The following is a 70,155-nucleotide window of genomic DNA, read 5'->3' on the forward strand; positions in this document are numbered from 1 at the left end:
GAAAGGAACAAAAGCGAGGTGGAAGGGCTGGTCCAACCTGGGCCAGTGGAAGCCCATTCCCTAGTATGCATCTTGGCACGGCAGCTTATTAGCTGGGTACCACCCAGCAAGCCCCTTAACCTCTTTTGTGCCTCAGTTTTCTCATCTGCAAAACGGGAGTGATGATACTTCATAACTTTAGTGGAAAAACTCAATCAGCTAACATTGAATTTAAAAGGATTTAGATAAATCGGACCCCTCCCCCCATGGCCACCTCCCCCAAAATCGGTAATCGATTTTACCATTTTTTACAAGCATGGATTGAGCTCCTACTGTGTCAAGCCACCTTTACTCGCCTTTTGATTGCAAATTTACTTTTAAAAAGAAAAACTCACTCGCTGTGGGAACACCTAGTTACCATCCGGGCCTTTGTTCAGTGTGGGCGATCTGTACCTCCCACAGATTGGTGAATTCTCTCGGAAGGATTTGTGTGGAGAAAGCCCTGACACCTGGACTGGTTGGCAGTGGCAGCAATAAAGGCGCTGCCCAGAACACACACACTCAGGTGAGCCTCTGTGTTGCCCCCCTCTGTCCCCGCAGGCGGAGATGGGTGGTGGGCAGCCCCCTCTCTGCCCCCCAGACCACCAGAGATTCTTTTTCCTTCCACCACACCCTCTGTGGGTGTCCTACCAGGAAAAAAGGGAAAGGGATCTTATTTTATGTTTAAAGCTTAACTGGATCGAAGACATAAAGGACTTTCATTTTATTAAATGTAAAAAACAGGTTTCTTCCCCTTGCAAGAATGTGTGTGTCTTAACAAATAAACAGTTCTTTGCTCTTCAAACACAGGAAACTGACTGGGGATTTGAACCATCTCCTCCTCTCCCACCCCCTCCCCCCACTCCTGGACTGGGATCTCCCTTCTCACAGGTTGTTGCTCTATCATTGGAAGTTTTCTTGGTCATCTTCCCTGTTTCCTTATTGTAGGTGGCAGGGAACCCCTGGCCTCCCACTGTGGTTGCCCCCAAGCCCAACAATTTTACTCTTGAGTTCAAAGATGGCAAAAAGTCAGCAGTTGTTGGGGGAGAGAGAGAGAGGGAGGAGTACTCCAGTACTGTTTTCTAAGCTGCCCCACCAAGAAAGACACTGCCCTTCCTGCAGACTAAGGTTTGAGGGGAGGGGTTCTAAGCACTCCTTATAGTAGCTCAGGAAGGGGGACACACCTGACCACCCATTTGGAACGTTGGTTCCTCCTTATGGACTTCTAGAAGGCTCTGCAGCTTCTGAAGGGCAGGTAAGCTTCCTGGTGCATGCCCCAACCCCCAGCTCCTCCAGGCCTCCAAGCCCTGGAGTCCCACAGGCAAGGTGCCCAGGCTTACTTACCTTTGAGGTTGGATGTCCCAACGGTGGAGACGGCTGGGGAGGAGGACTGAGCGAAGCAGCTGAAGGCTGCCTGTTCGCTGGAGGACTCATCAGAGGTGCCATTGTCCTTTTTGTGTCTGTCGTCAAACACCCTCATGGACTGTAGGGTGAGCTGTTTTCTGCAGCAGAAGCCCACCCCTAAGGTTAGAGAATAGAACCTACACCCTCCCCTGCCCCCCCCCCCCGTGTGTCTCCCACGGTTCAAGGAGCGCACACACCCCTCTCCTGCCTGCGCCCACAGACAACAGTTCTGAAACCTGCTTGCCCCCAGGGACAGCCACACAGGCCCATGCGTTTTTCTTGACATTGCAACGGGACTGAAGATTGTGGCGCAATGGTGTTGGGAAGAAGAAAGCTTAGGTTGCATTTATTCAAGATCAGGGCTTTATTCGGGCAAGGGCAGGGGCTTGGGCTGTGAAGTTTGGTTGAAAAGCAAAAAGCAAGAGGGGAGGCTGGAGCTGGCCAGAGACGGGGACAGCCGGCCTGACAGAGGGAGGGGCACCGGGGACCCAACGCGTGGCACACAGCCCCCTGGTTGCTGAGATGGGGAGGAAGCGGTTACTTCTTGGTGCACTTTTCTGTGATCGGTTCACCAGCACACTCACTGGAGGGGGAAAATTCTATTTAGATGTTAGCAATTATTTTTTCATGCCTGCCCCTCCCTCTGGGGACAGATGAAAAATCTGGGTTGATGTGCTGGATTTCAGAAATTCTTTGAAAGTGGTGGGGGAGGGGAGACTTTCCTTCCTCTACTACCCAGCTGTCTGCTTGGTGCAAAATGACCCATGTGCCCGTGAAGGAGGGGCCACAGAGTTCTCCAGGGGCCTCAGCTCCGTCTGGTGGTATTTGCAAGACGAGATTGCAAAAATTCCAAAGCATTTTGTGAATGGCTTAGTTCCTTCCTGGGACCTGCCTAGGAGTCACTTCAATTAATTAGGAATTAATAAGCATCTGTATATAATGGATTATCCCTGATGCTTTTCTTCCAGAGAGAACCATGGTGTGGCCTAGTGAATTTCCTTTAAGGGGACATGGAGGCGGGAAATAAATAGTGCGCTGAACTCAGCAAGCACATGGCGGAGGAGAGTCAATGAGCCCCCCTCCCCTCCCCTCCTCAATGTAAGTGCCTGCATCCCACCGGGGAGGCCTGGGGCCCCTAGCAAAGTGATTTTTTCTAAATTATCTGAGAAACAAATAATCCTCTCAAGCTCACCTTTTTTCTCTCCTGCCATTTCCAGTGTCCCGGAATCCTTTCGCAAAAGGGTTGTTGTCTATTTTTAACTGAGTTATCTAGAAGGAGGGCACACAAGCAAGCAAGACACATTGGCATCCTTTTCTAAAATGTTCTGGGAGTGTTTCCCCCAACTTAGCAGTTGACTAGCAATCTGACTTAGCAGACGTCACTGGGATGTGCCAGGGTAAAGAGAAAGGGAGAGGAGGTGATAGCAGAAGTTTGGAGGGGCCTGAGATAAAAATCACAGGAAACTGGACCACGGCTTTCATCTCCCACAGAAGCCAAAGCAGGGTTCCAGGCTGAAATGACCCTGCCTGGGAAATGCCTCATTCTCTTCTCCGGGCAGCCGACAGCTTGGGCTTAGAGATGGAAAAAAGTTGTCACAACTGTCAAAAGGGACAACCTGTGGGCCTTAAAAATATGCTTGCATTTTGCCTTTTTTTTTTCTTTAATATTGTGCAATTAATCATAAAATACATTGTGGCACTTTTTTTTTTTGACCCCAAACACAACACACACACACACACTTGAACCTTTTTCTGTGAATCTGATAAAATAATTTATGGGGTTTTGATATCCTTGTGCTAGAGTAGGTTTGATTTTTCTTTTTTTTTTTTTTTTTTTTTTTTTTGCTGGGTGGGGTGGGTGCTTGAGGATTGTAATCTTGACAATTACAGATTTAAAAGGACCGAATGGCCACTGGAAACATTTGTTTGCATTTATGTGCTTCTGCCACCACCATTAGGTAAAGAAGGCCCGTGGCCTCTTGGTCTAATCAAAAATCCTACAATTTATAATTTCAGTAACAATTTAAAGATACACGGGATTCTGGGGCTAGAGGGAGCATGCATTCTACCGACTATGTTGTTGTACTATGTAATCTCTCAAATCCCTTCCCTTGGGGGGGGATGGGAAATAATATTACAGAGGTCCCTAGAGGAAGAAAAGGGCCCCCTGGCTGGATTCTCGTTCTTGGACTAAATCCCGGCGCGCTAGACTTGCAGAGACAGTGGGTCACGACACCTTGTCTCCAGACTAAGGAAACATACCTGAAACCCCCTCATCCTCCAGCCACAGAGGACCCACCTACAGGGACAGTGAATTCAACATGAAGAGTGTTGTCCTGTGAGTGGCATTCACTAAGGTCTGGGGTTCAGAAGTTAAAGAACAGGGGTCCTCCGTTGCCATCCCCCACCCCCATAACTGCCTGCTAGTAGCCAAGCTGTGACTGGTGAATCAGCAGCAAGTGTCACTTTGTGTCTCTGTGCTTCTTCGTGCCCATGACCTTCAGGCCACCATAACTTTACATACCAGGTGCTGCCTGCTGTTCCATTTGGGGACACTCCTAATCCCCGGCCTCAGGCCCAAGGGAGAAAAAAAAAAGAAAAACTTCAAATGAAGTGGTGACTTTGGTCACCTCCTCTCAGAAGCCTCAGACAACTCAATTAGCATGACCCTGTGATCAGAGTAGGTTTTTCCAACCACACACACACACACCATAAAAAACACAACGGCATAAAAGGTAATAAAAACCAGACCAGCTAGCTACTCGCAATTTCTGGCTAAGGGAGAAATGCTGATCTCCACTGGGATTCTCCTCCCAGGATCCCCCACGGCTTTTGCCTTAAATTGTTAGCTGGTTCCTTTGGAACCTGATTTCTGGATCCTTCTTCCTGAAGGGGAAGAGAGTAAACCTGGAAACCAACGGGAGAAAGCCCGGAGGTCAGGGGTGGGGGTGGGGCGGGCGGCCTCAGAGATAGTGGTTATTATAGGAGATTCTCACTGGCAAAGTTAGTTTGGTATTTTTTCACTCAGCATTGAAATCCCAGCTGGTCAAGTTCTTTTTCTTTTTTTTTTTCTTCTGCCTCTACAATGTGCCAGCGCCCCTTCTCCCCAAAGCTCGGCTGACTGTCAAATCACAGAAGAAAACTCAAGACCCCTCCATCTCCCCATTCTCTTGTGACTTTCTCACCCTCATGCAAAGCAGCTTAAAGGACAAGAGACGTTAAGGAGGGGGAGGGAAATGCGTCTTTGATCACCTTATCATTCTGGTAGGCTGTCACAGCGATGAATTCGGTTTCGGGGAACAAGTACGTCCGAAATGTACTATATGGAAGTTTCAGGATGTCGTTGGCTCTCACGATATGAAATCGGGGCTGGTATTTGTGCATGGAGTTCAGTATAGTCTGCAGGGGCAGGGGGAGGAGAGACACACAGCAAAAAGGGATTTAGCGGGACAAACAGGATCTTATGAGCCCTGCCGGGCTGACAGCTACCCCACGGGAGGGTACCACGCCTGTACCGAGCCCACCTCCAGAGAGCACCTCTTTGGGTACTTTGTCATTCCACCAACGTTATCGTCCGCAGAATCCAAATTGCTCGGCCATTTCCAAAGGGTGCCCCCCACCCTCACCAGCTCAGGTTCTTTGGAACCTTGAACCCTAGCCTACCTGAGTACCAAAACTATAATTCCCCTGCCACGTTGCGTGATCACTTGGGAAGGCCAAAGTCTTAAAAGATAGAAAAAAACATGCATTTTAATTTACAAAATGATTCAGTCCTTTAAGCGTCCACTAATTGACGAGCCCAATCCACTTAAAGCCTTGAAAGGCTGAACTCTAGAGAGGAATATTTATGCCTTAATCACATCAAGGACTTCAAATGCAATTCCTGCCCGCTGAAGAAATTTCCGCGCCCTTCGCCTCTTCCTGGGCCTAATCTTTCTGCTTATTCCTCGCTTATCACTGTTTATTTTATTGAAATGTTGGGGAGGGTAGGGGTTGGGGGCAAAAGGTGCTGTGCTGACTTTTTACAAGCAACCTAAGTCTTCTGAAAGTTTCAAAGTATGCTCCCTCTGAATATATGTATATATGCATTCCCCAAACACACGATTTTTACACCGCAAATCTGTCTTGTTTCTAGTACAGCTGACTTTCTCCTAAGCCCGATTCTTTTTTGCATAAAAGAAAACGTGTTTCCCAAAACGGAATCACACCCTTTAACCAATGTAGTGGAGGCTTCGACCCCTAACACTCCGCCGAGAAATACTGTGGGTGATTTCAAAAGACAAGACTACCTGAAAACCTTGATGAACACATCATTTTAAAATTGAGTTTAGAGCTTAACGACTGGTGTTGAACTTCACTGTCAAGTCGGGCATTTCCCAGGACCTAGAATCGCCCCAGAAGAGGAGCCGGTAGGTACCTTTCTTTTAGAAAGGCCAGGCCTCCCTTTCTCCGAAGAGAAACACCCCCGACTCTGACTCCTGCAGCTCTGTGGCAGATCAAACTACTAAGTTGGCCACCCAAAAAGAAGAGAGAAGTTTGAGCAGAAACTCACGAATTTTACAAGGTATGGGGAGCATGGGCCCTAGCTAGAGTGAAGAAAGGTAACATTTTACTGAAAGGAGCTGTGAAACTTACAAATCCATGCTTGTCCGAAATGTTGTTGGTGAGTTTCAGTTTGTGGAAAGTGACAACTTTGGACATCCACTGTTCCCCGGTAGCCGGGCTGTCAGGGTGAATATACATTCTCTTTGGCATTTCAGGGTCAGCCTTACCCGCCACCATCCACCGAGAATTGTGAAATTTATATCGACAGTCATCGGCAGCTATAATGTCCATCAACAAAATATATTTGGCTTTTTTATCCAGCCCAGAACATCTTACTTTAAATGGGGGAAACATTCGCCTGCAATGAGAGAGAAGGGAAAAAGAAAAATAAATAAATAAGTCGCCTAGAATCTTGGGTTTGATACTCTGTTTGGCCTAAAATACTTAAATCAAATGTAAAATGTACGGATGAACGTATAGGGTTCAGAGTACAGCAGCTGGGCGTAAAATTGTTTTCTACCACAGCAGAAGGATTAAATAGGCTGAATTTCTCTTCCAATGTCCCAAGATTCCAAACAAGGGAATTATAACACTGCATTTCTCTACAGGACCTGCAAATGTCTGTTTATATTTTTCTGTCTCGTGTGCCTTTATAGATTGCCCTCTTTCGAGAGAAACTCTTGTCATGCCTCTTCCTGTGGGCGTGTAGTTCTCAACCGCTTGGGGTAGGATTTTTAAAGTGCGGTCAGTTAAAGCTAGAAATTTCCACCACCCGTCGATGAGAAAATGTTTAACTCATCAAGGAAATGAACGTCCAGTTTATTCTGAAGCAATCCCGCTGCTGGCGAAAAATGAAACTGGACTTCGGTGCGTTCTTAAAACCCATTTTGTAGCGTGAAGTGGACTCCCAGGCCTGATAACCAGCCTGCCGGGGAGCGGCTCACCACGTTCCCCAGTCCCTAACTGCAAGACCGGGTCACCGAGTCCGTTCGTTCCCACCAGTGCTGGCTCTGCTCCCGACTTCAAGGAAGCACTGTGCTGTGCAAACGGCTAAATGTCTCCTGGGTCTGAGGAATTTTATGCCCAACTTTGGCCTCATGCTGCTTGAAAAGACACGGAAAGCTGAAGACACCAAGAGCAGCATTTTATTTTTATTCTTTCGACTTTATGCCTTGATAGACTCCAGTGCCATTTAAAAAAATAAAGAACCCGTGATTTTTTAAGTGACAGGCAAATTTTGGTCAGGCATGGACCTCTCTGGTTCAGAGTATTCACACATAAAACAGAAGCAAGTCTCTAGGTCTCCCCACAGGTCTCTTGGGTCTGCAAATATAATCTTAATTATCCCCAAATCGCACCCTGAACTCTCCCTTGGATTACGGACACTGGAAGGGGTCTGGACACACAAACCCAGCTGCCCTTCAATTCCTCCCTGACCCTGGCAGCAGCGGGCTCAGGCCCCCTCCACAACCACAGGCCAGCCTGGAGGCCGGAAAGGGCCAGAGGAGCTGGTGCCAGGCCTCTTGCTACCACACAAAAGAAAGGGGCTTTAAGTTTTCCCCCCTGAGCACAAAATGAAAGACAAAAACACAACAGCAGCAAAAGCATAAGTGTGTGTGTCTCCCACAGGTCTGAGCCGTGAAACTCCCTGCAGGCGGACGGTGTTCTTTCTCGCTGCAGAGACGTCTGAACTCTGCTGAAAAAATTCCATCTATCCAGGCTGCAGACTTGGCCAGGAAAACCCCCGTCTGCAGACACCCAGGTAAGCTGAAATTTCCTCCCAGGGGGGCAGGCCCGGGAGTCTCTGCACAGTTCCAGGGGAACGAAAGTTTCTCGGAAGCCAAATTTACTGACAGACCGACTGTCTGGGAGGAGAGAGAGAGAGAAAGGGAGGGAAAGCCCTTGGAGAGTTTGGGGAACGGGGCCCTCTGCTTGCTTACCTTCCGGACTTGGTAATGACCATCTCGGTTCCCCGCTTGTGGAACTGATCCCAAAGTTCTTTGGCCTCGAGGTGCACCTTGGGGTCATCCTCCACCTCTTCTTCGGGCTCCATAGTCTTCAGAGGCCTCAGATGCGCCTGGGGCCCCAGAGATGAGAAAGGGATGCCGGTTTCGGCGGCTCCCACCAATTGATCCATGATCGGCTTGGCCAGGGCGCCCGGCAGCGAGAGCGCCGCCGCGCCGTTGGGAGGCAGAGTCAGCGCGGGGAAGAAAGGCGGCTGGTGACCCAGAACCGCGCTCATGGCGAAGTCCGGCGCCCGGTGAGGTAGGAACGGATGGTAGGCCATGCTTGTCCCAGGAATGACCGGATCTCTCATGGAGAGGCTCATCCACTCCAGGCGGGGCGCTGGGCTCCAGCCGGGGACAAGTCCGCAGCTGCTGTTTTGCTTTGTTTTTGTTTTTTTAACAGCAGCGCATAGTTTAAAAAGAAAAAAGAAAAAAAAAGAGAAAAATCACAACTACAGCACCTCAAAGGGAGAGGGAGTAAGTGTCTTTTGGGGAGAATGCCGCTTTTAAAGAGGGCAAGGCGAGCAATCGGGAGACATAGTCGCTGGGGTGACTGTTCTTGTGCCTTGCGTTTTTAAAAAGCCGCTCCTGCAAGTCGGTTTCAGAGGCGAGGGGAGCGAGGAGGCTCTCGACTCGCGCCCGAGCCCCGCCGCTCTGCTCGAAATGGACACTCCGGCCCTGGGTCCCAGGAACCGCGCCCCAGCCCCTAGTTCTTTGTTGCAACTGCGAACGGTTCTCTTAGGAGACTTTTTACCTTTTCTTCTCCTTCTTCTTCCCCCGCCCCCCTATCTCTCTTCCTCTCCCTCTTTCTCGCAGGAGGCGCCTGCAATTGCGCTGGTACCGGCTGGAACCGCCGGCGAGAGAGCGGAAAAAGTCTCTCTCCTTTAAAAAAAAAAAAAATCTCTGATTTAAGCCCTCTTCTAACAGCGCTATCACAACTTGAACTGCACACTGGCTTCCGTTCGCCTCCGCCTCCTGCCTCCGCTCCGAGCCTCCGGAGGGTGTCTGGGTTCCAGTCCGAGTCCGCTGTGCTCTTCGCTCGCGCCTGTCGTCTTCCGTGTCCAAAAACGTGAGCAATTTCGCTTCCTAAATCTGCGATCAGACGCGCAGGGCAGAGAGGATGGAGGGGAGAAATGGAAAAGGAGGGCGAGAGAGAGAGAAAGAGAGAGACGGAGTGGGAGAGGGAGCGCGAGGAGAGGGAGGGAGCGAGCCAGCCAGCCGGAGCTGCTCGCCACCCTCCTCCGCCTCTAGAATTCCCCGGGCGTCTGCTCGGCGGCTCTAGAAGGTCGGGCTCTGCTCTGGGCTGCGGGGAGCCGGGGGCCTCTTGATTGGCTCTTTGACGCTTTCGGACCAATTGTGTTGCTGCATAGGCGTGGTTTTCACAGGTCGAGTGCTGGGGGGATAGAGCCGAGTTATAAAAAGAAGGTGTCGGAAACTGTAACGTCGCAGCGCCGCATCGGTACTACTGCCTGTCCTGTGAATATGTCAACATGATCAGAGGGAGGGCGGGCGCCACCGAGGAGCGCGCGCACTGAGTCGCCTCTAGGTGGCTTATCGAGAGATCGCCACAGCCCTAGAGCTTGCTGGCTTGCTCTCGCTCAGCCCAAGTCTGAAATGCCTCAGTCATCCAACCCGAGATCGAGGGAGGAGGCAGGGCCAGGCAGGAAGGGGAGGGAGGAGGGAGCGAGCGAGCTGGGCCAGGAAGGCGGAGAGAGCGCCGGGCGCCGGGAAGGGGCGCTCGCCTCTCGCGCGCTCGGCTCGCCAAGCCTCTCCGCCGCCGCGGCCTTTTCTCTCTCGTTCACTCTCTTAATAACCAGCCCCCGGCGAGCCAGGCGGACGGGTGAGCCTCCTGCGAGCAGCCGTTCGGCCGCTGAGCGCAACAAAAGCCTGGCAGTCGCGGGGAGGCGAGCGTCCAGACTCTGGGCTTGCGCGCTTTCCAGCCCCACGTGGAGCCAAGCTCCGCCCGGCCGCCGCTCCAGGGCTCCCGAGCTCGGGTGTCTCTGGTTGCCCGTCTCCCCTGCGTGTGGGCTCGCGGACTCACGAGCACATGGGTGCGGCCAGATCTCACACACACGTGCGGGGCTCCTTCTTCACCGTGGCCCACCGGAACCCGGGTGCGGAGACCCAAACACCCCCAGCACCTCAGTACGCAAACACTCGCCAGCACACTGAGACCACGCCACCCGCGGGAAAAGCACGTACACGCAAACACGTACACAGCCTGCGCCGCCGGTCCTGTCTGCGCTCACTCGGGGAGGCGGACTGGGGATTTCGTGAAATGCATTAAGCAGCCCTTTTAGATCTGGTCTTCGGTCTGGATTCGGGCTCCTCGCGTTCCACCTGAACGCGTTTATGAGTGTAGAGGGGAGACTGGAGATCCGGACAAAGTGAACGCGGCGCCGCACTAGGTTCTGGGCCCGTCCCCGCCAAGCCGCTGCCCTCCTCTCCGAGGCTAGCTCGGAGAGGAGCTGCGGGTCAGGAGCCGGGAGGGGGAGGTGCGCCAGCCTCCTATCTTCTCCAGGCATCGCACTTATCTCGGTGCCTCAGTTCTTTCTCCACCCGGGACTTATCTCGCCAGTAGTCAGGGGTGAATTTGTAAAACAAACCGTGGAACACCCCCACCCTAGAGGGGCAGAGACTGGTTCCAGTTCAGGTACGGTGGGGACGTGAAGGGGGGAGGAAGGCAACCCGATCTTACAGATCAAACCTGTCGCAGAATTGGTAACTGTGACCGAAGGTCCCTGCCCCGGGTCAGAGGATTCCCTAAACCACATTTCTCGCTCTGGGGGGTGGGAGGGGGGCATGAGTCGGGCCATTCCTGCTTGGAGAGCATTCTTGGGGACACTGTTCTTTTAGAGAAAGGGCTGATTTCAGGGCCTAGGGAGTAAGACCTGTGCGTGTCTCTGAGTGGACCCCTCCCACGTCTTCTTTTCCATTTTGCCTTGTGTACCCTCCTTCGCCCCCAGCTCCGGACTCCGAAGTAGGAGCAAGTGGAGGGGTGGATGCAGTTCCTTTGTGGGCCAACCGCACCGAGACAGGGGCGGAACTTTTGAGGCGACCAGCTTTTCCAGCCTGGCACTTTTGACGCACAAGGTTAAGAGCGCTTGGCGCCAGCGCTGAGAATCCCCTTAAGTCACAAAGAGAATGGAGTGGTTCTGCGAACTCAGTCTGGCTCGCCATTTCGCCCCCTTTATTTTCCTTTAGGTCTGTCCTTCTCTGGCGTCCTCCAGGTCTCTCTCTGCCGGCTGTTACGAAGATCGAGAGGAAAGAGGCGGCAGGGCCCAGGGTGTTAGCTCCAAACTCCCCCTCCCGCGTCCCTTGCGGCCAGGCCGTCCCCCTCCTAGCAGTGACCACTGAGGTCACTGCAGGGTTTCAGGAGTCTCAGGAGGCAAAAACCCACCCCCTCCGTATTGCTCGCCGCCAGAGCCTGGGGCAGCTTCGCCGCGCTCTCTGGAGCGGCCTCAAATCCCCGCGATCGGTTTTTGCCTGCACTCGCGGGCCAGTCTCTGCCCTGCCACTCCGAGGGGGGAAAAAATAATTCTGCCACCACGATGTAACTGTCCTCACGCACTCGGTGCCTCCAGAGTCCAGATGCACAGGAGGGAGACCTCTCACTTGGTCCTCCGAGGCTTTCGGGCCTCCTTTCTGTTTTGGACGTGGAAGGGGACCTTGCAGATTTCATTTGTAAATATCTCGACTCGCCTTTGGCCCCAGGGTGGACCCAGTCTTTTCTGCCTCTCATAATGCCCCTCCCTCAATGGCCTGTTTTTGCCCATAGCTCTAACTTAACCCTGGGGTCGCCCCAGTTGCCACTCCTGACCCCCCATTCCCAATTTAGAGAGCAAGGAAGGGGAGGAGGAGAAGAAAGTTTGCGGGGTTCTGAATCGAAAATGTCGACATCTCGCTAATGGTCTGCAAACTTCCGCCAATTATGATTGACCTCCCAGACTCGGCCCCAGGGGGCTCGTATTATGCAGGGAGGCCTCGGTGACCGGGGATCAAAAGCGGGAAGGTGCGAACTCCTCTTTGTCTCTGAGGGGCCGCCGCGCCCCCCTCCCGGTGGGTGATAAACCCACTCTGGCGCCGGCCGTGCGCTGGGTGATTAATTTGCAAACAAACAAAAGCGGCCTGGTGTCCGCCGGATTCGAGTTAAACTTTGGCTAACGTGTTCCAAGGACCTGTGCCAGGCCTGGCCGCCAGGGGAACCCACAAGGCTGGCGCCCCCCAGCCCGGGTTTTAGGTTCCAGATGCGGGCCCTGCACGGTCCTTATTTTTTTTCTCTTTGCAGACCCCCTCGATTCTCATGCTCCCCCCCCTCCTCCTCGACTCCTTGTCAACAAAAGTGACACAGAAACAGAATGAACCAGTGCTTCTGCGGAGCCCGAGAAGCGGAGCTTTAAGGACAGGAGAAGAGGGACAAAGTTTGGATCCAAAAGGACCACGTTACTTCTGGCGTCCTCAAACATTCCTCCACCTTTCGCAAAAAGAATGTTCACTTCCTTGTAGGCCTGATTCTTAGTAATAAAATAGCCTTCCCGTATCTGTGAGTGGCCGCAGCCTGTGACGCACAGGAGCAGTGCTGAGGGCAGATGTTAGAACGGGGGAAGAGGCAGAGAAGTCTCGGGATCCATTTCGTCTGTACACACACGAAATCAAATCAACCGCCCCCAGCCCAGGCCTTGAATGCGGGGGAGATACTAGTTTTGCCCAGGAAACGCAGGGGAAGCCTGGGCCGGATCTCACTTTTCCCTACAACACCGCCTACTTCAAACTATATAGGGGACAGGCCGACCCTTTTGTGACCGAAGAGTGTTTATCTGAAGTTTACCAAAAAGGGGGGAGGAGAGGGAAAGGATGGTGGGTAGGCGGGGTCGTTTACTTTGGCAAGTTTGCAGTAAATATTCTCTTCAGCATGTGTGAGGTCTGGCCAGGGACTATTACACGCTTATTCCCTCTTAAACTTTCACCCCTGTGTGCGGTGCGGAGCTCTTTTCAGTCCGAGGTGTTGCTAAATTGGGAACTCTGTTGACATAAGAACATCCGAGTTTCTCCAGGGCTCTGAGGCCTAATTAAGAAGTTTCCTACGGGGGTCGGTCAATACATCAACTTTTACTGAGGAGGGGCTTTCTGGTTGCCCAGCCAGTGTCTCTGCCCAACGCGCCTTGGACTCCGCACTTTCGATAGTGACAAAATTTGAAACTGACTGGGACTCCCATTCGCCTTCGTCCTCAGTTATCCCAACGGGGGACCGGGGACGGGGGACATGATTTTCTGGGGGACAAGGATCCCAGGGAAGCAGCTCCCCGGGGAGCGCCTAGCTTGCTGGGCAAGGTCCCTCCGCATATCACAGCTAGCAGCCCCTTCCCACACCAGGAAGGAGCCCTGTGCTGCCCTAACTTGTCCCCCTGCACAGTTGTGAACCCAAAGGAGGACTTCTGTGCAGACCTGGAAAGCTTGATTTTCCTCTGGGCGTTCAGCATTCACACCCCCTCCCTGCCAGCTCCTTTGAAGAACTTAGTTTCTTTCAGAAAAGTCATGAGGTTTAGGGATCACTTTCTTTCCAGGAAGGTCTGTTTCCCCATCTTTCCTCCACCCAGAAGCTGGCAACAAGTCTCTTGGGTGGACGCGACAGGGTGCCCACCTCTCCCACCCCGTTCCCTGTCTCTCTGTGAATCTTCCTGCAAGATTCTATGGCTGTAGACCTGCGATCTTTCTTCCTCTGTTCCCTTAAACTTCCTCTTCTCCACGCCCCCCCCCCCGCCCCCATCTATCTTGTTCTTGGTTTCTATTTCCCCTTCTTGTCTGTCTCGTTCCTTGGCCTTTAACTTCCCTTGTTCTTTCTGTTTTTCATTTGTTCTCTTTTCTAGTTTTTCTCCCCCTCTCCCTCTCTGTTTCCTCTGGCTTCCCTGGTCCTCTGTGAATCTCTCCTGCCCCTCTGTATTTCTCGGTGGACCCTGTGTTTCCCCCTCCTGCCCTCCCTCATCTTTCTCAGTAACTATGACGGGCTGGAGACACCTCCTAACCTGCGTTTGAGCAGACACCTTCCCCTGACGCCCTTGGCTAGTGCTGATAAGGTGCCTGACAGCTAGAAAAGGGCTGGGCCCTTTTGTCTAGGTTGGAAGTGTCACCTTCTCCTTTTGGTAGCCCCAAAGTCACTCTTTCCCCCAGAGCTGGTTCTCACCCCTGTTCCAATGCTCTGATCTCTCTCCGTCTTTCCCTCTCCCCCCTTTCCAAGGCAAGAGCCCAGAGCAAGGGGAGTCATGTTGGGGCTTTGCTCCTACCCTCTGTCTTGCCCCAGAAGCACTGGGCTTTCCTGTAAGACACATTTCCCTGTCCTCTGTCAGCCCTCTAAATTATTGATCAGGCAGTTCGGTGCAAGAGCCTGGAATGTGTGAGAGAGAGCAGATTGTCAAAGTTGCCTAGCTCGGGGAAGCAGTATTTTTAGTGCAGAGGCTCACTTTGGCGCCAGCTGCTTTATGCTCCTTCTAGAGCATCCTTCCTTATACACTTAATCCATGCTTATCATACCTCCTTTTAATGTAAATAGGTTTTTGGCAGAGGCACAACGAAAAGATTTCACCCTCTGCATTATTCTTATTAGCACCTACCTTTCATCAAAGCTGATCGCCCTGCAAAATGGCAAATTTGTACCGGGCTAGTGATTTAGATAAGTTGGAAGGGAAACAAGGGTGGATGGAGGGTGTGTGTGTGTGTGTGTGTGTGTGTGTGTGTGGAGAGGGTGCCTTCTACACATCTGCGAAGGTTTTTTTCCCTTTTTCTCTCTCATGCAGGAAAAGGAACTAATTGTGGTTTTCTAATTTCAAACCAGTCTACATTTTCAGTGCTCTCTGTGTGTTTACCCAGTTACTAAAAAAAAAGAAAGAAGGAAAAAAGAAAAGAAAGACAGAAAGAGAAAGATAACGCAATGGACGCTGTTTGTTAGTCCAGCAGAAATGAATTCATGAGGAAGAGGCCGGGAATTTTCCCTCTCATCTCATCTGACCCAGAATCAGCGAGACGCAGGCCTGAGCTGACCTGGGCCTGAGGCACTCCTGACCACCCAATACCTTTCTTTATTCAACATCCTCTTTCCAGATTTTCATTGGAGACAGGTAAGGGTATAAATGGCCCCTTTGCGACTTGTGCCGGGAATCTGGCTCGTGGGATGGGGGTCTAGGGGGCTGAACCCTTTAAAAAAGGATGGAGGAAAAATATAACTATGTACACTGTCCAATGCCCGAGGGCAGACTGAGGGGGTCATTCAGCAGCACATATTACTCCTGAGGTTTTCTGCTTTTGCTTTTTCCATTACCGCTGGTGTTGTTGTTAGGTGCCAGGGGGCAGTGGGGTCTCACCCTGCGAGAGCAGCCGGGACCCTCAGAGGGAGCAGGGGACTCTGTAACGGAGAGGGCATGACAAATTAAATGGCCGCTACCGTCAGGAAGGTTGACAGGGCAAAGACACATCGGCTCCTCCAAATCTGCTGAACTAACTGTCCCCTCGTAGCCACAGACACGTTTCCTCGATTTGAGCACAATATCCATTACTATTTCCCGTACTGGGTTTCACTTAGAGCCGGGGAGAGCAGCGAGGGCAGGCGGGAGATGGACAAGGAGCAGTGGGCACAGAAGTGCTCTTGTTTTCCCCCTTTCTTCTCTCCATTTCCTTTCTGTAGCCTCCCTCTGCTTTCGCCAGCCATCCAGTCTGCCTGCATTCCCAAAGGTAGTGTTTGCATGTGTCCCAAATCCAGCAGGGTGAGGGGAGAGGAAAGGAGGTAACACACTTCAGGATTCCTTCCTGTCCCATGAAGCCTCCCAGAGAGATGTAGTTGTTGTGTGTTGGGGGGGGGGGCAGTTTCTTGGGAGCATGGGGTTTCTGGGATTGGAGGTGTATAAACATTTAAAGTTCCAGGTTATACAGTTATTTTGAAAACTGATACAATCCCTTCTTCCTTGTGTGGAAAAGATAACCTTTTTGTGGCTTAGGACGCAGGGTGGTGGGGGGCGACTTCACCTGCTTCTCTGGCGTGCCTGGCAGGTAGGGGGCTGGGAAACCTGCTAAGGCCAGGATTTGGGGGTCCTGATTCCAGGATCCTGACTCCAACCCTGGCCTGTCACTGAGCAGCTGTCTGATGCCCAGGCAAACTCTCTGGCCAAACTCACGGCTCGCAATTTGGAACCAAGAACCAGCTCTCTCTCCCCTCTGTCTTCTGTGATCACTGACCCCGTCCCAGGGCCACTCAGATACCTGGAGGTGGGAGGAAGGGGTCACTGCACTTCCGTCAGTCTTAATTACTGGACAGTCCCCGGTAGCCTCCTCCTCCGTGTCACCGAAAGACTTGAGGCCTCGACAATGTGACTGTAAGTCTTGTTCCCAACCCAGTCATCCCTGCCTGCAAATACCACCACCACAAACCCCTCGAGAGTCCCGTAGAATATCCAGGGAGGTGGGGGTGGAGGGACTGTTCTGTCTGCAGACCTGAGCTAGAGGTTGGGGTGCAAGTTGTGGCCTGAGAGATTCCAGAAGTCTTTACAAGTCGCCGGCCTGGGGGTTGAATACACGAAGGCTGTAAAAGTTTCCTTAAGTTTACAATTTTTATTTATCTTTTAGAGGAAGAAAAGAGAGGGAGGCAGAGGCGCACACATACACAGAAAGCGAGAATGTTTGGAATGGAGAGCGCTTTTCCCAAGAGTTGCTTTTGCTGGCGCCCAGGCCTCAGTTCATTTCATTTCCAAGCCAAATAGTAGCAATCCTCGGGCGGGCCGGCAGAGAGGAGCGGCCTTTCTGATGTAGCAACCTGCCCTTGCCTTTCCTCGCAGCGCCCTTTTCTGCTTTCTCTGGAAAAGGAAAACCTTGGGCCCTAGGAAGGAGTGGGAGACAGCGACAGCCCAGGGCGCCCCAAGAGGTGCCCTGGCGTTGGTTTCGGCCCCCGGTGGGGGGCTTCGCCTACCGCCGTCCCCCTTACCCCGGTTCCAAAAACGGGAGCTGGACGCGCCTCTTAGCCGCTCCAGGCCTCGCCCAGCGCGGAACCCGAGAAGACGCTCTCTACCTCGGATTACTCTCGCAGTCCGGGGGGTCGGACCGGGGCTGGGGCTCCGACATTGCACCCCACGCCGCACCGGCCCGCGGAGGAGCAAAGGGGTCTCGGACAGGCTGGCCTGCCCCGGCGCTCAGTCGCGGCAAGGTCCCTCCAGGCCCGGTAACCCGGGGCGGCGGGCACTAGCTCCCCGCGCGGGTTACCTGCCTCCCTTCGGCAGCTACCGGGGCGGGGCGAGGCCGGGCTCCCGGATGGGAATGAAGAAAGCGCGGCCGGCCGGCTCCCTTAAAGAACGAAAACTAAGATTACAGGGGGTTAGGAGCTCCTTACCTACCCTCTCCCCGCCCCACGTCCGATCGTCTTCTGCAGCAGTAATTGCTACCTCCCCCCCCCCACTCCGGTTGCAAAGGGCAACTCCGGGATGGATAGTAAAGATCTTAATTAAGTAGGGGTGGGTGGGGGTTACGAAAAAATAAGAGAGAAATGTAGCACTCTCCGCCTCTTAAAGTCACTGAAAAACAATTGGAAGGAAAGAGCCTCCTGGGAGGAAAACAAGACTCCGAGGGAGCCGAGCTGAGCCGGGAGAGAATTTTTCTCGTGCAGAAGAGAGGGTGGGGTGGAGGGCGCGTTCATCCTCTCCCACCGCTGGGGTGTGTTTTTACATGTTTTCTTAGCAGCAAGTTCTATAAACAGGTCAGCCCTACGCTGCCAGCCGAGGAAATTTGAGGCTGCCTCTAGCTCCGAGTGTAGACGCCTCTCTTTCTCACTCGCCCCCGGACAAGCCCAATGCGCAAAGGGGCGAGGAGTGGGGTGGGGGCGCTCCCTCCCACTTCTGGCTTGGAGGGTGCCTTTGCTTTTGAAATATCTCCCCTTGTCTTCAGATGGTAAAATATGAGTTCTCCACATGTCTGAGTCTGGTCTTCTGGTACCTCAAGCAAGGTTGGGGTAGTGGGGGGTGGGGGAGAAGGGGCTGCTCTAATTACCTCTGCAATGGGTGGGGGTGGGGCAGGGATTCTCTCTTTTCAGCCCGGCCTTGCTGGGGTGCTGGGCGCATTATTAAACCCAGACGCTCGGTCCCGGAGTTGGGGCCATGCGGAAAAGATTTACAATTAAGCCAATTGGGGCCGAATCCAGCCATCCAAAGTTTGCAGGTGTAAATAATGCCTGGCTTTTTTTTTTTTTTCCCTTTCCAAGAGACTTCATTTCAACCTCCCTTCCTCTCCTCACCACTTTTGAGAGGAGGAGGGTGGGAAGGAAGGTGGGGCAGAGTTAGGATTTTTTCCTATTAGATAAGTTAAAATATGATGTTGCATTCACTTATATGTCTGCGTATTAATGCCGTGAATAACCAGGGCAGTTTCTCTGTCTAGAATTTGAGAATTGTTGGACTCAATGACAGGCCTTTTGAGTGTGGGTTATGAATTGGGGGGGGCATCGAACAGATTCCTGTGTAACAGGGATATTGGATCCGGGTTATGAAAAGACTTTTTACTTGTAGAGATTGGGTGAGGGGCAAAGGAAATGTTTAGTTGGGATATCAGAAGACTAACCCAAGGTGAATCTGAAGGGGGGGTGGTTAGAGGAGTAAGTCTGGCTTTCTGAGAGCAGAGCTGCCACTCCTTCTAGAGCTTCCATTTAGATCTCCCTAATGTTTGGGAGCTTGCTGAGCCAAGCACAGGTCCAACTTCAAGGCTACATCCCATTGCAGTATTGAAATGTACGAGACTTGGCATGGGCGTCTCTGAAATGTTCTGTGTGTACATATGGGCATTCCAAGTAGCCCGAAATATGAAATTAAATCTCATTTAAAAACTGCGTTGCCGTCACACCTCCGGGCAGACTCCCATTTGATCAGTACAGACAGAGTTAAATTGGTTTTGCAGTACACGGTTATTCCTTTTCTCTCTGAGCAATCAAGTCTGTTACAAATTACCAGGGAATTGGAGAATATGGCGTCCCCCCTAGAAAAACCTGATTTTCGGTGTTTTTCGTCTTGCACTAACCCGCTCAATAATATATGTAATATGTGTGCACACAGTCGTTCTTCAAAAAAAAAAAAAATCAGCGATAACACTCTAGGTGTATAAAGAGCAGTGTTCGTCTTCCTCTGCGTTTAGGATCCAGTGAGCGCCACGTGGCCACTCTGGAGACCCAAGGGGGTCGACACCCACGGGGACCTCAGGGGGGAGGGGATGTCTCGTCTGGGTTGCAAGCAGGGGCAGGGAGTCAAGGCGCCTGACTGCAGCCGGGATAAGGTCATAGGTATAGAATTAGGAATAAGGCAGGACTTAACACGCCCGCATGGAAGGGAGAGCAAGCGTCACCCAGCCCCGGATGAAACCCGGCGCCGCCGCAGGAAAGTTTCCAGGCACTGGTGGCGCAAACACACGCTTTTTTTTTTTTCCTCCCTATTTTTTTCTTCTTTTAAAAATCTCCTACTCAGCGCTTGTACTGGGCATGAATAGAAGGGGGTGGACTGAGAACCCTGGGTGAACCCGAATCAGCCTCAAGCAGTGCGGGGAATTCGTGGACAGCCTAGGAGGCAGAAGTGCCCTCCTTTCGGGGAGTGGGTGGAGGAAGGGACCGTTTCCCATTTAGAAACCTCCTCACCTCGCTTCCAGAGAGGCTGGCCAGGAACCTCTGCGGAGGGTGCCCTTGGCGCCTTGCCGCTGGATGGCGCTCAGGGGAGACGAGGAGGGCGGACAGTCTGCCTCTGTGTGCCGCGCAGGGCCTGAGCGAATCTCTGCGGGCACACGCGGTAAGGGACCTCACTTTTGAACTTCCTCAGTGGCACCCGGAGGCCGAAGCTGTTCCGGGAAGCTGGGGCGGTAGTAGGTCTCCCAGAGTCCGACAAATCTGGAAGTTGGACCAGAGAGGTGGGGCAAGAACAGGGATGTGGGGAAAAGGTTTCTAGGGTGCACTGGCGCCTAATTTCTTAGGTGCCACCTACACTAGCTCCTTGCTAGCTGGGAAGGTGTGTGTACTGTGGGGGAGTGGTTTGGAAAGAGGGCAGCCAGATAGGTGTGGAGATGCGAAAAGGGTACATACCCAGCTTGTACAATAGAAGCTCAGGGTCCCATGCCCCTTTTTGCAAAGGCCAGTTTGGTGCTGACCAGGCCCATGTGTGCTCGGTCCAATAGGAGTGTTTGGCCTTACCAGGCTGAACTGTACCTGGAATTGGGAATCTCAGGGTCGGGGTGCACTCTGATCTCACCGGCATAGGACACCTTGGGGACTGGACCCTGCACATTCCCTGAGCCTTAATTTGGAAGGGTTTCTGTGAATGTTCTTAAGATCTCAGACTGGCTGTTCCCCAGCCAAAGGGGAGCTGTGGAGGACAGTATGGAGAAAAACAAATGTATCCAACACTTAGTATGTACCAGGCATTGTGTTAAACTTTGTAATCTTGTCAAAAGTTACTTAAAACGCTAGAAAGGGTGTGTGTGTCGGGGGAAATCAACCATAACTAAAGAAGTTAATGGGCTACGTGGTCTGGGTAGGAGTGTTTAATGTGATGTCTCTATTTGGTAAGTGCCTGGAGAGATGGCACCTGTATCTCCAACTCGGATGCAGTGCTTGGTCATTGGTGGGTGCTCGATAAAGAATCTTTCAATACAGGAACGAAGGTGCAGGAAGAAGGGGATTGGATTTTCCGCACCTTTGAAAACAAATGACCACTTCCAAAGTGCATTTAAAAACAAACAAGCAAACAAAAGAAACAACCCAGCATCAAACTTACTAGCTGCACCCGCAGATTTTATGTCAAAGGAGACAGTGGAAAGATGGTAATGGGAAGAGAAGTTTGGTATCACGGATAGAAACGTCCACTAAGTCATTCCACAAGTATCGATTGAGGGGCTTTTCTGCCCAGGTAGTCTGCTAGGAGCTGGAGACACATGAGCGAACAAGAGATGGGTCCTCCCGGGAGTGACACTTACTGTCCTCCATCGTGGTTTTTAAAAAGATGGTATAGTTCCCATTATAATGATTAGGAAAATAGAGGCCCAGGAAGCAAAGTGGGAGAAGGCTGACTTTTCAGGTCTCAGGGCGGGAGGGCAGACCTCAGTCTGCGCATGAGAGAGGCAGGGTTGGGTGGTTTTCGCTCCCTGGAAGAGGCACATCTGGGAGCCCAGGAAATCCCCACGGACCTCTGACCCAACCTGCGAGTTGTAATCGAGGTGCACAGAGGACTTCGCCAAATCCCAACCTGGGGCTGTGGTGAAGGATCTAACTACAGACTCCCCCATCCGTTTCTCCCGTTCAGCGCATACACCTTGCCCAGGACGGGACGTCTCTGCCACACTTCGGATGGCCAGGTAGTCTCTGCCAGGGCTGCGGTGCTAAAAAGCAAGGGCAAAGAAGCCTCTACAACCCCTCCTCCTCCCTCCAGGGTTTTAAATTTCTGCACAAACCCCTTCCCTCATCCCTGCCCCATTGCCCGGCAGTCTGCCGCTTGCAGTGTGTTTTTCCAATGTTTGTTGATTGAATAAATGAATTCTTGTTTCGTTTTTGTTTGTTTGCTTGCTTTAAAGATGGAGCGGAACAAAATAAGGAATCACTGATCGAATAATGGCGAGTGGGATGGCAAGCTCGTTTCCCCCAAGCGCTGTGTGGGAATGGGGCCGCCTTGGGTCACCTGCGCAGGGCCACTTCCCCCCAGCTTGACAAAGCTGGGATTTCCTTCTGTCTATATTTGTGTCCCAGGCTTCATTCGCTTGATCGATGGAGTCAGGCTGACCCACTGTGAGGTCAGTCCAATCGATGCGCTCGCTCCTCAAGGACCGCTGGGAAATCGCCTTCGTTGCTTCCTGCGGGGAAGGGGAGGTTCCTCCCAAAAGGTTTCAGGATTTAAGGTTCTTCGATGCTCCTCATTACTGAGCTGGAGGGAGGGTGGGGGATAGGTGGGCGAAGAAGCCACCCGGCACAGCCTCTGGGAACCCAGGCCGGAGAGCGCTCTCCAAGCCCACCCAGCCCGGCCCAGGGAGCGCTCAGGAGCTCACTAGCAGAGTTCCTTCTGCCGCCTCTCTCAGTCCTGAAATCAAACACGGGATCATTGCGTGGCAGGCCCTCATTTCCGAAATGGGTTTGTTATCAAATGCTATTCATTGGAGAGAACATTTCTGAAATGCTCAGTAGGATGACCGTTCTCAAGAGCTTTCTCACACATCAGCTCATCAGACGGAACACCTCGAGGGGCGAGGCGCCTTCCCTGTGATGCCCGCTTGCCCCAGGTCCCACAGCTAGCCTCTGGTGGAGCTGGGATTCAACCTGGGGACCAGCTAAGTCATTGCCTGGCTTTTAAGGATGAGGCAGTAGGTGTCCCGCACACACAAGGTACACAGTAGCGATCTGTTTCCTTTATGGGGAAGAAATTCCATCGAACCCTTTTGCAGATCATCTGGAAGGCGCCTTGGTCAATTGGCCCCGTCCTTCTGAAAGCAAATGCAGTTGGTGGGGGCTGGGGGGGGTCCAGTCGGATCAGACCTTAAACTCTGGAAATTTCAGAGTTTCAGAGATTTCAAGACTTTTTTTTGTACAAAGGAAGGAGGTGTGTGTGTGTGTGTGTGTGTGTGTGTGTGTGTGTGTGTGTGTGTAGAATCAATATGGTCCAGACATCCCTTCACAAAGGGGCTCCAGGCGGCGCCTCCGCCTCATGTCCCCCACCCCACCGCCCGCGGCGAATTAATTGGTCCCTGAAAGAAGGGGCAACGTAGCTTCCCGTTAATTAGTCAAGAAATGAATCAAGTCCCAGCGGCCTGGCAAAGCCCCTGGGGCTTGGGTTTTGTGAAGACAAATTGGTCAGTGGGGCACTCCCCTGGGGCCGGGTGGGTCGCACAGCTTGGGCGCCTAAGGCTACCCCGCGCTGGCGTCTTGCGCCCCGAGCGGGCTCGCGCAGTCTCGCGGGCTCTAGCCTCCGTCGTCTCTTCCCTTTCTCCTTTTCCTTCCTCTCGCTTCTTTTTTCCCTTTTCGTTCTTGGCCATCGCCCCCTCTCCAGTTCTCTCCTGCTCCCTGAACTTTGCGCCATTCCCCACCCGCCCGTGTTTCCCTCCTGTTCCTGCTGCGTCGTCTGTCTCCAAGTTCTCCGCCGGGAATCTCTCTCTGTGCCCCGGCCTCGGTCTGCCAGGACCTGGGACGGGTGGTTTGGGACGGCGCCGAGGGTGTCGAGAATCCCTGATTTGGGGAGACGAGGTGGGGAAGGGGAGCGAACACTGGCTTTGGAGCCCCGAGGCCTGCTGTGTGTTCGTGGGGACGGGACTCTTCACCCTTGGGTCGCCTTGGATCCCGGCTCCTGGGTCGGTTAGGAAAACACTCTGAGAAGCTCAAGGCTTTGAAAGGGTTTGGCAACCAGTGACCTGTGTCCCCACGGGATTGGGACTTAGAATTAAGGCCGACCTGCAGCGCAGGAGCAATTATTGGGCGCCTGCTGTTTGTCCACCTAATATTCCTCCTCCAGCTCCTCCTCCAGTCCGCAATTGTGCCCCAGACAGGGACGATCCTGGTGTTTCCTTCAGAAACGGCTCTTGTGGAGGGGAGGGCAGGCAGGCACAACTCTAAGCCCCGTTATTTCAAGGCCTTTTCGTGCCACAGGCCAGTATTCTTCCCTGAGATAAAGGGATGGAACGCCGCAAGGCTCAGAGAAGTGGCCTGATTTTCCTAGAGTCACACAGCTAAGGGAGGAGGAGGTGATTCCACCCTCTAACCAGGCCTTAGGTGCCCATTCACTGGCCTCCTCAGGGCATCACTCGTCCTTCTGGCACCAAACCGTTATGGCCAGGAGGAGGGTCGCAGGAATCACCTTGCCTCCACCAGCTGGGTGCTAAGGCCCCGATCTTTCTCAGACTTCTCTTGTATTTCACCCCCACCAGTCATTTTTTCCCATCTTTCTAGCTCTGTGTCTGCCTTGGCCTCCCTCCCACCCTTCTTTCTCTCTCCTGCCCCCTGAAAGCAGACTCATGGAAGCCAGACTCAGAAGTTGAGGTCAGAACTTCCCCCTCTTTCTTCCAATTATCCGGGTAGCCCGCATCTCGCTGGGGGGAGCTGAGTAGGGTAGAGCCCATCCGCCACCGACCTCCAGGATCCGAGGTGCCGGAGCCAACCTATTCAATCCCATGCCCTCCCTGCTCTGCTGACCTCCCAGCTCCTCCCCAAGCCGTGTCCACGAGGTGCTGGTGGACACTCCAACAGAGACTGGGTGAACACATACGTTCCAAACAGCAGCCCGAACCGCGCTTCTATTTTCCTCCTTTGCCCGCTTGACCGACTTTGGCTTCGCTCAAGGGCCTGAGGTGCCTGCGCCGCGCTTGGCTTCGCTTCCCACCTCTCACAGGAGGCCCGGGACTGTGGTTTCCGCCGCCACATCCCTGCCTGGCGCGCGCAAGAGCTTGGCGAGCTTCCCGCAGCGCTGGGAGCCAAGGGCTCCGAGCCTCAGCCTCAGTTTCCTCCCTCCTTTCAGATCCCGAAAGGGACGGACGAAGCAGCCTAGGGAAGAGGAATGCTGAATGGATAGGTTAGTGGCAGAACCACAGACCCCATGTATGGAGGGGGTCAAGACTGGACCCATGGCCTCCTTTCCTGCTCCCCCTCTCTGCAGACTTCCCACCTCCAAGTGCAGTTGAAGAGAGAACACTGGAGCTGTGTCTCTCCCCGCTCCAAGAAGGGAGCCCGCCAACCTCCCTGACCCCGGCCTCCCCTGATTGCGCCCCACAGCCCGCGGAGCTGAGTCACAGCGTGGGTGCGCCCAGCTGCGTGTAGGTCAGGACCAGCCAGGTCCCAGCCAGCTGGTGCAGGCTCGGGTGAGGTAGGGCTGGTTCCCTGTGCGCTGCCTGCTTCATGGTGATCCCCGCTGGCCTTGGTGCGGTTGCAGCCTCCCACGTGGCGCATCCCAGCAAAGCATTGTCACATCTGCTGAGCTTTAAAAGATGCCCTGTTAGAATACCCTGGAACTTCAGAGGAGTCCATGGTCCCCACTAAGCCTCAGTTGTCTCCTCTGAAAAATGGGGATAACAGGTGCCACAGAGGACCATGGCTACGAGTAAATGGGAAAAAAAAAAGTGCCTCACTCAGCCCAACTCCTGGCATTCAGTCTTGGGCACCCTAAACTCTCTGTGCCTCGGGCTCGCTCTGTCCATCTATCTTGTCCATTCTCTCCAAGTATATACTATATATACTGAGAGTATACTTAAGAAAGCATATACTCTTAGAAGACTACCTTGCGTAGGCTTAGCCTTCTTTCTCTTAGTGTTACTGTTGTGCCCTTGCCCAGTTCTGTTCCAGCTCTGCCCGAAGCTGCATTACTTGCCCTCTTCCCCAGCTTAAGTGGCAATAAGATCCTCCCTTAAGCTTCTCACTCAGGGCTTGATGCCTCTGTGGCCCCTTTCCTGAATCCCAGAATCTGAAAGCCGAGAGGGAGACTGCCCCTTCCTCCCCTTGCACTGAAGTTAGTATGTCAGCTCAGAGACCAGTGCCCCAGCTTTCTGCCCCAGGTCGTCACATGTCCTGGGCAGTGGGGTGGTGTGAGGCTGGAGGCCAGGGGGCAGGAACTGGCTGGAGGGTAGAGTTAGGAATCCCTCATGGATTCCTGGGGCCAGACCAGCTCCTGGGGGGCAGGGAGGAGAAGAGTTTCTTAGATTTACAGAGGGAAGAGAACTTGTGTTAGTGAGGGGACAGTACGGGGGCACCCCTGCAGCGATGAGCTCTAAACAAGGAAGAGGCTGCATGTGACCAGGGCCCGAAGGGGCTTCAGGCTCCTGGGTGGGGTATTGGAGGCCTCCTGCCTCTCAGAGCTCTGTGTCACTGATGTCCCCACTCCCAGGACCCGACTGCAGCTTCCCCACTCCTTTCCCACTCCAGCAGTAGGAGCCCACTGTGCCCTTCCTCCGTCCTCTGCGCGCCATCCTTCCCAGCCGGAGAGCCTGGTGGGGGAGGGGAGAGAGCAAGGTGTGGTGGTGGGGGGGATGGATGAGAGAGGAAAGGTGGAGGGATGGAAAAGGACAATGACAGGAAGTGGGGGGAGACAGAGTAAGAGAGAGGGGACACTTGGGGAGAAGGGAGGAAGGAGAAAACAGGGACAGAAAATGAGAGCAGGACAGAGACCCTTAGACACTCAGAGAGACTGGGAGAGGCATGGAAGAGAGGACAGATGAAGGGGAGTGACAGTGACTGAAAGAGAAAGACAGACAAGGAGAGGCAGCCCAGGTGCAGTTCGGGGTGAGAGGGAAAAAAAAAAGAAGAAGGAGAAAAAGCAGAGAGTAAGGATCAAGTGCAAGGACTAAATGAGACAGAAAGAAACAGACAAGAGACAGAAAAGAGACAACAGGTGAAAAAGTGGGGAACAGGAAGGGATGTGGGAAAAGAATGCCCCAAAAGAGTCAGAAGAAAGACAGTGGGCCAATGGAGAGCCCAGCGAGGCCGGGGGCAGCCCAGCCAGCCACACCTGGCCACCCTGATGTACTACTCAGCAGGCACAGAAGATTACCTAGCCCGGAATGAATGCCTCCATTCAGTCCCGGCTGGGCTACTCCAGCGGACCCATTCCTGAAGCAGCCCCAGCCCTCAGGGAATATGGTTTTCAAAACCCTGGAAAGCATCAGCTACCAGCAACTTAGGAGATAAGTTATCATTCATTAGGGGTTTCCAGGGGTCCCCCAGCAAGGCCTTAGGGGTGAGGATGGGGGAGGGTGTGGCTGAGAGCTGGCAAGTCAGTGCAGAAAAAGACTGCGCTCTCTCTGCGTCACTGGCTTGGCATAGGGAAGCCTCTCCTCCCCCAGCGACAGCCACTCTGACCCACAAGGAAGGTCTGGTTGGTAGGGTCTAGGTGGCCAAGAACAGGAACCATTCCTCAGAGTCCTCCAGATTCCCAGAGTGCATTTGGCCGGATGGCAAGTCGCTGAGCAATTTCCTAGCTGCTCCCTCTGGAGAGTGATGGGGTCCAGAGTCTGGGGAGCAGCGCCCAGTACTCCGGGCACAGCACGTCTTTGTTCCATTGGGGGAAGCTGGGAAGAGATGAGGAGGAGGGTTAGATAGGAGCCTGGTTAAGATGAAGTTTCCCCTCCTAACTCCTCACTCCAACTAGTTCAAATAAACCACAGCTCATCTTCCCCCCACCTCTGCCTTCTCCCTTCCTGCCTTCCAGTCTGAGGACACAGGACATTTTTTTTTAAAAGATTGTATTTATTTTTTTTAGAGAGAGGGGAAGGAGAAAGAGAGGGAGAGGAACATCAATGGGTGAGAGAAACATTGCCCAGGTTGGACCCTGGCCTGCAAGCCAGGCCTGTGCCTCAACCGGGAATCGAACCAGGAACACCTTTTGGTTTGCAGGCTGACACTTGGCCCACTGATCCACACCAGCCAGGGCTGAAAGGACATTTTTTAACAGTAGCAAATAAAAGCATTTATTTCTTTCCTTCCCTCCTCTCTCTCTCTCCCTTTCTTTCCTTTCCTTCCTTCTTTGTTTTTTTCTTTCTTTCTGTTGTCGTTGTTGCAAAGGCCTGTGTTTGCTTTGCTTTAACAAACAGCTGAGAGAGCTTGCTTTAAAGGAGCACTAAAAAAAAAGTACCCACAGGGCAGGCCCAGCACTAACTGTGAGCATGCACTTCGGACGTGTGTGTGTTTAGGCCTCCTGAGAGGGTTTGCAGTGATAAATGGGACCTGCTTCAGGTGCAGAAAGCTGGGAGGGGTAGGAGGAGGAATGCCCGGACAGATTTACACCTGTCCCTACAGCTGCCATCGACAACACTTACAGCCTCCAGAAATGACCCTTGGTGCCGACTTGTCTGGAAGCCATCAGGGTTAGTTTTGAAGCAGGAATCTTCAAGTGGACCAGAGGGCAAGCTTTGCCTCCCCTCCCCTCACCCCCCCCCCCCTTCCCTGTGGCTGTTCTCAAGTGCTGCCCAGTGGAGTAGTCTGGCTGCCTGGCCACCGCCCCCACACCCGCCCTGTCCACTGACCCCTCCCTCTCCATTTCCTCTGTCAGACAAATATCATCATTGATTTTTAGCTCCCTTTGGTGCTGCCGCCTAATGAGGGCTGAGTAGGGTGGTGCGGGGTTTGCAGCCAGTTCATCAGGCTCCCCTCCCCCACCCCACCCCCCAGGAGCTGGTCTGGCCCCAGGAATCCATGTAGGATTCCTAACTCTACCCTCCAGCCAGTTCCTGCCCCCTGCCGCCAGCCCCACACCACCCCACTGGCCAGACAGTTGAGCGACTGATAATATCCAGATGCCTCTGGAATCTTGCTTCCAGTCCTCCCAGCACTCGGCCTGGCGCACAGAAGTGGGGGCAGTGGGCACCAGCAGCCTGCCCTGAGACTTGTTACCACCTCTCAGAGGCCGATGAAAGCCCCACTCAGCTGGGCCCTTCAGGACGGGGGACCTTGGAGCCAGGACACTCTGAAGGCATGTTTGACACCCATGCTGGGGACTTGGAGTTCCCCTCTTTCTACCCCTGGCCCCACAAAGGTCTAGGAGGCTGAGAGGGGGCAGATGACAGGCCGCCAGCTGCCAGAGAAGCCACAGGGAAAAGCCCAGCACTTTGCCTGAGAATGAGCAGGAATAGGGCACGTAACTGGGCCCCGATGCTCTTACTGGGGGAGGTGGGGGGGAGGACTGCGATACAGCACATTCACGTTTTTCTATACCTTGGTATCACCTTCACGATGATTTCCTTAACGTATGTGTTAACAAGCAACTCGCATTTTCGAAACACCTCATGTGTTGCACGTGGCCTCTTTAGGTAGGGTAGCGTGAACTGAATGTCTTCTCCCTTCCCAGGAGGAGAAGGAAAGAGGAAAATGAGAAGCGAGGAAAAGAAAGCTGTGTTACAAGGTCCACTCTGTCATCGCTTTTGGTGACATCTGCCAGGGTGACAAGGGTGTTCAGAACAGGCTAGCCCTAACCTGAGACTGGTCTCCATCGGAAGGACTGAAAAAGAATGGAAGTGGACATTGCTTTCCCCCTCTGGGATCCTGTGCCCTGGAAAGCTGTGTTCAGCTCCCACACTTGCACCCCTCGGGACATTTTGGGGAGCCAACTTGCTCTCTTAGAGCTTTTTAACAGGACAATAGCATCACAGCTCCTGCACGCAGGTTTCAAGGTTCTGGGCTCTGCGGCTCCCTTAGTCTCGGAGTCATGGCTGTGCTTTTGCCTCATTCACACGTTCGTTCATTCACCACGAAGGGCTTCCCCCGCGTTTGGGGCCGTGGCTGCATTGGGCAGTCGGCTGAACCGGACGGTCAGTGCCTCAGAATAAGATTTTTAAAAGACATAGGATTACTAATTAAAAGCAGCACACACAAAAAAATAAAAGTATAATCAACGTATGCTGCTTAGAATGTGTTGAATGACAACCTACTATCGTTCTTCCAAAGGCAGGATGGGCATCGTGGGCATCTCGGCCCCACACCAGCCACTCCGCAGGAGAACGTCACATTGTCTGTGACCCTCCTGGTGACTAAGTGACAGCCACTGCTAATCCTCCCTCAGGTTATTACCTCTATTCAAAATGGAAAGGAATACTCATTTTACTGTGAGTTTAGTGAAAATGAAAGTGTGATTTTTTTTCCCCCACGCAAGTTCACAGATCGCTGCATCCCTCCAGGGACTCCCACACCCCTGTAAGCATCCGCGGGTGGACCCCAGCGTAGGAAGCCAAAGTTGTAGAGAGAATGAGTCGGGCTCTTGGTCTCTGTAGGGACAGAGGAAGGTTTTCATGAGAAACAGTCACAGTTAGGAAGGCTGACTCAATCTGCTGATAGGGCAAGCCAGGGCAGAAAGAGAAGTTATTATCAACACCATTTTAAGGAATATTCCCCAGTGGGCCCAGGAGCCCCCCTCCAGCCCCGGAGGTCTGGCTTAATGCAGTTTGAGCTCAGAGAGGGTAAGTTTCTCCTGAAAGCGCCCATCAGCACCTTCAACTCAACACACCCACACTCCACCTCTGGGGTGACATTCTGGGCAGCTGTGGCCCCTCTGGCCGCTTAGTTTTTGCACCTAGATAAAGGATCCCTGTCTCCTTCCCTCCCCCAACACCAGATGCCTTTGCTGCTTTTTTTTTTTTTTTTTGCCCCAAAGGATCTGTAGACACATCGTCCTACGTCAGCACTGGGTAATCCTCTCCTAAAGATTAAGTCAGGAGCTTGCATTTTCTGCCGTTAAACGAAAACACAGTCTGCGCTCGGGGAAGAGAAGTTGCAAATGGCCCCAGGACAGCAGCCCTCACTGCCCTCAGATAAAGAAAAGCAGCCTAAGGAACTCGGACCTACTGGGACAGGCACTTCGAGGCCTGGGTAAGGCACAGGCAGAAATGAGGAAGCTGGAAATTGTCAGAACATTCTGACAAATCAGGTGTAGCTTGAAGTTGAACGAGGGAACCTCAGTGGATTCTGGGGTCTTAGCAAAACAAGAACAAAAGCATTTACGGGCCAATTTGCTCTGTGCACCAATACCAGGTCTAACATTCATTCATTCATTCATTCATTCAATACATGTTTACCAAGCCCCTACTATGTGTCTAAGCCTAAGCATATTGTAGCCGTAAACATAAAAATGATTGTTCCTAAGTCCTTCTGCTGGAGGAAAGAATGATGTAAAACAAGATAAACAGCTAAAACAAATGTTAGATGGTGACTGACGAGTTACATGGGAAAAAATCAGGAAGGAGATTTGTGAATGGGGGCGGGGTGAGAGGTTAATCTGAAAGGGTGGTCAGAGAAAAACTCTCCTGAGAAGAGGACATTTCAGCCAAGACCTGGGGGAGGTAGGGCTAAGCCAGGGGAAGGCTGGGCAGGTGCAGAAGACCACAACTTCCTTGACCATCTGCACTGTGCTGCGCTTTGAACTTGGCCACTGTCTGTCCATCGCCTTCACCGTTTCAGCAGCACTCTGAGGTAGTTATCATTCCTCCCGCCCCACCCTGCCACTTTATTGCTGGGAAAGGGGAGGCTCTGAGAGATTAAGTGACTTGCCCAAGGTCACTCAAATAGCTTCAAGTAAAACTAAAATTTGAACCCATGACTCAATTTCTCTTTCGTGTTCACCAGGCTGCCTCGGACACATCCGTGGGAAAAGAGAAGAAAGGAAGAAATGGGGAGGGAATGGCGGAGCGTCAGAGGAAGAGCAGAAAGTCAAATTCACCCTTAGGCATCATTAGCTCAGTCTTACAGCTAGGGCAACTGAGGCCCAGGGAGGAAAAGGCAAGGTCATAAAGAAAGAAATCCTAACGGCTAGATGTCTTAGCTCATCGCTGGCTCTTCCTCTTGGCCTGGCGTTGTGGCAAATCACTTTGGCTCTCTGGGCCTCAATTTGCTGTTCTACAAAATGGGGCTAATCGTATCAGCTTCTCGCAGCTGCTGAGCAGGAAAGACAAGATCCCTTATGAGAAAGAATTTACTCTAATGCTTGGCACGGAGTTGGTGCCAATAAGTAGATTTCCTCATTCTTCCTTGGCAGCGTTTCATCCAGAGTAAGGGTGAAGCGTCTGCTGAGTTTTGTGAGCTACACTAGCGGTCTCCAGACTCTTTTGCTGTTGCTTTAATGCAACAGTTCCAACATAAAAAGGGAGAGAGCCTGGTGGAATGCACTCCCATATACCCACCACCCGGCTTCAGCGATTCCATCCTTGGCCAGTCTTGTTTCATGCCTACCCACAGTGGATTGTTTAAATGCAAATGCAGACACCATAGCGCTTGGACATACTTCAGCGTTTATCTCCAAAAGATAAGATGGATTTCAGGAAGACACACAACCACAATACTGTTATCCTGCACCGCCCCCGCCCCTGCCAAAGCAACGATTGCATAAATCTTAGGAAATGTCCAGTTAGGACTCAATGTTCCCTGATTGTCTCCATTATTTTTATTATTTCATTACACTTGGTTTGTTCCAGTCGGGATGCGGCCAAGGGGTCCACTTTGTGTGAATCCACCTCCCACTTTTTTTTTCCCCCTTTCTAAAAGCAGTTAGAATGGAAATAACGGAATCATCCTGACTCTCACCATTTGCATCCCTGTGGTGCTATTTTTGATGTTTCTCTGTCCCCCATTTCCTGTAAACTAGCTGTTAGAAGGATGTGCTCGATGAGATCCCCTGTTGATTCTTTTTTTTTTTTAAGATTTTATTTATTTATTTTTAGAGAGAGGGGAAGGGAGAGAGAAAGAGAGGGAGAGAAACATTAATGTGTGGTTACTTCTCATGTGCCCCCCATCAGGGGCCTGACTGGGAATCGAACTGGCGACCCTTTGGTTCTCAGGTCAGTGCTCAATCCACTCAGCTACCCCAGCCAGGGCTCCCCATTGATTCTTGTGGAGAACTCACTTGACAGACAGTGGTGGCAGGTCCCCGTCTCAGGAGGTGCATCACAGTTTTTTTCTTCTCTGTTGGCTAGCAGCCCCTGGTGACCACTTCCTGGGTGGATCCATTATTTACGTCCTAATGTGTTGCAAAATGGTGATATTTCACCTTTCATTTCCTCTTCGTTTATTAGCTGAAATACTCCCAAATTTCTTCAGAGGACACCACATCATTAAAAACTGAGATTTGTCCCTAACCAGGTAGCGCAGAGGGTTAGAGAGTCATTGGGACACACCAAGGTTGTGGGTTCGATTCCAGGTCAGGGCACATACAAGAAGCAGCCAATGACTGCATACATGAAACAACAAGTCGATGTTTCCTCTCTCTAAGATCAATAAATTTTTTTAAGTACTTGTTTTTTTAAAAAAAACTACGATTTGCATCGGCACTGTCCAACGCCTCTCTATTTTCACATTGCAGCCGTGCACACCTCCTCTGCTGAACTGACTACTGAATTGCACTACGACGCCCTTCGCAAAGCGTGACCTTTACAAAGAAATGCATATAGGTCTTCCCTGCTCAGTGGCCGGGCTGCACACCAGTCAGGGGTGTGCACAACTCTATCGAAAGATGAGAATGCATTTCTTCAATCTACAGACCGGAGGGGAGCCCGTGGAAGCCTGAGAGTGTCTGTCCAAGTCCTGGGCCCTGGGGGAACGTCTGCTCTCGTGAGCTGGGGGAATGAAAGGAAGATTCCGCCAAGCTGCCTCCATCTGGGGGGTCCCGGGCCGCGAGGTTTACAAACCGGAAACCGCTTCAGGGAAAGGTGAGCGCTATTTTTTTTTCCATTTTTAATTTTAAAAGACTCACCCCCTCAGAGCAAACGGGAGGAGGTCACTCGCTGGGCAGAGACGTTAAACAAACCCCATTGCCCGCAGGTCCGCTTCCTAAAGCACGGGATTTACTCCTCACCCCTCCGCCTGAGGAGTGTTAACAGCAGAATGAAGGCTGGGGAATCTGGCAGAGAAGCGCTTGCTGCAGGGGAGGTGTGTCTCAGCCTTTTTGCAAGGCATTAATCACTTGTTTATAGTGGGGAAAGGAGAAGAAAAATCAGCAGGAAGACAGCGTGGGTTGCTCAATCTTGGGTTCCCTCCCTGGTGAACCCCACAACTTCTCCCCACATTCCTCTGGGATCAATCAGCTTGCCTTTGTGCTGGGTTCCAGAGCAAGGTGGGGTGGGGCACCCCTCAAAAGGTGGGGAGCAATGGGGGTCGATGCCTGCAGAGCTGGCGTGGATTTGCATTGGTGGGGAGCATGGGGCTGCCACCAGGTGTGCTGACCTTCAAGTGCCAGCTGCCAGTGTGCACCCCTTTTCATACACATTCCACCCACCCTGCTCCCCAAGCTCAGACCTGGGAGTCGTGTTCTGTAAATAAAGAAAAAATACTGTTGTTTTCATATAAATATTTACTGGAGACAGTGGTTTCCTATGGGGGAACTGAACTCGGAAAGCAGACCTGCACCTGAACCTACTTCTCACTGTAAACTCTTTGGAATCGCTTAACATATGGATGCATTACCCATGAATAAGGAAGCAAAGAAGCACAGGTATTTGTGTGTGTGTGTGTGTGATAAAAAAATTAGATCTGCTCATGGTATAAATCTGAAATCTATGAAAGAGCTTAGTCACCATTCTCGTAACCACTCCCCTTCCCATGCATATACTTAAAAAAACCACTGTTTCCTCTTGAGCAGGTTGTATGTGTATAGAGTATCCAATCTAAGAGGCACAAAATGATAAACTGAAAACTATTCTCTCTCTCCTAACTCTCTCCCACTTCCTCTCGTAAGTGACAATAGATATCAATGTGAATCTGTACAGTCACCTGCCTGTACACACACACACACTGAGATTTTACAAATGCATCACTTTTATTTTTTATATTTTCAAATGGTTTCTTTTTTTAGTTGTGTTGCATCATTCTTTTATGTTGGAAATCTATTATTCATGCCACCATGCATTATTTTTTCACACAAACCATTACTTTTTGTTGCGAGTTTGTATACATGGAGTATCTTTGAATGACTCATATTTTGACATGTAAGGGGTTGTCCGTATTAAAAACGGAGAGAGACGTCAATGAGACAACAGGAGGGAGACGGAAGCACCCAGCAGCCAGGGGTAAATGACAAACAACAGCTACATAACCAGTGAGTCGGCTGGGCCAGGTGTTACCCAGACACACACCATTTCCCTGCACTGTTATCAATAATAAATGCAGAACCCCATCAGCCGGACCTCAAGACTTTTGCCTACACTGCAAGCAGACCTTGCTAAATGGACAGAAACTTGCCAGGGTGAGTTTGCGTCTTGAAACCCTCAGCAATTTGGCCACGCGTTTAAGAGCCTCGGCCCCCAAAGGTTCCAGCGGAAACCTTGAGCTCGCTCCGGCCAGGAGTGCCACTTTCTTGGGCCTGTGATGTTGGGCGGGTCCTAAAACGAGCCTCTGCAGTCCCTCTGTGGTCAGTGCCCTGCGCTACTTTGCTGTCTCAAACCCATCTGCAATGGCTGTAAAAGGCTGTCCGCCCAGGCCAGCAGTAAATCTTCCCTCCTGTTCGAAAAGGCTGACAAGAGAGAAGCAGCTTGAGTTTGCACCCTGGCCTTGCAAACTTTTCAGCCCTGCTGGGCTGGCCTTGCCTGCGTGTTCCTTCCTCTCCCCCACGGTGGCCTCATGCAGATGTGAGCCACGGAGCTTTCGTGGCGACGGGGAAAGAAGGTCAGACTGTGTTCCTTGTTCCCCCGGCTGATGCTGCTCAAACCACACAGCCCCTGGCTTTCTGCGCCTTTGTGAAAACATGGGGAGATTTTGCTGGCAAACAGGTTTTTCTGGCTGATTCTCCTGAAGATGGATGTGTTCCTTGACTGAGGGAAGCCGGGGTCTCTCAGGAATGTTTGTAGGCCAAGGAGGTTCAGTGGTATTTGGGGGAGCCCCGAGATGTGGGGATAGACCTGTTTCTGAACCTGCCTCTTCAGGGAAGTCAGTGGCCCAGCTGGTCAAGCAGTCCTAGAAAAACAGCACATCCTGCTTAGAATTTCACGGCCAAGTCAGACAGGCAGCGAGGCAAGCTGTGGGTCTGGAGTGCAAACACCTGGCTTCAGACAAATCTATTCCTGACACTGTGGATAAAACCAGCCACCTCTCCAACCCTCACCGCCTACCAAGCGGGGCTGAAGCTTTCTGCTCTATCTCCTGGGGCCCCTGGCTGAAGTCCTCAGCGAACTTTAAAGTGCAGGATGCTTGCAAGCTGTTATGGGTAGGATGGAAATTATGGAAATGCATCTTGGGAGTGAAACTAATTGACGTTTGTGAAACATGCAGACATGTTCCTGCTCTCCAGGCTGGACACGTGTGACTCCTCGGGAGCCTGGGGCGGGGGCGGGAGACGGAGCAACAGAATTGTTGTTGTTACAGTTGGCGTTCAGATAATCCGCTCGTCAGGTGTGTGGGAAGATTAACCCCAGGGCTCCCCTTTCTCTGAGGAAGAGCTGGGCATGTACACATGGAGGCATAAACACACACACACACACACACAAATGCACACAGCAGTGACGGCTACTGGGCATGTAGATTTTTATTTTTTTATTTTTAAAGGTTTTATTTATTTATTTTTAGAGAGGGGGATGGAGGGACAAAGAAAGGGAGAGAAATATGGATGCAAGAAAGATACAACAGAGAGAGATACAACATTGATTAGTTACCTCTTTTTTCTTTTTTTTAAAATATATTTATTGATTATGCTATTACAGTTGTGATTAGTTATCTCTTGAATGCCCCCATACGGGGACCTGACCCACAACCCAGGCATGCGCCCTGATTGGAACTCGAACCAGTGATCTTTGGGTTCACAGGCCACTGCTCCATCCACTGAGCCACACCAGCCAGGGCAGGCATGCGGATTTTTAAATCGTTTTTTGCCTTTGTCCAGTCCGCTCTCCTAAAGCAACCCAAGGATCACTTTGAAGCCCAGATTGAATCATTACTTCTCCACCATGCTATGGACCTTCAATAGCTTCCCGTTGCTCATAAGACTAAAAATTTCAGATAGATCTGCAAGGGTCTAGTCCTGCTCACTTCTCCCACTCAATTTGTCTCAAGGTCTCAGTCATTCCTCCCTGCTTCTGCCAACTGACGAATCTTCCCTGAAGAGCTGTTGCCCCGTGAGCCTGGGTCCCCCCAGAGTGAACACACATGGAGCAGATGGGACCCCAACCGGCAGCTGGGAGCTAAGCCCCAGGAACAAAGGCCGCTTGTTGATGCCACTGGGGTTTTGTGCTTGTTTGTTTGACAGCAGTAGCTGACTGATACAAGACACCCTGATTTCATCATTCATTCCTGCCATGATTCCTCTCTTGAGAAGCCCTTTCTGACCTTTCCTGTTGGGCATAAACCCTCTGTTAGATAACTTTGGGCACTTACCAGAGTTGTACCTTTATAATTGCTCTTTTAATTGTTACCTCTCTCGCACCCTAAAGCCCTGTGAAGTCAGGAACCTTCTGTCGGGTTCACATGTGTATTCCCAGTCCCTAGCAGAGGGTCTTTCCAGCCACATAGTAGAGACTCAGTACATTCTGCTGAAAGAACCAATGAATGAAGGAAGGGGTTGAGCACAATTTCTCCAGGTTGAAACTATTATAAGTCTAAGATGAACAGCTTACGTGCTCTAAAACGACCAGTATAGAAAGAGAATAAAGGCATGAAACAAATGAGGAAACATTCATGCACAGCAGCGTATCCCGAAGGAGACTGCCTTCAAGCTGAGGGGACCTGGGGTACAGAACAGAATAGGATTGGGTTGTGGCATTCACTCACGCACCTGGCAGGCCCTCTGTGTGGGTCGCATGATGCGAAGGAAGACTCCTAGAGAGGGCGATCCCTGGGCTGAGTCTTGACGGTTCTAATGTCAGGATGCGAACAGGGCCAGCCATAGCTGTGGAGACTTGAAGGAGGAAATGAAGTCTGGGGACACAGGGGTGGGGGGGGGTCGTTTGAACTGAGGCATGCAGATGAGTCGAATTCACCAGGTTGGGGGCAGCAGGGGTGGGGGAAGCGGGACTATTCAAGACAGAGGGCCTAGCACACAGGAAGACAGATGGGGCACCGGAGTGTGCAAAGGATGGCAAATCGTTTGATGGGACGGACCAGGGAGGGTGAGGCGTGAGTGCCTGGCTGGGTGGCAAATAATGAGGATTCATATCAACTGAGCACTTCCTCCGTGCCGTAGTAAACACAGGACACGTATGCTAAGCCTAACCCTAGCCCCACCCACCTTCACCACCATGGAAGTTGTTGCTGCTGTCTCCTCAATTGACAGAGAGGTTGAACAACTTATCCGAGGTCATGAAGTGGGGAAGGGACAGGGTCAGGATTTGCAGGCAGCCAGCCTGGCTGCAGACCGTGGGTCTTAGCCATTAGACAGTTCTGCCAACAGCCTACGGAATGCTGAGCTTAGCATCAGGACGCTGTTCCTGAGCGAAGGCAAATCACCAAAGGCTTTGCACAGGGGAGCGCCCCAGCCAGCTGTGGAACCCCTGAGAGCTGGGTTTGGGCAGTGGCTAAATCAAAACAGAAGAAAGAGGTTTGGGGAGGCGGGGTGGTGAGCCAACCAAGGCAGAGGTCAATTTAATAAGCGGTCACATCGCTAGTGAGAAGTTCTCAAAAGTGGGAGAGATTGGCAGCTCATGAGAAGCTGTGAGATGCTCGGGGAAAGATAAGGAGGATCTAAGTAAATACTCTGGTGCAGGGCTGGGGGTGGGGGTGGGCGACTGGGAAGCCCAGTGACTTTTGATGCCCAGACCTCGTGCAGGAGCTAATGGGACCATACTTCCCTGGGGTTATGGAGTTTGGGTAGGGAGACGTCAGATGGAAAAGATAGCGGTATCACAAGGAAAGGCTAATGGAACCACACGGGAGACATTAAAAGGCAATAAATCTGGCAGCTAGATGGTATTTACCCAGGAATCCTGCAGAGGATGGTTAACCCTTAGTACCCTGCTCACCTGGGGCTGGGGCTGAGCCCGGAGGGCTTTCCACGTGGGCCTCCAGGAAGGGGTCTGGCTTCGCCCTGAGATGAGTCAGATCCTAGAGCTGTGTGTCTGGGCCGGGAGCAGCTCAGGGAGTCCTCGGAGCCAGAAGGGAGGCCCCGGTGGTGGGAAGCTGGGCCAGCAAAGGGACTCCATCACCTCTGTCGCTGGGGAGCATTCTCTGCAAGAGCTATGCAGCCCGTGGGGAAGGGAGAACCACAGGATATAATTTATTTACCTACTCCCTGACAAAATCCTTCCCAGAAGGCTGTGGATGGTAATTCTCTGTAATTATATCTCATGAGAGGTTCTGCAGGCTGTTAGTCATGTTAACTCATTAGCACTCACAGCACACCTGGGAGAAAGGTGCCTGTAGGTGGTGATGACTGACTTTACCAGCCACACGGGGGAAACTGAGGCACTTCTGATGAGAAGAGCAGAGTCGGAACTGTGCTTCCCCAGATATCAAGGGCTGAAAGGGAGGAGAGGAAGAGATCAGGCATCGGGCACCAGGTTCAATCTCTTCTTCCTGCGCTTCCTGTGTGATCTGAGGTACGTCCCTCAGCCTCTCTGGGCCTTGGTTTCCTGACCCACAAAGGAAGAGAGCTGGGTACAATGGACTCCGCATGATTCTTGACTCATGAGCCTGCTGGGAAGTGTCACCTCCCACTGAGTTACAGAGAAATACCAGCTTTGTTGTGTGATGATGATGGTGGCCTTCAGTTGGGCTGTAGGTTGAACTTTGCCATGTTGTCCACATGAGACACGGTCGTGAATACCTCAGGACCGTCAGAGGTGTGTAAGTCCAGGATTAGACTCTCCAGCGAACCAAAACTAACTTTGAGGGACAACCAATTTAGGAGACCAGCCTTATGCCACACAGCAAATGACTTGGAGGACAGGAAGATGAACTGATTTCAAGAACGGCTGCAAAAATTCCTCCCATGTTCCTCTACACCGTGTTTCTGTCCCCGCCTTCCACCAAGAGGTGGGTGGGGTCTGTTTCCCTTCTCTTAAACCTGGGCTGACCCCATGACTTGCTTTGGCCAATAGGATATGGTCGAGATGATGCTGTGTGCCTCTGAGGCTGGGCCTCAGGACACCCTACAGTTCTGTGCTCACCTGCTGTGGTCCGGGTGCCACAGACAGAAGCTCCCACTCCCAGAAGCTCCCACTCCCTGCTGACTAATGGGAACACGCGTGAGGAGTCAGGTCCCAGCCTTCAGCTGGCTGCCGAGCTCCAGGCATCTGGCAGAGGCTGTCTTGGGAACCCTCACCCCTACGACTCTGCAGCAGCAGCCCAGTGACCAGAAATAACACTCCGTGGTGCTTGTGTTTGTATTTGAGGAGGCTGGTTTCAGAGCAACCGGCAACTGGTATAGTGAAAAATGAAGGTGTTCTGGTTTCTTGGAATCTTGGTTTTTCTTGCTTTTTGATCTGAATGCTGATGCCTTCTGCTATGGATCCAGTGATGGGAGGCACGTGTAAGCCCTTTTTGCTCACCTCTAACAGTGTCATCTTGCCTGACGAAAAAAAATCGCCATGACAATTCTTCACAAACCACGAAGCAATCCTAATGTGTTGATATGATGATTGTTGTATTTTTTCCCTTGCCTGCTCACTGATTGGGTTAAGGGCAGGAACCGAGAGGTGGGAAGTTAGAGAAGGAATGGGAAGAGATACGATAACCAGGATTTACTGAGCACCTACTATGATCCAGGTATGATGTGATTTGCTTTCCATCCATGGGCCAAATACAATTTCAACTCCTTAACGGTTAAGGAGTAGTTGCATTAATACAGTCCTAAAGTTATTCCGGCCCTTCGAAGGCAGCTGCAAGGCTGATGTGGCCCCCGGGGAAAATGAGTTTGACACCCCTGCTCTATCCTGTCCACTCAACAGTCCTAGAAGGAGGACATGATTTTTTAAAATATTTTATTCATTAACTTTTAGACAGAGGGGAAGGGAAGGAGAAAGAGAGGGAGAGAAACATCAATGTGTGGTTGCCTCTCGCACACTCCACACTGGGAACCTGGCCCACCACCCAGGCATGTGCCCTGATGGGGAATCGAACCGGCGACCCTTTGGTTCGCAGGCTGGCGCTCAATCCACTGAGTCACACCAGCCAGGGCCAGGAGGACATCATTCCCATTGTACAGACAAGCAAAGGGAGGCGCAGGAAAGCTAAGTGGACTCATAGCCAGGCTGTAACAGGATTTGAACCTTTCTCCAGACTTTGTCCATTCTTTACCTGGGTCCGACTGAGCTCGTGTGGAGAGCTGGAGCGAGGTGGTCCCTGAGTGCATGAAGATCGTCTGACTTCTCCTTTACCTGTGCCTGTAACTGGCTTGGGGAGAGACATAGGAAACCAGGCTCTTTTCTTTCTGGCTCCATCTTTGACTTCAGATCAGGCAAGGTCAACTCATGCCAGACTGTTCAGCCCGGAGGAGTCTAACACAGGGGCTCTTTCCAGGGGGTGAGCGGGGTTAAGGGACTCAGCAAAGGACACTAAAGCTCTGTGGAGCTGTCACTGCCCTGAGGGCTTGGTGGGGGGGCAGATGGAGGCGGGGAGGGGTGGGAACCATGGGAACCAAGGAGACGGGCTGCCCAGGGTGAGCTATGGTCAGGACATGTCACTTTCAGGGAGGGCAGGGAACAGATTCCCTGACAGGGCCTCTCAATCCACCCTCCCTGCTGTCTGCCACCAGTGCCTTCTAAATGCTGAGCCCAGCCCGAAGCCAGAGGGCCAGGGGCTGGGGATGTATCAGCCAGGGCCCCCCCTCCCCCCACCAGGCAGACAGAGGATCTGTGTGTGTGTGTGTGTGTGTGTGTGTGAGGGTGGTGGTTGGGGGAGGGGGGATGGAGAACAAGCAACACAGACTTAGCCTGGTCCCCTGTCCTTGCTGAGCTCCTCCTATGGGGAACACATCCAGTGACCTTGAGACTGTTTTCCGCCAAGAAAGGGGACTCTGGGGTGCGTCTCAGTAGGTGCACTGGGTGTTTCCTGGAACCGTGGTGTGCTCACCAGGCCCTGCGCAAAACACTCTCTTCACCTGTCAGCGCCCAGATAGGCTCAAGTGTGTGGCTGTCGCACTTGGAGAGGAATTTGGAGCGTGTGAGTCTCCAGCCACTCAGACCTCCTCTTTTATCAAGAGCCTTATTTTAAAGGTTGTGTTTATTCGCTTAGTTAGTGGATTTTATTACTTACGGGCTGGGTGACGCTGGGGATGTAAGGTCTCCTCTCTGGGTCTTAGTCTTCTCATCTGTAACTTATAATGAGGGTAGAAGAGTGTCAGACGCCTATGAAGCACATGGTGACTGAGAAGTGTTTTTCTTCTTCTCCTCCTCCCCCTGCTTCTCTTTCCACCAGGGGGGATGGACCCTGTGGGTCAGCGAAAACAACAGAAAGACCCTAACGTGGAGACCTTTTCTCCAAGTTCAATAACCACAGGACAGGAAGTCATGAAATTCCCAGTTCACCGAGTGCTTTCCGTGTGCGAGCTTTTCCTCGGTTCATTCGGTTTCCAACTTGCCCGGAGCCGTGAGGGGTAGGTGTTTCTATGCCTTCTCTGCTGATCAAGAAAGGAAGGCTCAGAGATTGAGTCTGCCAAGAAAAGGCCACTCGCCAAGAGAAGGCCAGGGCCAAGATGGAAACCCAGGTCTTGGTGGGTTGGGGCAGACTCCTCGCTGACCACCTGCCAAGTGTGAGGTGAAGGGATGCACAGCCCCTGGAAGATGGCAGGCTGCTCTCTGCCTTTGAACACGTGTGTGACAAGACGGTCGCTCCCACCGAGCCAGGTTCCCTGTACTTCACATGGCTAACGAGGAGGTGAGAGGTACCGCAAAGAGCAGGGAGAGTCAGGAGTGGGTGCACAGGGGGCTTACACAACAGAAGTGGGGGTTCTCCCAGTTCTGGAGCCTGAAGTTTAAGATCAAGGTGCTGGCCGGGTCAGTTTCCTCTGAGCCTCTTTCCTTGGCTGGCAGGTGGCTGCCTTCTCCTTGTCTCTTCACAGAGTCGTCCTTCTGTGCACACGCTGGTGTCTCTGTGTGCGTCCTAATCTGTGCTTCTGAGGACACCAGTCAGACTGGATTGGGGCGCCCTGAAGACCTCATTAACTTAATCACCTCTTTAAAGGACCTCTCTTCAAATACAGTCACGTTCTGAGGGCTTCTATGTAGGATTTGGGGAAGGGTTGGGGGACACCATTCAGCTCATAACAAACATCTTTAGAATATATTTTCTGAATTCCAAAATCATATGAGGTCGAAACTTATGAAATTGCCAGTAACCAACTCGCTTTGACCAATAAAAATGGCGATTTCATTGGCAACCTGTCCTGAGTCCCTTGAGGTGGACACACGAGCAGTATCACCACGCAGGCCTGTGAACACCAGTGACAGGCGTGCAAGAAAAATGGCACATGGGGAGAAAGAAACCAGCTAGGGTCCCGTCCCTTCTAGAGCAGGGTCGCTGCTGTCATCAGTCAGGCTACTTGTTTTTCAGGCTGTAAAGCTTCCTTGTCCTTCACACACGCACACACAGGTTGTGTGTGTGCCATGTGTCCAACCTGTGTCTCTTGCCAGAGAGCAGTTCATTTTCTCGTTACTTCCTTCCTCTCCTCCCCCCACCCCTGCCCTGATGATCTGCGTTCCACAGAGGATTCGTTAGGGGGGAGAGCAGGCAAGCTTACGAGCATCGGGCATAGCTGTGGCTGTAAGGGTCTAAGCATCTTACGTATACAAATAACTTCGCTCTTAGGACAGCCCTATGAAGGAGGTACGGTCACTACCCCCATTTCACAGATGGGCAAAATAAGGCATTGAGAGACGACATAACTTCCCTCGAGTCACTCAGGCTAGCAAGTGGCGAGGCGGGCCTTGAACCCAGGCAGACTGGTTCTACATGCTGTGCTCTTAACTGCTGTTCTCTAGCGCCTTGTGCGGGATACCTGAGTCCAGCCGAGGACATCAGAGTGGGCACACGATGAGCTTCACTCAGCTGAGACACGTCACTGGAGGCAGTGGCAAGAGTTTCGTTTTTGCAGCGTTCATTCAATCCCGTGTCTTAGGCCCGGATTTTCTCCAGTTCGTACAGTCTTGGGCAAATAGCATTATCTATGGCCTCTTTTCTAGGGGACTGGGAGTGACAGCTGAGACCTGCTTAGTGACGTGACAGATGGGAATCGGAGAGCACAGGCTCGGAGGCTGGTGAGAGTAATTACTAGTCTCGTGGCATGACGGAAGGGATAAGTGAGCCCGCTCCTGGGAAGAAGTTGGCGCAGTGCCGGGCACCGCTTTCGAACGTGCCCAGCGTGGCAGTCGCGGTGGGCCTGGTCTGTTGTTTTGCAGTCTGTACGTTCCTGGGACTAGAATATGAATTCTATGGTTTGGGGACTTGTTACTGCAGGAGGAGAAGGAGGGGATGAAGGGAGATTTTCAAAACACTTAGTAAGCCAGGCATCCGGGGGGCACTTGACAGACAGCCTCTCATAATCTTTGCAAACAGCTCTAAGGAGCCTGACACCCATTTCACAGATGAGGAGACTGAGGTTCATAAATGAACTTGCTCAAGGTCGCTCAGCTAGTAAGGGGTAGACTTGGGTCTCCAACCACATCATTTGGATCTCTGTTACTTAAGCCCTTTCTCTAGACCCTCCCTAATGTCCCTCCTCACTTTAGCTTTTCTCTTGACATGCAAACGTGCTGTAATAGCTCCAGAGCTATTTCAAATGAAGGCATCGCTGATGCACAGTAAAATTCAGCTGTGGCGGCGTAGGGTTCTGTGAGTTTGAGAAATGCATACAGTCCTGTCACCACCACCACAGCGGAGAGCTAGACCATCTCCATCAGCACCCTCCCCCCAAATTCCCTTGTGCTCCTTTTGAGCCAGCCCCCGTTTGCCCCTGCCCCAAGCACCCCCCACCCCCGCCACTCCAGCCCCAGAAAGCTACTGATCGAGTTTTGAGAATGTCACATAGTAAATGGAATCATACACTACGGAACCTTTGGAGTCTGGCTTCTTTCATAATGCGTTCGAATATCTCCAGTCCAAAATAAAACAGAACCACAGAAGAGCTATTTTCTTTTTCCTCATACCGTCTTCTCGCTAGCACCTGATTTATTTTTTTTCTCCTTTCAGAGTGGTGTTCCTTTGTAAAGTGTTCTGGACAGGCTGGTTTTGCCTCCTCAGTCTCTTTCACGCCTCCCAACTCCTGAATCTCGTATCTGCTCCCATCAAGCCTCTGAAAGGGAGAACCAGTCACCAGTGACAAGCTTGGACCCCAAACCAATGAGCTGGCTATTTCCTTTGCCGGAAGTGCTGTAAACCGCTGCGGGACTCACGCCTTCACATCCTTCAAGCCCGTGCTCACACACCCTGTTCTCGCTGAGGTCTCTGCTGTCCACCCCGTTTCCAGAACCCAACCCTCCCTCTCCTCCCCCCTCCTGCCTCCCTCTCCTGTCTGTCATAGCCCGCCTTTTAACAAGCCAGTCAGTGCCCTTACTTCTTGTGTTTATTTTTAAAATTATATTTGTCTTCACATTCAAATATAAGCTCCCCGGGCATTTTTGTTTATTTTGCTCATGGATGTCTCCCTGGAACCTGACTGTGTGCCTAATGCATCACCAGCTCGCAAAATAGTCCTGAAATAAATGAACAGACCAACCCCTCCCTCCAGATGGGGAGCTCATTCCATCACACAGGGAGGTTTCTCCGGGCCCCTCTTCCTGTGTCTGTCTAAGGGGGCTGGATTACATCATCACAGTCAACATCTTCGGCTTCCTCGGAGGGTCAAACCCGATAATGGACGTAAAAGCATCGTGTAACAAAGCGTTATGCCAATGACCATGGGCCTGACCCCTGTTATCCATTCACGCAGTCCCGGGGAGGGCCCTCCCCTCGGCTTCCTTGTTGTGTCTCTCACTGTGTCCTCCTGGGTAGCTTTCAGCTCCTTCCTCAAAGCTTTCTCTTTCCCATCCGGGCACTCCACGTGGCTGCTTCATCATTTATAGTGTCCGCCGAATAATTGAATTGTTATTGGTTTGGAGGGGGTGTGGGAGGGGGAGACACTTTTGCTAAATTATTTCTCCTTGGATAATGTCCGTCTCCTGCCTGGCGGTGATTTATTTCTGCTGTTGGCAGCCTTGCTTTCTGGAAATTAATTCTTTGATTGGAATGGAAAGGGAAGCTGACAGTGGCGGGTTGTGTGGCCTTCCTTTTGGACATCGGATCTAAATGAAGCATAGGTCTGAGTTTCTTGGGGTGTGGCGAGAAGGAGCGGGTAATCTGGGTGTTGAGAGTCTCAGGGTGTCCCGCCTTGCTCCCAGTCTCTGTCTCGGCTGCCTAGCATGTTCTAACCTCTTAAATCTGGCGGGCCTACGTGCCTGGTGTGTGTAACAGCGTGTTCACGCCCAGGGTGACTTTTGGCAGGTGTTCATCTACACATTTGAGGCTCAGATTGGTGAAGGTCAGTGTACTGGTTACCTATTCCTCCACCACAAACTTCCAAAACCAATCTGAAGGCTGGCTCATTCATACATCTGGCACAGGCGCTGGCTGACTCAAAGGCTGGGCGCAGTGGGGGCCTTTGATTGGGACAAGGCCACAAGGCCTCTTCTTGCCACTTGGGATTACTCACATTGGGACAGCTTGGTTCTGAGTAAGACTGTCTTGAAATTAAACACTGAGATTAAGAGTTCCAAGGGAATCAGATGGAGGCTGAATGGTCTTTGGCAGCAAGGAATAACCCTCAACTCAATGGCTTAAAGTCATGTTGTTGCTTTTCTTTCACATGACAAGAACTCCATAATTAAGGGGAGTTAGTTAGTTTGATGGCTCAAAAAGTCATCAAATGTATAGATTTTCCTGTCTTTTTCCTCTGCCTTTCTCTGCACATCAGCTCTGTTTTTAGGTCACCTTTCCTCATAGTCACAAAATGGCTGCTCCAGTTCCAGGCATCACATCCAGATACAACATTTAGCAGAAAAAGAGGGACAATTGCTTTCTCTTTGACATTTCAATAACAGAGGAAATCTCCCCTAGAACTTCTCCCCAACCTTCCTCTGCCCGGTCCAGCAGTCCTCCTGTCATTGGGCTGATTCCTAAAAACATCAATGATAAAGGGAATGGTGTCATCCCAATCAATTTAGATTAATGACTATTTGCTCCCAAGTCACGAGAGGACAAGGTAGTCCCCCAAACAAAATATGGCCTTTGCCGACAAGGAAGATGAGAAATATAGTATGGGTGAGATGTCTTTGGGGGAGACAATCAACCTTGAATGGAGAACCCTCAACTTTTGGTAAGCTTCTAGCCTTTCCAGCCAGAGCCCTACATGGTGGGCCCAAGTTCATTTTCCTGGCTATGAAATAATGAGAAGTGATGCTGATTCAGGGCTCACCATGTGCCAGGCACTGTTACAAGCACTTCACATGTATTGACTCATTGGGTCCCTACAGCAGTCTTATGAAACGGTTTTTAGATAACAGTAACCCCATTTTATAAAGGAGGAAACTGAGGCCTAGAGAAGTAAAAGAACCAATTCAGTGTAGCTTGGCTAGGTAGTTGCAGAGCCAGATTTGAGTCAAGGACTTCTGTGTCCAGAGCCCTTGCTTGAAGGCACTCTGTAACACTTCTCTCATGTGGATACAAGGAGAACGGAGGGCAGGAAAGAGAAATGACCACACGCTCTGAGCAGAGGGAAAGGGAATCTGGTATGGCTACGCACAGGACTGGCCCCTGACAGGCACCATTGATGGATACATTAACCAAGCTCAGAGAGGTGAAGTGGGAAGTCCAAGGTCCTATGAGTGCTAAGTGCAGTACTAGGATTCATTCCCAAGTTCAGATCACAAGGCTTTTCCCAACACGTTTAGCTCGTCCATCTGTATTAGTCAAGGTTCTCCAGAGAAACAGAACCAGGAGGTTATACATGCACTTTAGCAATTGGTTCATGCAACTCGAGGCTGAGAAGCCCCGTGATCTGCCATGTGTAAGCTGGAGGCCCCGGAGAGCTCGTGGCATGGTTCAGTTCAAGCTGGAAGGCCTGAGAACCAGGGGCTGGTCACGCAAGTCCCCGTCTGAACCCAAAGGCCCGAGAATCCGAAGTACTGGTGTCCGAGGGCAGGAGTAGACGGGTGCCCCAGCGCAAGCAAAGAGCAAATTCTCCCTTCCTCTGCCTGATCTGGTCAAGTCCTCAACAGATAGCATGGTGCCCACCCGCGTGGGTGAGGGCGACCTTTTCCCAGTCTGCTGACTCACATGATACCCTCTGGAAGCACCCACACAGACAGTGCGTATCTGGTGGTGCCTCCCCCACCCCGGGCGGCTGACCCAGAGAGGGGCAGAGCCAGAGGCCTCATGGATGGGCCCTGAAGAGGGTCTAGTGAGCAGAGGTCTCAGGCAGAGTCAGCCTCGCTGCAGCACAGAGCTGGCCCCTGCCTGGGACAGGAGGATGGAGAGATGCGGACATCTGCCCCCTTGTTTCCCCACCCATTGCCCAAAGCAGCGCACCAGGCCGGTGGGTGGTGTCCGTCCAGCCTCTCTCCCCGTCCTGGTTGTCTGAGAGGCCCACACACAGACACAGACAGGGGACAGAGGTCTCTCTGAAATGGACAATTAATTGTCTCCAGGCCAGGGAGACCTGAAGGATTAGGGCATCCGGACTGGACCGGGGCCCATGGGAGGCAGAGACCCTGCCCCTATCCCCCCCGGCCACTCTCATTTCCGTGCCGGCTCTCCAGAAATCCAGGCCAGTTTCAAAGCCTGAGGCTGCAGCCTGCCCGAGCATGGGGTCACTTCCGAGGTCGCTGGCCGGACAAGCAGGTCAATTTTAGCAGGAAACCTCCACATAAGTGGTGCTGGCTGAGGCAGGGTCCCGACAGGGGGGCTCTGGCCTCTGCAGTAGGAGAGGTCTTTCCACTTAATTTGACACCTGGGGAGCCTGAGTCTTCTAGAAACTAGTATTTATTAAACATGCACACTCACCCACAGGCAGAGGCTTAATAAACGTATATATATGCCAGGCATGTTGGAAGGCCCTTCTAAATAATTATCATTTGCAATCCTCACAACCCTGAGGAGACTTTTTTTTTTTTTTTACAAATTCCCATGTGAATAATTTTTTTTTACACATTCCCATTCACTAGATCCCCATATATAATAGTTGAGAATACTGAGTCTTAGAGTGGGTAAGAGGTTTGCCCAGGATCACTCAGCTGCGAAGGGTCAAGCAGGACTTGAACTCTTCTGTGGCCCGCATGCCCAGTTCTCTCCTCCATTTAACCTTGAACTCAAAGGGCTGCCTGATAACAGGTCTCCTCTCTCACCTGGCTTCCTGGTCGGATAGGAGGAAGCACAGTCCTCCTCCCTCTGACCCACCCAGCCACCCACCTGAGGTGCCATTAAAGTTAATTGTTTTTACTGCCAGTTTAACATAGTCTTGTAAATCTTTTTATGATGTGGCCCAGGAACACCTAGCTGTGTGCAGAACTTGGGGACGAAATACAGTTTGAACACAGAAGCTTGGGCCCCACAACCACCTAGCGGCTGTAAGATGGGGGTGCCCTCGGCTCTCCAGGGGTACCCTCTTCCCCCACCCTATGTTGCCTGGGTGAGTTTTCTTCCAGGTGAGGCCATGGCTGTGCCTGGAAGGCCAAGATCCTTCCCCCTGCCCCCACTGGCTGGATAGGCACTCTTGACCCTAGATTGTGGAATCCTCTGGAATCTGAGCCCCCTAAACACTGGTGCAAGGTTCTGGAGCCTTTGGAAAGGTCTGGGGGGGACTCTAGTGAAGATAATAGGGCACTGGGGTGGCTGGGTCTCTCCCAGCCTCAGGCACACTGACAGGCTGGCCAAGCACTCCAAGGGGCATGTTAGGGATATGAAGGGTGCGCCTTCTAGGGTGCAAGTCTTCCCTTTCTACCATTACCCGCCTAGAGAGCCCGGCCATTCCCTACCGCTTCTTTAGTGCCAGGTTAGTGGCGAGGAAGGCGCTGGTTGCTGAGCCTTGGGCTGACCTTGGTTTCCACGTGGAAGATGGTCCCTGCATCCCCTTTCTTGATCTCAGTGCCTGGCATCGCTACCTGAGTCTCCAGAAAAATGGGGACATCGTTTTAATTTCTCAGGTTGTTGCTAGTATACAACTGACTGTCACTTCAAATGTACCCAGAAAAGGGCCAGGCTCTCCCGAAACATCTGTAAATACTGACATCTTGAACAGTCGTGATTAAGCCCAAATATTTATGAGGCACTTATTGTACGCAAGCCTTGTGGTAGGTGCTGGGCAGGGATATACAGAGAAGGCTGGCGGCCTCACCTTGACAGGGCTTTTTAGTCTGGGAGGACGCATTACATTCAGATTCATGAGCCACAGAGCGGGCACCTCTCCCGCGTCTTCAGGGGCCTGCAGCACCAGCAACACCGGAGACCCTATAGAAATGCAAATTATCCGGCCCCACCCAGGCCCTTCGCGTCTGGAGCTTCGCGGTGTGGGGCCGCGCCACCTGGGTTTTAAGGAGCCCTCCAGGTGTTGTGGTGTTCGCCAGGGTTCGAGAACCTCTCCAATACGGGCACAGGGTTTGGACGAGGAGGGTTAGGTTTGTATTCCCTTGCTGGCCGTGAGCCTTTGGCCGAGAAATCGTAAGAAGCTCTGTAGGGCTGGGAGGGAGGGGAGAGGGTGTGGAGCAGGGAGTCGGAGAAATTGGCCTCAGCCGGGTGAGGATGACCACCAGGGGAATGTCCTTAACGGAGCATCGGGGTCAGAGGCCGAGTTTCTCAGCTGGCTGGAGCCCTGGGCTTGACCCAGTTCGGGGAGGTCAGACAGGCGTCTCTGATCGCGCCCACCTGACAACCCTGGGGTCAGGCCAACTCGGTCTCTTCCAGGCTGCCTGCCCTTGGGATTCCCGGCCTCGATTTCCCCAATCTCGCGGGATCGCGGCGGCTCAAATGAGGCTGGAAGCTGCAGAAGCGCCTGGGAAGCCGCAGAGGCTCGCGCCAGGACCCACTCTCGGCATGGCTCAGGTCAGTGGTGCAGAGACATTCCTCGCCGGTAGGGTCGACGCCGCCCGGGCGGAGAAGTTGGCTCGGGCCCTCGCCGACGGGGGGCTGCTGGGACCCGGGGCTGGCGCCGTTCCGCCAGCACTCGGCTTAGGGTGACACGAGGCAGTGCGAGCTGGGCGTGAGGTTAATGGCCATGCTTTTCTCTAAAGCGTCCGGGAATTATCTCGCGAATAACGCACGGGTGTCTGAAAAGCTAAAGAATTTTACAGGGGCCTGGGCGTGGGCCTTGGACCGAGGAGCCTTCCCCACGCGCCCAGAGGTGCGCAGGGCTGTTCCCGCGGAGGAGCGCACAGCGCACAGCGCCCCGCGTGGCGTGGGGCGTCGCCACCAGCCTTCCACCCAGCGGAGGGAGATGGGGATGACTGGACAATCGGGAGCGGGAGGAGGGTTTGGAGGGGAGCCGTCTTGGCCCCACTTCGGAGGGTCCTGTAGGCTTTCAGCGACGGACCGAGTGAGTGCATGCCCTAGCCCCTGCCTACCGCTCAGGTCCCCTCGCCCGCGCCCGTGACATCCAGTTGGGAGTGGCCGCCCTGAGATCCCAGGCCTCCCCCCGTTAGGGGAGAGGGGGACTGGGCCAATTTCCCCCTTCCAGACCCCCGAATCGGAACAGCCCGGGGGCCAGCGGCCTGTCCCTGCGGCCACTCCGTCCCCTCCCCCGCGCCCCCCCGGCCCGGCTTTGAAGAGTGCGTTTTACGAACTTTTCCATTTTCCTAATGGAGGCGTGTTTGTTCTTCTCAGTCACCTCACTTTTTTTTTTTTTTTTTTTTATGAGCTTCAGAGCTGATCTGCACGTTCTTCCCTCCGTGTAATTTAAATTCGAACTCTCCCCGGAGCGGCCTTTTCCCTCTTGTGGCCTGCCAAGTCGTTTGAAGGCTGGGCAAACATTCTTCCTCCCTCCCGTGCCCGCCAATGTCGGTCCGCACCGGCGAGGGAGGCGGAGGCGGTTACCCCGAGAGTTCCTGTGGGTTGGAGCCTTCCAGCAGATGCCTGTAGACCAGTTGGGAGGAGGAGTTGGAGGAGGGGAGGCAAAACAACCGAATAACCGCGCTTCCCCCCACCCCCCAGCTCCTCTTCTTAAGGTTTGCGATGTTTGTATGAGCGTTCACAGTCCCTGATTCATCTTTGAACTCATGGGGCGGAAGACAGTGGCGCAAGGGTAAGGGCTCAGAGGAAGTAAGCTTGCTTAGCGTCTTGCGCTGCTCTTAACATCAGTGGCCTGGCTCGTTTTTTCAGCGTTTTCTGGCAAGGAGGTGCTACCTCCATTTCACAGACTAGGGAAACTGAGGCTGAGCCATGAAGTCAAGTTTCTCTCAGCCACTCTATGGGGATTCAAATCCAATTTCAAGTAAACATCATAACAAAAATTACTACTACTTATGGCTTAATATAACGTTAAGTACTTATAACCACTGCTCTTAATTAGGAACCTACTGTGTGCCAGGCACTGTTGTAAGCCTTGTACTCATTTATTTCTCACAAATATTTCTCCCATGTCTTTATGAATTTTCTACTTTCCACATGACAGATGGGGAAATTAAGGCAGAGAGTAGTTGTCACCCACCCGAAGTCACACAGCAAGGAGGAGCCAGAGTCAGGATTTGAACCCAGGCTTGGCTTTCCTAACTACCAGTATTTATGCCTCTGGGAGAATCCTTCCGGCCTCTCTCCTGAGTCACAGGAGAGAAAAAGCCCTGGTTTTCTGGACCCTGGGCTGCATTTGCCTCCTGAGGTCACTCTGGGGACAAACAGGGAGATGGGGGGGGGGGGAATTACATAAGGCGGTGACTTCAAAGGCAGCTACCACCAGGGTGCATAGCCTTGGCTCTGGGCTGCTAGCCTGGGGCCATCTTCTCCATCTCTGACAGCAGCACCTCCTCTTAGTCCAAGCTCATAGCAGGCAGTGGGGTAGACTGGTTGGGGTCGAGGGAGGAGGTCTTGAAACTGAAGGTGGGGGGACACAGATCAGGTGTGGTTAATGAGTGCAAACAGTAAGAGCAGCCAGCATTAACTGAGCACTTACTATATGCTGTGTAGGACGCATAGTTCTGTTCTTATGTGAGCAGTCCTACAGGTAGGACTTTCAATTATGCGATTTACAGGGCACAGAGAGGTTAAGCCATTTGCCCAGCTTCACAGAGCCAGCAAAGCAGTGAGTCCAGAACTCCAGTGGGCAGGAGGCTCTCGGTGGCGGCTCACTTCATGAAAATTTGGCACATTCTGGGGAGGTGGGGTCTGACCTTCTCTGGTACAAGCAACAGAACGGGATGAGACAATGTCAGGACAGTAGATTGAGCCACCCTCCTGATGGGGAAAAATGAGGCCTGGGGAGGGGTGAAGCATTGCCTTATGTCACATCTGGAGGGGAAACAGAAGTGGGGTCCAGGGCAGGCCAGGGCACTGGCCACAGCTCAGAGGGAAGAAGCAAGGGAGGCAGTGGCCTGAGAGAGCCTGAGGCTGACCTTGGGCTCCCTTTGGTCCTGAACGTCCTCTACCACTTTGCGGGAGTTGATCAGCCTCTCTGGGCCTCAGGTTTCTCCAGCTGCAAAATCACGGTGGTCCAGGGGTTAGAATATTTAATGGCTCAGTCATTGGTGATTTTCATGCCCTGAGAAGCTCGGGAGGTCACAACCCAAAAGCAGATTCAGAACCGAGCAGGGCCAGTCCCCACACCCAGGGTTCTGTGGAATCAGGAGTCCCAGACTTCCAGAGGGTCGGTGGAGGCGGGACCCTCACTGGGACACTGAAGAAGGACCCTTTCTTTGGAGGCTCCCCAAAGACTTCTCATCCCAGCCCAGAGATGGCTTCTGTGGGCTCTGACATGAGAAGTGGTTTATAAACCCCATCCCTGGAATTCTCCTGAGGCCTCCTTTTTGCGGGACCACTGAGCCCAACCAGGGTGTGGGGCTGGAGGAGGAAGGGCTTGGTTGGAACAATACTTGTCCCGGTTTGGGGGGTGGTCTCTAAGGTCAGAAGCGCTGTGTGCTAATACCTGCATTATCCAGCAGGGCAACTTAGGTGAGTTTTAGGTCCACCTGGAGATAGCACATCCCCACCCAACCTGCCCTCCCCCCACCCTCATTATTCCTGCTATTATTTAAAGGCTATACTTCTTCTCACTCCTACTGTAAGCCACCTATTTGCAATGTACAGTATGAAGTCTGAGAGTCACAGAGGTGAGGACTTTTGCCCAACGTGCTCAGCCAATAAGTGGCCCAGGGACAGAGAGGGAGATGGATAAAGGGGATTGGCAGACAGAGAGAGGGAGGAAGGGGGCCTGTAGAAGCTACTGGTCTCCCTGCTTGAAATGGAGCCTGGAGCCAGAGTCCCGGGAAGGGCCTTGTTCGTGCAATGATGCTATCAGCCCCTGCAGAGTGTGCTGGGAAGGGCTGTTGGGCTGATTTACAGAGATAGTCCCCTTCCCCGTGACTCAGTGGGGGAGTTGACCTTTTCACTGCAGAAATCTCAAGGTTCCCTTATCTGCTTCAGGAAATGGGAGGGTAAAGATGCCAAGGAGGGAGCTGTGCCCAGGGGACAGACAAGGCGGCCTGGGGGCCCAGCTGGAAGGAGCATGTCAATGCATCAGTTACACTGGGGGGGCCAGCTGGAGGTGTGGGGCAGCCGGCACTGGATAAAGCACTGTCCCTACAGTGAGAGTCAGATGACGTCTTGGCCATTATTTAACAGACTGAGACAGGGGCTCTGACTTGGCCAAGGCCACTTGGATCAGGGATGGGGTCAGGCCACCAACCTCCTAGAACTTGCCCTTCCCCAGCTGTGGGCTGTCCAGAGGAGAGTGTTGAGCACTGGGGCAGGGATGGCGGGGAAAGAAGTGGTGGTCACCTAAATGGCCCCAAGGGTCGTGTGGGGGGTGGTCCAGCTCTGAGGCTCATCCTCTGCCCTGGGTAATCCTGGAGCTTTGCATTTTTCCTACCTGGTTTTTGGGGGCCAGGAAAGGAGGAGAAAGCAGGGCCTGGATGGAGATGAGTGGGTGGGGGGAGTGGAGGAGAGAGAGCTGCGAACAAAGGGGCCGGAGCCCGGCTGGGCCGCTGAGTGACGATCCCCAGGCCAGGGAGGTGGAGCTGCTGCGGGGGAGGTGCAGGGGTGGGGCGCAGACGCTGGGAGAACGGAGACCAGCCTGGGGCTCAGAGACAGTCTGAGAAAAACCCACAGGGAAGAGAGATGCAGGGAGGTGCAGAGAGACCCTGGGGAGATAAAAGATAGAGATTCAGACAGGGAGAGGCAGTGAGAAATACAGAGAGAGAGAGAGAGGGGAGGAGAGAGAGAGAGGAACACGTCAACAGGATTTGTAACCAACAGTTGACTGAAAACCCAATCAATGTAAATTCATTTCCATGGCTCTGAGTCCTGTGTTCTTTGGGTCCCTGACTGTCTCATCCCAGTGGGTCCTGGTTGGGGACATCTGTCCTTCAGACTCCAGAAAAAGGGACTCTGGCCACATTTTGTAATGGAGCTAGTTTCTTTTTGCAGAGAAAGTGGCTTTTAGAAGTAGTGTTTGCTGATCTCACAAGCCCAGCACCCACATCTTCACTTTTAAAATTCACCCATGCTGTCTGCAGCGTGCTCCCTGGGAGCTCAGAGAATTCACTTCCAGCTGCAGGGACACACGTGTGTGCACACACATGTGCACAGGGTCACACAACCTCAAGATCAAGCATCCTTGCCACACATGTGTGCATGCATTCTCATGAAAGACCACCAGGCACACACGCACAACTTCACTCAGTGTAGCTCACACATGTCAAAACACTCTCATCCAACATTCGTTAAGCATCTACCATGTGCAGAACGCTGGGCCAGTCATGAAAGATCAAGAGAAAAACAAATTGAAGGGGCCGCTCTCAGGCTCCCCAGGGCACAGAGTGGACAGGGCGAGCAGGAGGAAGGTCGTCGGCACTGGGCGTGGGGTCTGTCCCTCAGGATCCAGGGCACAGGGCCTGCCCCTCTCTCCGTCTTTGGGAATGTCCAAAGTCAGGGTCTGTGGTGTGGTAGAGAAGTCCAGTTCCCCCACCCCCCACCCAGTGTGGTCAGGTGAGCTTGGGGCAAGCTTAGGGCCTCCCAGAATATAGATTCTGCCCTATTTTCACCCCCAAAGCGTCCCCCTTGATATGAGATCAGATGGATGGGGGCCTGTCCCTCCATCTTGTCTCAGAACTGACCCCAATATCTGTCTCTGGGGAGTCAGGCAAGGGCCTGTCTGCCTCCTACTCCAAATTGGGGACCCCATCCTCTACCCCAAAGGTGATCCTGTGAGGATTGGGGAGGGAGCTTTGGCTTCCTTTTGTATATACCCCAGGATTTGGGGGGTGGGGGTGCATTTCCTTCTTCCTGGTTGAGGGTACAGACAGTACCCAGGTGCTGTTCCCAATAAATAGCCTGATGGTCTTTCCTTCTCGTTCATCAAGCGTCCTAGTGACCGTAATGGCAGCTAACGTTCATTGAGCGCGTGCCACACTGGGGCTGTGCCGAGCACCTTGCAGGTACTGCCTTGCGGAAGGCTCCAAACAGCCCATGGGAGGGGTGGCTGTGACTCCCAGGGCACAGAGCAAGAAATTGAGGCCCTGGGAAGCAAAGGCATTCGCCCCTAGTCAGACAGTGAGACGTCACACCCAGGCAGGCTGACGCCAGAAGTCAAGGTTTTCATTGACATCCATCCTGGTCACAGATAGTTCTGAACTATCTCTGTGCCCTCCCAAAACAGACAAGATGTGCATGTGTATGTGTGCGTGTGTGGGTGTTGTTGAGTGGTATGGGTTCCAGGGGTCAGCTGGGAGCTTCCCTGGGATCCAAACAGCCAGGGACCAGAACAGGGAGAGCTTCCCAGGAGAGCAGCCCTTTCCTCTGACTGCAGCAGGGCCTCGCCCAGCCCCACCAGCTTACCCGCGCTCAGCTTTGGTCCTGCGGCGGGGTTGCAGGCTGGAGGATCTGTGCCCAGCCTGCCTGCCCTGTAACAAGATAGTTTATAGTACATCGCTGAGCAGAAATAAAACTACTGAGTCAAACATTGCAAACAGATGCCTCCAGCCAGGGCCCAGGGTCCCAGCCAGATGCTCTTTTGAGAACCTCTGGAGGGGAGAAGCTGGGAGTCTGGTGCCTCCAGACCTCGCAGGTTGGGGTGGGGGGTGCTGCTGGAATTGAAGGTTTGGGGGCCACTGGGGGGCTTTCAGCAGTGGAGCAGGGAAGGAATAACAGAAAGAAAGGGGGCATCATATATTTTTCCCTTCTGTTGACTCTCTTCTCATATTCCTTCAAACCTGGCGACTGGCGAGGTTCTTGATGTGACCGGCCCTTCCTTCCATGAAGTGGCGAAGCCAGGGAAGCTGGCCTTAAATCCCCTTTAGTTCTCCTAAAATACCCCAGATAAACTGCTCTTAGATGCCCAGCGCCCCTTCTAAACTCACAACAGAGCTCTAGAACTTCCCTCCTTACGCAGTCTCCTAACTCATCTCCCCTGGGTCTGCCACTTCATCTTCCAGACTGCAGCCCGCAGGACCTTCTTTAGGCCCCATCAAATCATGCTCTTACTCCCACACCTTCAGTGGCTCTCCACTGTCCATGTAGAGCTCAGAGTGTTCTGAGGAGTACATTGATCTGAGTCTCCTGAGATGGTTAAAATGCAGATGCTGGGGCTCCTCTTTGGGGCCTAAGAATCTGCATTGCAAATCTGATATCCTCTCCGGAAGGTGGCACAGTGTAATTATTTTTGATTATTATTATTTTTAGATTTTCAAAGAAGATTTTAATTTATTTTTAGAGAGAGGGGAAGGGAAGGAGAAAGAGAGGGAGAGAACCATCAATTGGTTGCCTATGGCACGCCCCCATCTGGGGACTTGGCCTGTATGACCCAGCCTTGTGCTTTTTCTGGGAATCGAACCAGCGACCTTTTGGTTTTCAGGATGACACCCAACCCATTGAGTCACACTGGTCAGGGCGCAGTATAATTTTTAAATGGACACATTGTAGAGTCACTGGAGGACGTCAAACTGTAAGGGTGGGCAGTGCCCTTCCATCATTTGCTGGATGTCTAGCACACCTACTGTGTGCTGGGACAAGGTAAATAGGCCTCTGTCAATCCTGTGTTTCCAGTGACTTCCAAGGAAGGAGGGTTTGATGGCTGGATCATTCAGGAGACCTCATGGGGAGGCATCTCAGGGCTCGCCTTGATGACCAGCGGGTAATCCCCCAGGTTCAGGGTCGCTGGAGTTCTAGGTGGAAGGCTGGTTTAGCAGATCAGCCCACACTTTGGGAGTGGGTGAGGGAGATGAGGAACTGGGGAATGCTGCAGACACCTGGCTTATCTTTCCTGGACTTTATCTCCTTCCTCCTGGAAGTCCCTGGAGGTGCCTGCAGAGCTCTGGAAAGGTTGAACTGAGGAAAGAAAGACGGTAGAAGAGGAAGGGGAAGATAAAAGACACAAGAGGGGAAAGAACAGAAGGAGTGAACGAGGAGACGAGGAGACGGGAGGAAGAGGAGAGTGGGCCGCTGTGTAAGTTCCTCAACTCCAGAAGCTGTTTGGAGTTGGGTGAAAAACACTGTGTGGGTGTGTGTGGGTGTGCGTGCGTGTGTAACAGGCAGAGACTTTCAAAGCAATCAAAATAACTGTGATTAACACTCCTGCCACCCTCCCTCTCAGACCCACTCCCTTCCAGCCAAGGCCCAGGGCAGACACGCCTGACTGTAACCCTAAGAGGCAGGGGAAGCCCGAGCAATTATTTTTACACTAAGGAAGAAGAAGAAAAAAAAAAAGTTCTCCAAAATGCAGGCGCGCTCAGGGCCCCAGCCCAGCACTCCGAGGCTCGGCAGCGGCCTCCCCTCCCTGCCCCTATCTGGTCTGGCCTCTATCCTCTGCCCGCCTGTGACAGACAGGCCAGGCCCGGCACCCCCAGAGACTACCCCCTCCCCAGCCTCGGGCCTGTCCCCTCTGAAACTGATCCCCAGCCTTTGGATCTAATTTGTTTCTCGGTGGGCTGGGTTTGGGGGGGCTCTTGCCTGGGGACGCGGTGGTCACAGGTGACATCAATCATGTCTGCATCTTCCGAGGGATGGGGATAGGATATCAGAGAGGTGACCAAGCATTTGCCACATGATTCAAATCATCTCAGCATTGATTAATTGGGTTCATCCTGAGTTTCTGAATCATAACAACTGTTTTTCCCCTTCACCTAACGTCAACAGGCCCTTAAAGGGGAAGACTCCTTTTACCCAGCGCATGGGGTGCATTAAGTTGGTCAGCTCCTATTAAGCGTTAAATGCTGGATGCATTTTAGACAAACTCGATTTGCTCGAGATACTTTTCAAAGGTTTTGGGGATGATTAGACATCTCTTTCCCTGCCTCGCCTCTTCCTTCCCTGGCTTTTCTTGGGACGTGTTTTGGCTTCGGCCTCTGACAGATGGGATGAAGGAACGTGGAGGCCCCTCGTGAGGGTCCTCTGGAGGGGGGACAGGGTGGAGGGAGAGCCCCCCCAGGATGTTTAAGAGAGATACAGTTTCTGAAAAGTTTAATAAGGCAGAAAACCATCCCGGATGCCAAATTTGCCTTCCAAAACCTAAATATCCAGAATGCCTCTTGCTCACAGTTACAAGGGAAAAAAAAAAAGCACAGTATTTTTCCCAAGCCAAAAGAAAGAAAATCCATTTCCTAGAGAAGAGAAATTCTGTTTCTGCTCTGGTGTGGGTTCTGGAAGTGAAATGATTGGATGAGCTGGGTGTAGAAACAAACCCCAGTTGTGATGCAAATCAGCAAGAGGAAGATCAGGGAGAGAAAAACCAAAGTTCGGCCTGGTTTCCTATTCTCTTTCCTGCTTTGAGGAGGGGCTCATTCACGTATGCCAGCTGCAATTGAAAAGCAAATGTAAAAACAGAGGTGCTCCGCAGGGCTCCCATTACCCTGGCCGTGTGACCTTGGACACATCGCTATGTTTATCTGAATCTAATTTTCTGGTTTCTGATAATAGGATAAATAAGACTCACTGGCCTTCTGAGAAGTAGAAACTCCCGTGCTGGGTCCCTGGGAACACTGGATCCTCTGTGTGTGTGTGTGTGTGTGTGTGTGTGTGTGTGGTGTGTGTTGGGGGGGGCAGCATTGTAGAAGCAGACCCTAGCCCTCTGGGTGTGTGGACACATTTGGCTCATAAAGTTTCAAAATGTAGATGAGCTCCAAGTTTTGGCCAAAGGGACATTTTTGGCTGTGGCATGTGGTGGAAGAGCGTGACAGTTTCGAGCCAACCTGCACGTGTGGGCTTGGCAGCCCCAGCCATGTTGGAAGAGTGAACTGGAAATTGATGAGCATGTCTGGAAGGTTCTCAGGGAGAGTGGCAGCTGTTCACTCCATGGAGCAACCCTCCCAGGAATCCCCGTGCGGCAGCGTTTTCGCTCCCAACACCTTCTGATACTCCAAATGTCCTCGGTCCTCTGTGACCCCAGACTCGTTCTTACTGATGCTGAAGAAGGCAACGGAGGCTTTGGATGGGTTCACCCTAAACCTGTGTGTCCTGGTGGGCTCTGGGTTGGGATGAATCTCACCAACCTGAGCTACATTCCATGGCTGCTGTAGCCACCAATTCTGCTAAGCTGTTCTGAGGAATGACTGGGTTTTCATGGTGCCTTGGGAGACAGAGAAGGGGACAGACAGGTCACATGGAAAGAAAGAGAGGCAGAGGGAATGGGGTGGGAGGAGAAACAGAGAGAGGCACAGAGAGAGAAAGAAAAGCAAGAGAGAAGAAGGGAGCCAGGCAGAGAGAGAGAGAGACAGAGACAAAAAAAGAAAGACAGAGAGACAAGGAAGAAGACAGAGGTCATGGGTCTGAGACAGAATGGGAGGGACAGCAGAAGAGAGCGAGGGAGAGAAGCAGGAGAGAACAGGACAGAGAAGGGAGGAGAAAACAGAGAGAAAATCACTCACGCTCAGATATAGAAAGGAGAGGAGCCAAGAGAAGGTCAGAAATACCAGCACCTGCAGAGAGACACAGAAACACGAGGACACAGTCACACAGCAGGAGAGAGGACAGAGCCAGAAACAGAACAAATGAGCGGTCAGATAGGGTACTTGAAATGTCACATATCGATCCCCCAGAACGCTTAATTCTCTATCGGCGTCATCAGGCCTTCAAAGTCCCCTGCCAGCCTGGCGCCCTTGGGGACACTGCTGAGATATCAGGAATCAGACATCAGGCTTCCATGTAGGGCGGGATGGACTGTAGAGAAGATCAAAGGGGACGAGGGCTCTGGACTCATTGGCAGGACTCACAGTGGGGCCCACAGGCCTGAACTCCTGGCGGAGCCTCCAGGAAACATTCTGATGGGCAGATAGAGACATTCCAACTGCAGGCTGCCCCCTCCCTTTTTCTCCCTCTTCCTCCTCCGTGCTGGTTGAAATCAGAATGAGGGTTGGTGGATGCTTAATTGACCGCAAGACTGTGCACCCCCCCGCCCTGCTCCAAGGGCCCCCAGCTCTTGAGTCTCGGTGGTGTGTGCAATGAACTTCCTAGTGACAGGCGGGGGCTGCCTCTCTGAGTCATCTGAAGACCTGACGGAATGATGCTCTCTGCCCAGGAGACAGAGGACCACGGTGGTTTGGAGGCAGACACCCGTGGGATGAGATCGAGCTTTCTTGCCTGAAACGCAGTCTTCCCACGTGTAAACTGGGGATGGTGGCAGTACCTCCAGCTGCATTGCTGTGAGCCGACCATGCAAACCCAGCGTCTGGTCCCTAGCAAGCCCGGGGCATATGGCGGATCCAGGGTGCCTAGAAGACAGAAGCCAGATTGCTGTCCTGGACAGGGGCTAATATATGGCATCCAGCTACGGCTGAGAATTGAATTCAACCTCAGCTGGAGAATTAGAGCGCTGTGATTCGAAACAAGAAGAGAAGGGACAAAGCAGTCTGTCTTCAAGTGCATGATGACAGAGCGCAGACTCTTCTGGCAGCCCAGGGGGCTGGGGAAGGACAGGGCAGATCATATTAATAACAATAAATTATATCTGCGCCGTGATTTATGGCTCTGATGTGCTTCCCATTATGTTATCTTACAGAACCGCAGGAAGGGTGCGTACTCCTGACGTTGTCACGGCAGTTTTAATCCCTGCCCTGAGGGGCGGTCACTATTGTTAGGGATGTTTTTTCCCCCCTGAGTTTCCAAATGGGGGAAACTGAGGCTCAGGGAAAGAGTGGGCCCAGTGTTTACAGCCAGGTTTTGTCGTCCTGGGTCCTTTCTAGTGTCCTATCTGAGTGAGACAGCTTTCTCTCTGTCGTTTTGGAGCTTCCTTGCGCAGGGGCATCTTGGTTCCCGCCCCCCCTTGGTAGGCGACTCCAGTTTTCTTGTCAGCCCAGAGGGAAAGGGCTCAAGGGTCCCTGACGTCTGGCCCCAAGGCTCCTCATCTGCGTCGTGTGGGAGGTTCAAGAGAGAAAAGAATTCCCACCAGTAGCTTCCGGTGCAGGAGGAGCAGTTCAAGACTGGATGTGGACTTGAACTTTTAGGCTCCGCCTCTGGATGGCCTCACCTCTGTCTTTGAACCTAACAGCACCCTGACTGGCGGGTTCACCCACCTCTCCCCTTCGGCTCCTTTAGGAAGCCCACAGCCCGCTCAGGACTGAGGGGTTTCGGGGAACAGATCCATCTAACGCTTGTAGAGCGAGCTACCCCAAGAATGCGCAGACACAGTCCTGGAAATGGCCTGGAAGCAGCCTGACTTGGTTTCTGAGCAGGAAAACAAATGAGCTCCCCACCTACCCTCTCCCCACTTCTGCCATTTCCTTTGTCTCCGTCCCAAATTCCCCTTTACAGAATCCCGGAGGCTTCCTAATAAAATAGAACTGTAACTTTATCTAAGACGAGCGCAGCACATGTAGGATGGATAAGGTGTAATTAATAACAGAAAATAATGTTTCCCCCTTTCTGACCTTTCACCCCCATATAAGTGTCTTAAGTTTTCTGACAGCTAAGCACGAAATGAGTGTGTGCTTGTGCATGCATGTGTGTGCGTGGTGCATGCTTCAGCGTGTGCATCGGAGCTGAGTCGACGTGGGGCCAGTGCGTCTGTCTGGTGAGTACTCACCTAGCCCTGGCTGGAATTGGTTTACGTTTCTGGGTAGACTGGCCTCTTGCTGAACCCAGGCACTGCCTGCAACTGATCTGGTTTCTTCAAGTGAGGCTTCCATCTAGATTGCAAAATACCCTGTATCTATTTCCATGCAGAACTTGGGCAACACGGAAGCTGACTCTTAGAATGAAAGGGTGGCACGTGGACACGGACGCACACACATACACACACCCTTTCAGACGGGTCTGTGGCCTTTCAGAACCCCGGTGGATGCTGGCGGAGCAGGTATGGGTGGTGATTTGTGTCTGTAGCAGTGGGCAGGAAATCCAGATCGGCATGTCATTGGTTTTGATGCTGTAAGTCCTTGGGCATACAAGGATCTCACTCTGGAAAATGCTCTCTTTCGTAGTGGCAGCCCCCCCCCCCCCCCCCCGGCCCATGCAGCACCTCACCTAGGAAAGAATGAAAGGGGTGTGCTTGGTCCAGTGAGGTGGTGGATGGATGCAGAGGACAGAGGGGGGGAACCCCATCTCCAAGTCTTCGCAGACCCTCGTCTGCCGTGGGAATCGAAGGGCACGCAAAGCAATACTGCTTGTCTTCGTGCTTGCACAACTGTGTTCATCTGGAGTAAGAAGATCTTGCTTGAAAGGTCACTGGGCTGGTTTCTCGTGATTCATGATGTTTGATGCTCGACTTTTCAAGAAGTTAGCGGTGCCAACCTCTGGGTTAATGGAAGCCACACCAGCCACGAAGAGAGTAGCTTTGAATCCTCTCTGGATGGGAGGCCTGGGCAGGGTGGAGCAAGCTGCTCCCTTTTGATCAGTGGCGTTGACGTGAACCAGAGGTCGCGGGCCCGTGTGTCAGTTCTGCTAGACAGCAGCAACTGGACTCGCCGCATTCTTTCCCGCCCCCATCCCTGGGGAGTTTGGTTTTCCATGGTTGTCCCTCTCCGGGCTGACTTTTCCAGGACCCCTAGGGCACCAGAGAGACCTTTTTTTTTTTTTTAAGATCCAGAGCCTTAAATCATTAGAGAAAGACCCTCTGTCCACTCCCCTGGCATCCCCCCCTTCCATCCTTGGTTTCTCAGGCATAGATAAACCAATGCCTTCTCCCTCGGGGCACTCCCTGCTCACCGAGGTTAGGAGACAGGCTGCAGTTGGAGGGAGATCGCTGTCTCTCAGGGGAGTCATCGGGTTGTTGAGCTCGGTTATGGGCATGCTTGAACTCTGGAGGGCCCCCAAACTGACAGCCACCTCTGCTAAATCGGTCGTATATTTTTCTGTCATGCCGTCATCCTTCTGCACAAGCTTTGGCCTGCCATATTTTTATGGCTGTTCTTCCAAGAGGTGTTCCACGGAGGGTGGGTCAGCGTGATTTATCTTCAAGGAGAAGGGAAGGAGAATTCCTTATCACTAGTATCAGAAGGGGGATTTCCCTCTTATCACCCTCTCTTTTGCTTTGGGGTTTAAAGGCACTACCAACTGGCTGGATTAAGCAATGTAGGGAGTTCTTCAGGCTGCCAGCTTCATTAAGTTGACAGTGACCAGAAGTTGGGGACTCAACCGTCTCCTAATTTTACATCCTCCTGGATACTGAAAATCACAGAACGGCAGGCCCCGGAGTTTGTTGCCAGGACAAGAAGACCTTGATGGGATTAAAATAATTTCCCAGTGGAGGTTTGGGGCTTTGGCAAGCGTAATGAGATGAGTAGTTCTTGAGAAGCAAAACTTGAAAAATTAAACAAGTAATATATATTCATTATCAAGAGAAGTAGGAAAGGCCGATAAGGAAAAAGAAGAAAATGAAAATCACCTGTAATCCTACCACATGGGGCTAACTCTTCATGTTCTACGATATATCTTTCCAGTCTTCTGGGTATGGCCTGTGCATTTCAAGCCAACACAAGATTACCTGGCGCAGGCCCTGCATGACCGTTTTCATTAGCAAAAATGAGAAGATACTTAATACGGAAAATAACGGGAACCCTAACAACAGAAAGGCAGAGGGCGACCACTGTTTACTTTCTCATGAACTCTTTCTAGAGATCTCTTTCCATGTCGCGTGATAACCTGCTTGAAAAAACCCTAACATAGGATGGGCTTCTCCATGTCAACACATCTGTCTCTCTGTCCTCGTTTTGTGGGGGCGGAGCTCTGTTCCACGTTAGGGGTGCACCACGGTCTAATCCATCCCCTGCTGTGTGGACAGCTAGGTTGTTTGTTCCCAGTCGTTCACAAAGATCTCTTCTCACCGCTTAGCTGGGGTGTTGCTGACACTTTATCAGGGCGCAGTTTTATGTCCCACCCCCCGCAGCCCACCAAGCAAAGGGGCCCCACTCCTGCCAACAGCTCTGGGTAGCCAAAGAGATGTACAAATCTGCCAAGAAGACCTCTAGTAGCAGAAAGCCAGACTCACAGTAGTTTAAACAGCGAAGGGTTTATTTTTCTCACATGATGAAGGAGTTCAGAGGTCAGCTGCTGCTGACATTGAGCCAGCTGCCCTGTGACGTCATCAGGATTCCAGCTTTCTTGTTTTCTCATTCTACCACTCTAAGTATGTTGACATTTTCTTCTTGTGATCGTCTTCTGCACACTCAAAGATCGGGCCTCACCTCCGGGCATCCCGTCCGCGTGAAGACAGGGAGGACAGGGAGTGGCACTGGAAGGCTTTCCTCTGGAGCCTGGTAAGAAGTGGAAACTCCCCCCCAAATCCCCCCAACAGATCTCTGCTTACACATTGGCCAAACTGAGCCACATGGCCTCATCAGGAAAGTGAATATTTTTTTATTTCAGACCATGGTGTAAGAAGCAGGAAGGGAGAAGGGTATTGGGAGTGGGTGTTGGATGAGCTGACCAATGGCTTAGCCTTAGCACCTGAAACATTTTCACCAACAGGTAGGCCTGTCCTGGGGTATTGTCCCCACTCCCCCATCCATGGCCACATTAACACAGACTTCCTGTGTCTCACCTGCCTGTGACGGTCTTTAAACCCTGTTCCACAGTCTTATATTGACCTGGCTTCTTGGTTTGGGAGGCACCTTTGGATCCTCCCAAGCTGGACTGGGACTTTCACTCAACTCTCAGGCAAGATGCTTTCTAGTCTGTAAAGTGCTGGTTATTGGAAGGACTTCTTTACGTGAAAACGAATGTGGCATTGGGCGCCGCAGTGCAGGGGCCAGGAATTCCTCTTCTGACGCTCCAGCCTCCAGCAGAGAGCCTGGCGTGGTTCCTGCCCATTGCGCCCAGATGGAGGGCAGGGAGGGGGCACTTCTTAAGCTCCAGTCATTGCACAGATCTGAGGGATACAGGGCTGGCAAAGAAAGGCTTGTGCCAGGTTTTCCAGAGGGTGTTTCTTCAAGGTTCCGTGCATCAATCTTGATTTGGGACACTTTTCCCAAGAGCATGCGCTCTGTAGCATCACGATCCTGCATCCTTGAGATGCTTTGTGGCTAGACATCATGGGGTACCAGAGTTAAACCATGCTCCACTTTTTTTGGGCAGGGAGGAGGGTTCCCTTTGCCCTGTAGCCCAGAAGACCATGTTTGATCGGTAAGACCTAAAGCTGGGTGGAGAGTCTGGGATCAGGTTTGCTGTGAATTGGAAGTTTACAGCCCAAACTAAATCCATTAGGATCATTTCATGACTTTGTTTACCAAAATAACTCCATGATCTGGACAGGGTGGAAGTAGCTAGAGAAACCTGTTCTCCCTGTGCTTGTCAAGTAACCTGGGGGAGGGAGAAGGAGGAAGTAACTGGCCATAAGGAAAGAATACAAAAAGGTAGAGGAAATCATTAATGTCCTTTGAGAGGTTATTCTGTGTCCTGGCCCTGTGGGAGGGCATTGACATGTATTAGCTAACTTAAGCCTCAGACCATCATTTGAGAGTGTGTTCTGGTTACTATCTGCATGTAACAACATCACTCCCACATTTAGCAGCTTAAAAACAACTCACAGATTTTGTGGGCCAGGAAATAGGTCAGGATGCAGTGGGAATAGCCTGTCTTTCTGCTCCCTGGGTCTCAGGGCTTCATTGGGAAGAAAGACTTCAATACTGGGGGTGACTTGATGGCTGGGGACTAGCATTATGTGAAGGCTCTTTTTCTTTATCTGAAGGATTGAAGCGGGGGTGACTTGGAGATTTCCATCGCCAAGCAGAGCCTCTACACGGGGCCTGAACTTCCGCACAACGTGGCTGCCTCAAGCTAGACTTCTCACACCGCAGGTCAGGGTCCCAAGGTTACGTGTTCCGGGAGACAAAGCAGAAACCACGTGGCCTTTTATGGTGCATCTTGGAAGTACACAACATTATCTCGGCCATGGTCTACTGGTTGGAACATTCACAGCCCACCTAGACTCAAGAGGAAGGGACAGAGACCCATATGTGAATGACAGGAGTGTCAAAAGGTTTGGGAACAGGTTTTAAAATTGCCAGAGTGTCCCCCCTACACAAGCCATCTCCTGGAAGCCAGGGGGAGCCGGGTCTTTGAGTACTAGCTTACCTGAGACTCCAGCTTGGGGCCATTTCCTCCACTAACAAACCCTTCCTTTCTTGGCTGGAAAAAAAAATTGCCAGAGGTAGGTATAATTTAACCCAATTTTACAGACAGAAAAGGTTGGTGATCAGTCCAAGAAAACATATTAAGGATGATGTAGGGTCAGGTGTTGAACCCAGAGTTGTAGAATAGAGGCCTGAACCTGAAGTTCAAGTCTCATACTCATTGTATGAATGAGAAGACGTGACTTATCCTGCTGCCTAAGCAGGAAACCTGAACAATTCACCGAGGGAGGAACCCACCCTTTGCGGGAGGCTGGGGCTGTCGGACTGGGCACTCAAGCAGTCATAGCGAAGCCAACTGGGTAAATACTATCGGCAGAATTTGGTGATTCCTTTCAGAGGCGGGGGTCACCCTGGTTTTGAGAGGTCAACCAGTCCAGCCCTTGATCTTTTAGCAGGGCTCCTCGTAAACCTCGGTGGACTCAGGAGTCAGTCAATCCAGGTTTTGGAGACACCAAGACTGATGCCCTTTACCAAGGACCTTTCTGTCCAGTGCCACCCTGCTTTGACGAAGCAGTTAGGCCCCATCCCCCGGACTGGCAGATATGCTCCCCTTTCCTGCCCGATGATAGCTCACGGGAGTCGCGTGCGTGGGGTGTCAGGCACTGAGTGGATTTGTCTACGTGGGGTAGTTCATCATCACAACACTCCTATGGGATGTCTATATCCTCAGCTCACAGATGCAAAACTGAGGTTAAGTAACTCACCCAAGGTCACCTAAGTTAAAAGGACAGAGTGAAGACTAGGGCTTCACCTGCATGGTCCTACCCTCATCTATCGTCATGGTTGTGTCCTTGCTGGCAGAACTCACCACGACTCCATTCCAGGTGCCTGTGGGTGTCCCACCCCCTGGCCGAGGGTGTTCCCAGGACACTAGAACACATTCCTGGGCTGGCGCCCAGCGGTTAGCACATCAGTGCTCCTCAGTCCAGACCTTCTCGGTCTCTGTGACTGTCGGGGTTGACGATTCTCTCGTGGGGCCACCCTGTGCTTTGGAGGGTGGTCGGCTTCTGCTCTCTGGATGCCAGTAGCACCACCCCCACCCCCTGGGTTGTGATGGACAAGAAACGTGTCCAGGCATTTCCCAGTATCCCCTGGGGACCTCAGTTGCCCCTGGACGGGAACCACCGCTGGCCACTGCTTGAGTTTCCATTCTGGCTCTGCCATGTAAGAATCATGTCCTCTTGGCCCAGTTCCTTTTCCTCATCAGCTTCAATTTCCTCACTTGTAAGTTGGGAGTAGTAATAGGACCAACCTCAGCGTTATTTGGGGGATTCATTGGGTGAATGTTTACAAAGTGGGAAAAACAGTGCTTGGCATTTCATAAATGCCACGTGAGCTGTTGTTCCTCTTTCTCTTGCTGCTTGAAGAAAAGAAACAGAGCTGTCATCCCTGCAACCCCCGTGCCCGGTATGCATGACATTCAGAGTGTTTGCTGAATGAATGTGTAGCCTTGAAGTACTGTCTTCTACGTGCCAACAGTGGACACACCCACGCCTGCATCTGCCTCCGCCCGGAGTCCTGCCTCCCAGCCTGTCTATAGACCCACAGGTCCTTGGGAGGCTTAGCGCATAAAGGAAGCCCCGGTTTGGCTGCGTAGAAACTTCTGTAAATGCAGTTTCTGGGCCAGATTGCCCCTCCCCACCCACGCTAACCAGAGCTCTGCAGACGTGCCAGAGAAAAGAGAAGGGGAGATGGAAGACAATCCTGAATGCGACAGCAAATGCAGCTGGTGTGTGAGGAGCACAATGCTCCAAACACAATGAAAACTCAATCAGGGTCCGGAAAAGCACATTCGTGTCCCTCAGTCAAATGGCAGAGCCCATGTGGTAGAGGCCTTCCTCTGGGGGCCCCTTCTTCAAGGGTTGTTGTGAGGAGAGCCATGGCCCCTCCCAACCCTGCAGCACCCCTTGCTCTCCTGCGCAGGCCTCGGATCCTGGTATAGGAAGGAGCCCAGGGCTGTCTGTATGTGTTTTTCACTCTTGGTATATGTGGATGCTGAAGAGGAGAGGTCAACTGGTGTCTGTGAGCGTCCATTTATTTTCAGGTGAGAATGAGAGTGGCTCACTTAGTCAATCAACAAACATTTGGGGGCTGCTTCTACAAGCCCAGCACTGGGCACCATCAGAGGTTCTCAACCAGGAGCAATGCTCCCAAGGGAGAGTGCACAAGATCTAGAGACAATTAAAAAAATAATCGGCACCCAAGGATATGTTTATTGATTTGAGAGAGAGAGAGAAAGGGGACAACAGACAAAGAGAGCGAGAGGGAAAGAGAAACATTGATGTGAGAGAGGAGACATTGATTGGTTGCCTCCTGTACACGCCCCGATCGCGGGTAGAACCTGCAACCTCAGTGTGTGCCCTGACCAGGTATTGAACCCACAACTTTTCAGTGTACAGGACGACATTCCCACAGAGCCATCCAGCCAGCGCAATCTAGAGACAATCTTGGTTGTCACAACCTGGGGTGCATCCAGGTTAGAGAGAGACCAAACACCCTGCAACACAGGGCAGACGAGGGCCCTGCCCCGGCTGGGCTTCCTTGAATGTGGTCATCTTAACTAGGAGAGGGCTTCCTTGAAGGGCGACATTGAACTCATTATTTTCTCCTCTGTTGAGGCCTGGGCCTGGTAGGACTGCTGCCGTGGGCGTGTGGCGGCTGGTGAGTGTACATGTGTGTGCGTGAGTGTGTGTGTGTGTTCAGAGCCACGGGGGGCGATCTCTGTTTGGACTTGTGTGGCTGTCTGTTTATGTCTGTGTACATTGGTGTGGCTCTGTTCAGAAGAAGCTCTCTGTCATTTCCTTCCCCTGCTTACTGTAGAGTCACGGGTGCCTTGCTGATACCTGATTGACTTCGTCACCAGGCAAGATTAAGAAATCATTAAGGGATGACCCATCTTTGCCCCCTTCCGCCTTCTTCAACTACCCTCCCTGCTCCCACCTTGGCAATAAGACTAGAGGTCAGTAAACTTGCCTCTGAGTCAAAGCTTTGAACTTGGAATGTAGTAGAAGCCAGCTCCCCAGTGCGTGAGAATCCAGGAAGCTTTAAAAATGGTGTTTCAGAGAAATCAAAGAAAAACCATGAGGGCGACTGATCTAGACTAGTC

At 52.2% G+C, this 70,155-nt stretch overlaps 1 protein-coding gene and 1 long non-coding RNA gene across 3 annotated transcripts in view; one reads left to right on the plus strand and one right to left on the minus strand.

The window, feature by feature from the left end:
- TBX3 (T-box transcription factor 3) overlaps positions 1–9,555 on the minus strand; it is a 14,074-nt gene extending 4,519 nt beyond the window's left edge. The window contains exons 1-6 of one of the 2 annotated variants that reach the window (XM_053928497.2): positions 7,908–9,555; positions 6,058–6,325; positions 5,086–5,145; positions 4,675–4,821; positions 2,615–2,691; positions 1,363–1,520 (exon numbers count right to left, since the gene is read on the minus strand). In XM_053928497.2, the coding sequence (XP_053784472.1) occupies positions 1,363–1,520; positions 2,615–2,691; positions 4,675–4,821; positions 5,086–5,145; positions 6,058–6,325; positions 7,908–8,296 (1,099 nt within the window). In that variant the 5' untranslated portion in view covers positions 8,297–9,555. The remainder of the gene's footprint in view (positions 1–1,362; positions 1,521–2,614; positions 2,692–4,674; positions 4,822–5,085; positions 5,146–6,057; positions 6,326–7,907) is intronic. The other variant, XM_053928498.2, reaches the window with a different exon arrangement.
- A 23,395-nt stretch (positions 9,556–32,950) lies between these two features.
- On the plus strand, positions 32,951–45,009 carry LOC123480400 (uncharacterized). Its single transcript, XR_006656403.3, has 4 exons — positions 32,951–33,119; positions 41,746–41,923; positions 43,509–43,583; positions 44,515–45,009. It is a non-coding gene; the product is annotated as an uncharacterized lncRNA (long non-coding RNA).
- The last annotated feature ends 25,146 nt before the right edge of the window (positions 45,010–70,155 follow it).

This window comes from Desmodus rotundus, chromosome 7, assembly GCF_022682495.2.
Source record: "Desmodus rotundus isolate HL8 chromosome 7, HLdesRot8A.1, whole genome shotgun sequence".
NCBI lineage: Eukaryota > Metazoa > Chordata > Mammalia > Chiroptera > Phyllostomidae > Desmodus > Desmodus rotundus.